Source organism: Chlamydotis macqueenii, chromosome 5, assembly GCF_036417535.1.
Source record: "Chlamydotis macqueenii isolate bChlMac1 chromosome 5, bChlMac1.mat, whole genome shotgun sequence".
Classification (NCBI taxonomy): Eukaryota; Metazoa; Chordata; class Aves; order Otidiformes; family Otididae; genus Chlamydotis; species Chlamydotis macqueenii.
Genome location: NC_141560.1, coordinates 64,001,769 through 64,073,857, shown reverse-complemented (window position 1 = coordinate 64,073,857; position 72,089 = coordinate 64,001,769). Strand labels below are relative to the sequence as shown.

Genomic DNA, 72,089 nt, shown 5'->3' with positions numbered 1-72,089 from the left:
CCTGATTCAGCAACATCCATATTGACTGAAACAGAACTGTTATTGAAAACAGGCATGAGCTGAAGTACTTAGCAGAATTTGTTCCTAAAAGATATAAATGATATATAAAAAAAGCCTTTAAACATAAAAGTCTTTTTCTGCTCCAAAAGCACCCTAATGTCCAATGAATTCTGCTGTGCAAATAAGACTTACTCCTGATCACTGTGCTCATCTCACTTGTAAAAAAGCAGTTAAATTTAAGAAAAAGTCTCTTAATACATCGTTTAACACTCTATTTTTTACAAGTATTAGTAAATTTAAAAGTCTTATATTTATTTTCTTTTCTATTCCAGGTACGCTTGTTTATGGTGTTCTCATTTGTAAAGAGAAAAAAAAACACAATATAAAGTCACTCTCCTCAGATTAGAATAAAATAATCTCAGGAATCCTAATTATACCTTTACCTTTGTAGCTTTTTCTCATGTGGATTCACAGAGAGCTCCTGAAATCGAATGCTAGTAAAAGTAAAAGATCGGGGTTGTTATCAAGCACTTAGGTTGTGTGTAAATTTACTTAGTGCGTTAGAAGTGGCGATAAGATATACTTCCCACCCCACAGAGCTTAGAGTCAACATAAGATCTGACAAACATGAGGACCACGAAGAGGTGGGGGTAAAGGGGAGAATGCAAGGGTGAAAGCAGGTGTAAGAGACAGGGTACGGCGAAATGACCCGCTTTATGGGGAACGGGAGTGGGCTGGCGGAGGGAGCAGCTGTCTGCCCATCGACAGCAGGTGGGGCTCCTGCAGTACCAACCCCAGCCTGGAGCAACGAAGTCTCAGATTCAGAACGGGGGTAGAAACGGCCTGATTCTCAGGCAACTGATTTCATCCCTCCTGTGGGCCTCCACAAGGTTTGCCAGAACTGCAGAGCGCTGCTTTGCACACGACTCAAGCACAGATTCAGAAAGGTACAGGCCACAGACCTGTCCCAAATCTGGATCAGATCGTTAGCAGCAATGCTCTGCTGGCTTCGCCACTCCTGTGGTACTGCGCCACTACAGCGTAAACTGACACAACGTCACTTTACATCAGCTGAGGAGCACACCTGAAAAAAGCCCACTGCGTCTCATTTAGAAGACATATTGCAGATCAAAGCTAATTATTTATCATACATGGGTCGACTCTGTCTGCAGACTCTTCCCATTACCCTATCAAAGTTAGCAGCACGTAAAAATGATGTTCAACATAGAATGTGAGAAAAAGTCCTGAGGACAAATCTTGTTAGCCAAAAGATTGAGATTATTTTCAGATCCAACGGTCCAATTCTGCTGGACTGAATGGGATGCTGAACCTTTTTTCCAGAGGGAGAATGAGTACAGAAAGGTTGTCTTGGGTTTAGCATCCAAAGACCACTTGCAAGGATGATAGACCCAAGTTCCATCAAGACTCCACCAAGCAGGCACAGTAAAGAGAAGCACTGGCTGCCACTGCAGAGCCCAGATGTTCAGCTGAGCTGTGTGGACCTTCATTAGCCTGACAGCTTACACGAGCCGTGCCACAGGGTAAAACACGAGAGCTCCAGGGATTGGTCTGTGGCAGGTAACACCCGTACTTTGCTGTTCAGGCTTTGAGGTCCAGTTTTCATGCTCTATTTCTACCACTTCCAAGTCAGTGGCAGGTTGTTCTGCAGCATGACACAGTCTCTGCCAGTGCTTTGCTTCTTCCAGAGTCAGGCACCATCCACAGCAGTGTGGTACTCAGGACAAGCTACAAAACCCACCCAAGAAGCAGAATAAACATTGTGGCAGTCACTTAACTCGGTCATTGCTAAGTAACAATTCACTCATTGTAAAATTGTTAACAGCTATCTCAGGGTACCTCTGCCAGCAGCAGTTGCTGCAGCGTCAACATACCTTGAGGTACACACAAAAGGTCTCTGGAAACTTTATAACTTGGTTGCTAGCCAGTGCTGCTGCATCCTCACTGCTACTATTACCTCTACCAGTTAAATTAAGACAGGCCAACATGCTACAATCACACCTTCATTTTGCCACGTAGACCCATGGAGAAAAAGACAGCCTCAAATCAAAAGAAAGTCCCTGATCACAGTGAGAGACAGATGCATAAAAGACAGGTCAAACTGTAATTTTTCTAATGAACATAATAATTCCACTCTTTGAAGAGCTGCATGCAGAACCAAAAAGATTCTAAAGTGAGCATGGGTCTGGCCATGTCTCAGACACTGTTGAGGTAGATAAAGCCACTTTCTAACAAGTGCACAGCACCTCTCAGGCCCAGGTCCCTGCCAGCCAGCCACAGCAGGACTGCAAGGGGTTGCGGAGAACTGGAACAGTAAGAGGGCATGTCAAGTGCTAAAATGCAATAATGTACCACTCTAGAACATGCATAGAAATGACCGCTTTGCCATGTATTCTGTAGTAAAAGCAGTAGACTAATCATCTAAGTAAAGCTGAATGGGCTGTTATGCACCCTCAGCACAGTCCAGGAGCTCCTACATGTTGTTATTTGGAATTGACAATTCACATTTCTCACAGAAAGCCAAGATCAAGTGGCACAGAGAAACCTCCTCACCCACCTCAGATGAATGCCTGCAAGGAAGCCCAACTATACCACCTAGAATAATGTCCTGTGCTTAGTCCTTGCAGCAGTTAAGGCTGCAGTATCCAAAGAACAGAACTGGTGGTCCACTCCCTCCATCCAGCTTGGATATTGCTCTCTCTAGCTCTGCTACAAGGAGCCTCATCCATGGACAAAATTCTGTGGCATTCCAGCCTCAGGACACTCCTAACTCCCTTGTGTGCTGCTCCAGTACAGAAAACCAAGAATAGGCCTTTGCAAAAGGGATTTCTTCCTTCTCATCATGTATGCCTTGGAGCAGCAGAGAAAAATGTCAGTCAAAACCTGGTCTCTTGTGAAGAACTCTGGATTTGCCAGTACAACAGCTCTCTTGTGAAGAAGTCTGGATTTGGCAATACAACAGCTCTCTTCCCCGCAACACTTTGTCCTGTTCCTCTAACTCTGCCCTCTGGAGTTGCCAGCACAGGGCAGCGATTGCTGCCACTTATCTGCTGGGGAAATCCCTGCTGGGAAGCCTGAGCTGTGGTTTGAGAGCTGGCACAGCCAACATCTGACATTTCCTCACTGCGGTTGCCCTCACAAGGGGAAGTTGACTTTGGCTAGAGCACTGTGTGTTCTGGCTAACCCAGCTGGCAGAAAAATCCCCAGGGACTCCTGGCAGCACGAACCAGAGCAACCTGAGGCTGCACTCCCGTATTCAGGAAAGCCCAGAGCAGAGACACCGAGTCCAGCACAGAGCCCAGCCTTCAGTGCCCCCATAAAAGCCCGAGCCAGCTTACAGTGAGGTCAGTGCCAAGGCTCCTGTACGAAAGGGAATTCAGCTTGTTCAGAATAGCGTCTTCTGTGTCACTGCCAAACCCCATGGGATCTCGAGTCCAGCGTTAGTCATGCTGCTGGTGGTAGTACACATTTACGGGGTCTGTTGTTGAGGCTCTGCCACTTACTGCTTTGTTCATTCAAGAAAGTCAAGTTGGCTTAATCTTATTGTGTTAATAGATCTAAATATGGACATAAAGAACTTGAGCATACATAAGCACAATGAATATGAGTCTCTCATTCATCCCTGCATAGTACCCGGTAAATTGCCAGTGCAGCCCTTTCAGCTTACGAACATCTTTAGACTTGGCCTCACAAAGATTACGTTCCCCACTCAGCAATTCAGTCTCCTTCTAATACTTTTGAAACAGAGGAGAGGTCAAGACCCCTAGAGAAGATGCCAAAGATCGAATGGTTGGCCCTGAAAGCAGACGAACTGCAACAGCCAGCAAAGCAAACAAACCATGCCAACAGTGGTGCTCTCAAGCAAAGGAAGTACAGTTTCTGTTCTGGCATCCGCATAACCCGAACACTTACGCACACAATGCCGATCTCTGCAAGGCAATAGCGACTATCTGCTTAGAAGGAGTCTTTGCTACTTGGAACTTTTTCAGGCTTCCTTGATGCTGTGGCTTTTCTTATGCTTCCCTCACACTTCTGGTCATTTTGGAAAAATAAATTCACTAGAGCCCAGGCTCCCACACTTACTGGACCCCAGAAAGCTGCAACAGCTAAAGGCTGGAGTGGACTGGATTATAATTTGTTTTCTTTCTAACAAAAAAAGCCTTCCATTTCCCTCTGAACCACACTAAGCAGACATCAGGAAACGAGCATTTGCAAGGCTGAAATCTCGGCATCGAGCATTATTTAAATTTGTAGGGCTATTTAATGTTCATCACACACTTGATCCTAACAGTGTAAGTGATTTTCTATCAGAACATTTTTTTTCCACTTCAACAAGGAAAACTGCCCCTCCAAATAGAAGCACTGCTTGTTATTTTGAGGCAGTGAGGCAAAACATACAGCACATAGACCACATTTGGCTTGCTTAGCAGATGTCTACAGATCACTTGATGTTAATTTCAACATAAAAGCTATTATATTTCTGGCCTTGCCCTATTAGTTGTTAGATAATTATTTATGCTTGGCAGATAAATTCTAGGAACCTTGAATAAAGCCCATCAACTCTACTAAACTAACCACATTTGACACAACAGTTTTCACTCATAGAAGACCCTAGATGTAATGCTTGTTGCCTATATGATTCTATTTCACAACCTAAAAGGTAATCCCATATTTATATTTAAACATAAACTGCATATAACATGCATTCCAACATTACTTCATAGGCAAGGAATTAGCTTGTCTGGTTCACTGACATTTACAACTGTGTACTACAGCTAGTTTCAGTTCATAACTCAGTTTATCTAAATATTCCCCTATTCACTTCACAATTCTGGCACTAGTTAATATGCTTTTCCATAGCTGTTTTTGGCTTTGCCTAGCTAGCTCACTATACTTGTGAGCAGTTAGGAACTGGTGTGCTGCGGCCTCGACAGCTGCAAAACAAAACAATAATTGGAAATGTAGACTTGCCTTAATTAATATACTTAAGTAGCTAAACCCTTCTTACATGAGTGCTATTTATACACATTCAACACTGCAATTCTTGTGCATTCTGTTGAATGGTTTGTAAATTCCAAGTAACCAATCTACAACAAAACTTGGAAAAGGTATTGAGTGTAACGCTCTGTATGAAAGTCTTTCAATCCAATCATTGGACACTCGTATGCTGTTGTCTGAATAAATTTAGTTGATGTGCTGTCCTTTGTAAGCATGTTTTAGTGTAATTACAGTTTTTTATCCCTAACAGACAAGTCAGAATTTAAAGATTTGGGAAAATAAGGAATTTGAATGTTTCACTGAGGAGAACTCATTCAATATGCCTATTTCTATTTCATGTCTGGTTAAAAGAGCACAGTTTTTCTGTTATCACCGTAATGTATGTTATGTCTGCATTTAAGGTTGTGTGCAGTTTGTGATTTGTTTGTATGATAAATAAAAATTAGTGATCCAAAAAAGAGGAAAAGGAATTCATATTGCTTACAGCATACTGCACTTCCCATCCTAAAAGCTATGCAGCGTTGTTTTGCACCGTTGACAACTAAACTCACTAAAGTTACTGAAATGCTTTCAGCTGATTTCAGTGGACATTGGACAGACCTCTTTTGCAGTTGGTGTGTCTCTATTCTAAGGTAGCTTAATTTCAGTGGGTAATAGTGCTATATGTTATCAATAGAAAATGTCTAAGCTTAGAGGCAGCTTCGCCCCTAATTTCTGAGCCAGCCCTGTTCCTCTTCTCCCAGAAAGCCAAGCTGTCTAACGAGGGCTGAGCGTTCATGTTTCTTACTGCTTACACCCCAAACCACCGAGGTGTGAGCCTGCAGCACCTCTGTTGTAGCTTGCTTTAGAACTGCAAGCTATTTTGTCAGGCCCCAGTGTTTGTCAAAACGAGGACCTTAACTCAAGCGGGGAAATCACTGTCAGCTCTGAAGGTTGAGGGGCAGGAGGAACCTGGAGGCAGCCACTGGAACATGTTCCCCGCAGCCGCAGTTGCTCGTCACCACACCAGCCTTTCAGAAATCTCTACAGCAGTAACGGAGAAATACATAGGTGTTTCAGGAAGTGAACCGTTATCAGGGCAAAATGGTCAGTCTTAACCAGAAGCTTGCAATTTAATGATACTCTAAGAAAGAGCTAGGAAAGAAGGCTGAGTTCCCCCATTCCCCTGGCTTCCTACATTCCAGGCTGCTCTGCAGCCACGGCCTTTATGCATCTCCCAGCCCTATGATGAACCTCCCAGCCCTGTGATGAGCCACCTCTACACACTTGACCTTTACACATGGAGATTTTAACCCTGGTTAAAAATGATCAACAGATGAGAGCTGTGGATGTTGTTTTACTTCTGCACTCAGGAGGCAGAGGTTGTGGCCAAAAGAAGGGTTTATTGTAGGGTTGGTTTTACAATTATCATTAATGACAAGCCAATTTCTCTCTGTTGATGTCTGCTGCATGTGATAATGCAACGTTTCCTTGAACATCATGTCATAAACTAGCAAAGGTGAGCGACTGGCGAGGCGGAAAAAGAAAGAAGAAGAGACAGTAAATAAAATCATGCACATCAAATGTTATTTATTAAACACACATGCTTTTTAGACATATGAATTTGATGTTACTATTGCCTTTGCTTTCTGATAAAATATACCTGCTTGTTAAATGCAAACTGCACAGCTTGCTGATATAGCACTTTTTCACATGCTGGCAGCTTCCCTTAGTTTTCTTAGCTAGAAGCAAATAAAAATGTGAAGACTATGTAGCGCAGGGAGGAAGGCAACACTCTTGCTAGAGCAGTGAACTGGAATCATTAAACCCAATGTTAACCCCACATGTGGTATTAACCTAGGCAAATCTTTTTTCATACACACTTTTTTTCCCTGTGTTGGAATGATACTGCAGCTCTGAGGGAAGCTTTGCAATGTCAGCAGTTTCTGAGATGAACTTTTAAGATCTCCAATTGAATGCCTGCGCTATGAGTTTCATTAACAACTGACACCATTTCTCAGACACTCCTAGGTTACTGGCAGCCTTTTCATTTTTAATCCAGTGTTAATAATACCTTACTCTGTGAATAAAAATAATAAATCAAAACCATAGAGACATACGCTTTAACAACAAGATCACAGGGAAACAAAAAAAAAAAATAGAATCATAGAATGGTTTGGGTTGGAAGGGACCTTTAAAGGTCATCTGGTCCAACCCCCCTGCAACAAGCAGGGACATCTCCAACCAGATCAGGTTGCTCAGAGCCCTGTCCAACCTGGGCTTGAATGTTTCCAGGGATGGGGCATCCACCACCTCTCTGGGTAACCTGTTCCAGTGTTCCACCATCCTCATTGTAAAAAACTTGTCCTTATATCCAGTCTGAATCTACTTCCCTCTATTTTAAAACCATTATCCCTCGTCTTATCACAACAGGCCCTGCTGAAGAGTCTCTCCCCATCTTTCTTCTAAGCCCCCTTTAGGTACTGAAAGGCTGCTATAAAGTCTCCCTGGAGCCTCCTCTTCTCCAGGCTGAACAGTCCCAGCTCTCTCAGCCTGTCCTCACAGGAGAGGTGCTCCAGCCCTCTCATCATCTTCATGGCCCTCCTCTGTAAGGGCCATGATGCCAGTGATGAATCCCACTGCCTCCTGAACTTATTTAGGAAGAGGTCAGTTCAGTCCTGAAGAAGACATCCTAGCCATGGAAAGCAGAGGACTGGATAATTATAGTCAGGTGTTTTGCCTGGCTGTGATATTGGTCAGTCAAAGAAACTGGCCTGCAAAACAGGGTCTTAGGAGGTCTATTAGTACTGTTATTCTGAATTTTATTTTGAAGAGAGTGTACATTTAACTTGCTAGGACCACAGTTTGGCTATCCCTATAATTCCAAGGCACCTACTAGTCCCTTCAACATGATATGGAGTCTGAGGAGAGGCCATCCTCAATCACATGCTGAATACAGAAATGACAAAGAAATGTCCATTATACACAAAGTACACAGACAAAAACTCCAGCACACAATTAGGCTCGATAGTTTCTGTCAGATGATAAAATGCCTGACTTACTATATTTTTTTTCTGGTGTAGTTTGTTTTTCTTTGGTGGGCATCCTAGCAGATGTTTATTTTTAAAATCCCGTGTAAATCAGGGATGTCTGTAGCTCCAAGCGCTGTTGTGAGGTTTAACAACAAACTGGATTACCTTTTGGGTACCTTTACCATGGGTACCTTTCAAATTCCACTGCCATCAATAGCAGTTCTTGGCAGGCTGGCATGGCTGAATAGCGCTATCAGTGCAACCATTGGATAAAGCATCAGATTGCTAATTCACAGAGAAATTAGAGGGGAAAAAATTAAACCTTACAATCTGGGATTTGTAGGCAGGCCTGTAAGAGTGGCAAACACCCCTGTACAGATACCAGGGGATATAGATTGGCAGTATTTTAATCTCCAATTAATTAACACTCTCCGCATCTACTACCTCTAGCACAAATAAAGTTCCTTAGTGACTTCAGTAATTTTGTTTCCACTGCCCACCACGGTTCTGTTTGAGAAAGACGCTGTTTCTGTGATGAAGACAGTTCAGTGCTGGCCTAATGAACAGCTCAACTTGCTTTGGGAACATTTTCCTCACAACCTGGGATCTGACTACATATGTGCCTCTGGCTGCCTGCACAGTCTTTGACTCTCCACAAACCACCACTCTCTCTAATCGGGGTATTTACTCATTTAATGGCCGGGGCAGTACAGCCTCCAGTAATCAGTAACTTCAGCAGTGACTGCAGGACTAACACCCACATTCCCACTATTTAGCCACAAAGCAAAAAGAATTCAGCAACAATTTCATTCTTCACCAGAAAAGCAAAACCTTTACTTAACCAATTTTCTTGCCTGCTTTTTTTATGTCTTTAACAAAAGACTCTAGTTACAGGTTAGAGGCTTAGCTTATTTTTGTACCTCCAGGGTTCTAAGGCTGCACAAGGACTAGTGTATAAGCAGATCAGCATTCATATAGATTTTTTTTTTTTTTCTCTTGCTGGTGACCAAACAAGGGATAACTGTTACCAGCTTCCTCTCCGCTATTTCTTTCATTTCAGTAACAATGCACTGGCCCTGACAAGTATTCAGCCACAGCATGTCTGCTTTGAAAAACAAAGCTGCTCTCCCCTATCCTCTGTAAATGATTTGAGGAGGTTTGCACCTCAGTGCAAACATCTGGGGCTACAATTCCATCCCCATACGCTCACACTCCATATTTACAAATGCAAGAACCTGGGTTTAAGCACGACACAGCCCTGCAGTGTATCCAAGTCTCTAGACTTTTATGCCCTACATACACTGTGGAATTTCCATTGTGCATACAAAATTATTCATGACAGAAACATTGAAGGACCACCCTCCCCCTCCCTCTGTGTGAATACCAATGAAAAAAATAGCAAGAGGTTTTCCTTTCCTTCCCGATCGTAGTGAGGAAAGGAAATTTAAAAACAACACATACAGGGGAAGGGAGAGTCGCTGCAAAACACTGAAGACCAGGGGTGCGAGTACATACTTGTTTTAACATCTTCCATCCCTGGAGCTGCAGTAATTTGCATGACATTATCTACCTGGGATGTTGCTATGGTTATCACCATACATAAGTAATTACCAGGACAAATTGCACATACAGCGCCCAGATTCATGCTGTCAGAAGCAAAGGATCTTTTTATATACTTGAAAACGTAAATGTCTGAAAAAAACCCACTAATCACAAAGATTCCTGATAAGAGAAAAACTTCAAGACCTAAAATGGTTGTTAACTACGCTTATTGACAACAGTACCTTAAGGGCCAAATCAGACCATGCCCAAGCGAGCCAGATACTGCACAGGCTCAGTAGAAAATCAGCAGAAACAGTAACCAGTAGGAGTAACCAGAAACTAATCAGTAGAAACAGTAGAAAACCCCTTTCCAAAGAGTTTACAGCACAACTAGATAAGAGAGGTACAGAGCAAGAGAAGCGCTGTATCACACAGAGCAAACAAGGTTATCAGCCTCATGATTATTGTGGGTGGATTATTTGGGGTAGATTATGTCAAGAAACTTGCTTCTGGCAAGCTAGGCACAAAAAGATGAAGAGAAGGAAGAGAGAGTGATGTATACTACACCCACACAGCAAAAAAAAAAAGAAGAGGGACATGGTGTTGTGATGAAGCAGCTAGTCAGGACAGGCCAAAACTAAGTCTAATCAAAATGGTTCTCCAAAAGTTCCCCCATTTCCCCTCCAGTAATGCTTCTGCTGCTATTTGCTGGCTGCGACCTGATTGTACTCTGATCTCTGAACTTCTAGTTTCCCACAGGAGCTGAGACAAAAGCTACAGTTCATCTACAGTTGTACACCCAAGTTGAAGAGAGCAATTAACACCTAGCAGAATTTGGCTGAAACAGGGTATCTAATGCTAGATCATCCAAAATAAATTAGACATAAAAAGCTCATTCTGAAATACTGTTAGAATTACATTTCCAATAAAATACAGCAGCACTGTATACAAACAGCTTGAGCTGCAGTCTATCAGTGTCAATGGAAATTTTTCAACAACTTCATGAAAGTGTCCTGTGCACTAAGGAAAAGACAAGGTTTTAAAAAAAATAGTGCAGCTGCTATGATCTGAGTAAAGCACATTAGGCTAACGGGAATGTAAAATATAAATCTGAAAAATACAAAATAGCTTTCTATAATTTATTTTGAGGCGACATACATTAGCCTCATATCCAGCCAAACTAATATGTTCTGTGCACAGTGGAATACTATAATTTAGTTATTCTGGATTTACAGAGTATAGTAGCATTGAGGAGAAAATTTGTTGTATTTTCCATTTCTAGCTTCTCTGAAGAACAATTTCTTCCACTTGCTTAGAAATCATCTGCTTCTCACAGACATTTATCTTTACTTCCTAATAATACTAAAAGAGTACTCTTAGGTGCTATGTCACTCTTACTTTCACCATATCCTTTCAAACCAAACCATGACTCAGTCTTCAGGCCTGAATCTCACTCTAGCTTTAATATGAACTTCAAATCTAAGTCAGAGCACACAAAGGTCCATACTTGGAAAGCTACACTATGACACCAAGTTATTTTGACTATTTTAGCAGATGGGACTTGAAAAATGTACTGATAGAGATGATATGCTGAGAAGAGTATTCCTACTGAAAGCATGATAAGAACAGGTATTAGCCAGCAGGCAGTCAGGAAACATGGCATCCCTCAGGGATCATTTACATGGCCTCGGGAAAGGCGCAATTAATGACGTTCAGAAATACTGACTAAAGATGCAAGATGTAAGTGTACCTTCATTAGGATAAATGCAGACTGAAGACAAAGTAGGATATGAAACAAGTAATCTCAGGTTTTGCCCAGGTAACTGGACTCACATGATGACAGGTATATTGTAGGTCTAAGTATATTTCATACAAAATACTTCATTGATTGTAAACATATCAGTGAAAGGGAAAGTAAATATGTGAAGAGCAAAATGCAAGATGGAAAAAGTGGGATAAATATTGTTAGATTCAGGGGAAAAATGCTATAAACAGTAAGCAAAGCTCTTTGATTTGCACTGTTTTCCAGACCATAAAACCCTAATATCTGCCAGCGTTTCATTAAAAGCTTATAAACTACCCAGCATGCCTGCTGCTGCATAAATGTATGGCTAAAAAACATTGTCAATGTGGCAGACCTGGTATTTTGCAATGTTTCAAAGAAACCTTATGTGTATAAAACTCAGACGCATTACTGAAAGAAGTGTGGATTACAAAAACAGCACCTTAAACTCTAAACCTAATTAATATTAATCATTCAGCAGCAGTAGGCTTCTCTCAGCAGAGATGTTCACAGGAGCACTGCTAAACCGGAAAATACCAGTAACTCAGAAAACATTATGCAGTATTTTACGAAACAAGTGTTGTGGATAAAGGGTTTAAGAGAAAACTTCTATAATTTTGCGAACTGAGTAAAAGGGGTAGAAGGCGTGACTTTTCGCAGAGGATTGAGAGTTTAATGTGTTTGATAAGGTCACGATAGCCCAACAGCAATATCTGCAAACGTTAATCTGAGTGACACAAAAATCTGGCAACATTGAGACTGACCAGATCAACAACTGTTTTAACTGAACACACAGTCTGTTCTCAGCATTAAGATGTAAGACTTCAGCCCTCTAAGGACAAGTAATTGCAATATCTTCCCTTTTCCACAGAAAGTCATACTGGATCAATCAAGTTTTTATTGTTATTACCAATGGTCCTGAACCAAGTCTAGAGGGATCAGAACATTCATGATTTCCCATCTTTCATAAGAACACCACACTTCAGGGCTCATTCACACTTGAATGCAAACACAGGGCAAAATTAAAATGTACCGATGGCCAGAACCCATATCCCTGAGGCAAATCCTCCCAATATCTGGAGGCTTTCAAATGAATGACCACGTATGCACTTTGCCCATTCTGCATCGCTATTGCTGTAGCTTTTCTCACAGAGGCAGCTCCAAATTTTTCTGACAACAGAACATACAGATAGATTCATTTCCCACATCCCTCATATAACTTCATATTCCTCTGCTACTAAGAACAAACATCAAGCAGCAACGTTACAGTGCTGATGGGGTGAATGAGCAGTAAAACATACCTGTTACCTACGCAAATGATTTGTCTTTTAACTAGCAGCACACTCTACCACCACGTGGCTCAGGAAGGCAGAAATTTGGCACCTCAGCACAGCCTCATTTCTGGAAAAACGTTAGAAATAATGTTATAGATGTAGGAATCAGGGACATTAGAAACCTGAGACATGAAAAAGAGTCGCATCTGAATTATTGCACAAATATGAGATTCCTGAATGTTAACAAGAACTGTGTTTTACAAGTATATGCTTAACACACACACACACACACACACACACACAGAAAACCAAACCCAAAGTGAAAAGCATCTTACTAGCTTTGTAAACTCAAGAAGAAAAAAAAAAATAATACTTTTGTCCTTTCCTAACCAATTCAGGATGACAGCAGAAACCATCAACCCGGTAACTCTGGATGAATAAACCACACAGAACAGCAGAGGCACGGAAAGGATCCGCTATTTCGTGCTCAGGTGGGTTTTTAACGGTGTGGACTTCGCACGTTACGCTGGGAAGCGAGCGGAAAGGGACCCTCGGCTCCCCCCCTCCCCGCGCCGAGCAGGGCTCTCCCGCTCCTCTCGACAAACCCGCGGCCGCCGGGGCTCTGCAGACGTGGCGCCGGGCCGGGCCACTCTCCGCTGCCGGCCGGCCGCGGCCCAATCGCGTCCGGTCCCCCCGCCCTCGGCCGGCCGGGGGAGGAGCGGGACCGGGGCGGTGCAGGGGGTGGTCGGTGCCACCGCCGCGGAGGGGCCTGTCGGTGCGCGGCGGCCGCGGGGGCCTGGGGAGCGGTGGGGCGCGGAGCATGGCGGGCGGCGGGGCGGGGTGGCGGCTGGCGCTGGCGCTGCTGGTGCTGCCGGGCGGGCTGGGGAAGCCGACAGCGCGGCAGGAGCGGGGGCGGCCCGGCGCCGCGCAGCACGAGGACAAGCCCGGCTTCCAGTACGACCACGAGGCCTTCCTGGGCAAGGAGGAGGCGCGGAGCTTCGACCAGCTCAGCCCGGAGGAGAGCCGGGAAAGGCTGGGGTAAGAGGCGCGGGCCGGGGCCGCTGCCCGCCCCGCCACAACCGCCGCCCCGGTCGCCGCAGCGTGGCGGCCTGCGGAAACGTGGCAGGGGGAGGGCCCGGCGGGGGCGGCCCGCCGCCCGGGGTGGGCGCGGGAAGGGGCCGCGAGCGGCCGGGAGGTGGCGTGGGGCGGCCCTTTGGGTGTGGGGCGGGGCGGGGCGGCTGGAGGGCACTGGGGATTGCGTGTCCCGCTCCAGCTCCCCCCTCTCTGTAGCGGTGCCTGGTACCCCCGTGTAGCCAGTGACAGCTCTGCGGTTACGCTGCCCTCACCGCCCGCTGATTTTGCGAACGAGCAACCAGCAGTTCATCACTTCTGCGTTTTTCTCTCCTGCCTTTTCTGGTCCTACAGCAATAAACCTCCTGGAGGGGGTCTGCTGTGTGCGGTGCTGTGCCCGGTGTTGGACAGACCTCACCCGCTGCTGGAGGGCTTTGCTGCTGCAGCTCCTTACCTCTGGGTCACTTGCCTGGACCAGATTAGTTTGAATCAAATTTAAACCATTCCTTCTTCACAGCTCCATTTACAAGTCTGCTCGAAGCCGTCTTCCCACAGCTTTTCCACTTGTGACATCTTTGCCCGCTGTCTCACACTGTTGCTCTTGCTTCCATGCTGCTCTCTGCACCAAGAACAGAGTCCATGCAACAAGTTTCCTTATTTTACTTCTTCTCCCTCCTTTACGCCTCATTAATTAAAACTCAGTTTAACAGTAGTTAGAGAACTGTCTAGTTCCGTCACAAGCTCTTAGTCCGGTATCACCGATATACAGGCCAAGCCTAGAGTTTATCAGCATGCAGTTGTACTCACATCAGGTGTAGAGGGGAAGTCTCCCTCTTTCAGCTACTTCATAGCAATGATTTTCTTGCCTCAACTTTGTTTCATCACCAGATGTCTTTGCAGACTGGCAGCTTAAATCTGTGTAATAGCAGGTTGTATGTACCTGTTGCACATGCCCTCTAGCTTCTTTATTATTTATTACAGTCAGAAAACTAATTCTGACTGTAATCTCACCTAAGATAAAGGTAGAAAGTAAGCTTTCAGGTATTTCACGCTTGAGCATGTAAACTCCTGTGTATGAGCTGGCATTTTGTGTCTGTTAACATACTGCTTGAATTCTTTGCTGTATTCAAGAATTAACTATTTAAAATAAAGGCACTAAGGCTTTTCAGACTGACCAATGTACATCAGCTCTGCTACAAAACTTAGAATGATCCTGAGCCATTTTACAGGTAATTATCTGTATAAAAATTGAGGTCCACAGTCCACGCAGTAGCTTCATACCCATACCTTTGGGAGCCTGTAGGCAAGACTGTTTCTTTGTCCCCGTCTTCAACTGGGAACCGGAACGATATAGTGCACATGGATGCAATGGACCTATAAAAACAAGAGTACAGGTGAAAAGGAAGCAGCATGAATAATTTTCTAGTGAACAGTCCTGACTTCTTTTGTATTAAAAATACCGCTAGCAGAATCATCAAGTCCAACCATCAACCCAACACCACCATGACCACTAAACCATGTCCCAAAGTGCCACGTCTGCATGTTCTTTCAACACCTCCAGGGATGGTGAATCCACCACTTCCTTGGGCAGCCTGTTCCAGTGCCTGACCACTCTTTCAGTAAAGAAGTGTTTCCTAATATCCAATCTAAACCTCCCCTGCCGCAACTTGAGATCATTTCCTTTCATCCTATCACAAATTACTTTGGAGAAGAGGCCAGCACACACTTCCCTACAGCCTCCTTTCAGGTAGCTGTAGAGAGCAATGAGGTCTCCCCTCAGCCTCCTCTTCTCCAGGATAAACAACCCCAGTTCCTTCAGCTGCTTCTCGTAAGACTTGTTCTCCAGACCCTTCATCACCTTAGTTGCCCTGCTCTGGATGCACTCCAGCACCTCAGTGTCTCTCTTGTAGTGGGGGCCCAAAACTGAACACAGTGTTTGAGGTGCAACCTCACCAGTGGCGAGTACAGGGGCACGATCATTCCCCTACTCCTGCTGCCCACACTGTTCCTGATCCATAGTTTCGCACAGGCCAGTACCCAGAACACAGTAACGCTGTGACAATCTTACCTACAACATGTGGGATTAAAGCTGCATTCTTATTGTAGATAATGGCTTTTATTATCTGGTCTGCCACTGTAGCTGGGACAGAAGCCAGTTTTACAAGCTCAAATTCAAACTGGTGGCATTTAGCAATTACAGGCATGCCTTGAGAGATTTAGTGCAGAGAACCTAAATGGTAGAGGAGCATGTTGCCTCTTTGTTTTTCCTTTTTTTTTTTTTTTTAAACGTAGTTTTGCAGGTCAGTTTTATCTGCAGCTGCGTGCAGAACTTTTCAAAGATGGAAGTTTCTCTAGGAGTACACCAGTACCTTGACTCCTGCTGATTTCCACAGGAATTGAGGCTAGCAGCTTTGCACAGTTGGCACTTATAGCCCAGCTGCCAGCAGTGACTGGAGACCTGCTGCAGACTAGCTATTGCTTTAGCTAGTAATAGGCATTCCTGGCAATGCAAGCAACATCCCTTTTTGCTGGGAAAGAAAGAAAAGGAACAGAAGTGGAGGAACAGGAGTGGAAGGGGAGACTGTACGTGGTGTACCTGCCCATAATTACACAATCACATAACTCACTCCACTGTAGCATCAGTCTGCTGGAAAGCCACAGGAGAAACTGCAGGTGTCCATGAAATCCTAGCTTTTTGCCCTGGTTCCCTCCAGCAATCTGCAGTACAGGCTTTCTCCTGAGGTGAAGTTAGTGTCTCTTACTCTGAGCCCAGCATGGCCACTCCCTATCAACAGGGAAGAACAGGTCATCCTAACTTAGTAGATACAACCTAAGAAATCCAGGTATTTATCTGAGGTACTTTGTTCACTAATTTTGATCAATTATTTCAATTATTCATAGCAATATTGAATAATGAATAGAGACATATCCCTTAAGGTAATTGCAAAATGCAAGAAGCCTTAGCCAGTAGGGCAGCTTTATAAGTTTTAGACTATGTTTTTGTGGAAAATCAGGGCCAGATAAAGAGTACTAAAATTGGACTGACATGTAGTTTGTTTTTCTGTCAACTCTTAAAGATGCTGGTCTCTTTTTACAGGAAAATTGTGGATAGAATAGATGACAACAAAGATGGCTATCTCACAACAGAGGAATTAAAAAACTGGATTAAACGGGTACAGAAACGCTATATCTATGAGAACGTGGCTAAAGTTTGGAAAGACTATGATCTGAACAAGGATGATAAAATTGCCTGGGAAGAATACAAACAAGCCACATATGGTTATTATCTAGGTAAGATAACATTTTCAGATTATGTGGCATGATTTCATGCCACACAGTCAACAGGAGTTTGGTGTCACATTTAGGACTCTTGAAAGTCACATTAAATTTTATAGATGCTCAGAGGTCAAAAGCACTTCTTAGTTGTTTATTACAGCCATTTCCACATGGATCACCAGAACATAGAAGGTTTTGTAGAGGGATTATTAAATGTACTGACAAAACTGAACTAAAGTCTCCTCTAGTTCAGAATATATATATATTTTTTAACATTAAAAATTGCATTTTAATTAAAAAATAATATATTACATCATTAACCAGTATTTGTTAATTCAGTCTGTCTAAACTCTTAAGACTCTAGATGCTAAAAGTTTAGGCTGGGTCTAAGTTATAGCAAAGTTATTGATCAAAATCATTCTTGCAGAACAATGTGCTTCAGTCTGTGATCAACTGCAAATGAAAATCCTTAACAAATCAGGCAAAAGAAACATGTATTCATAAGTATACCTAAATATTTTTCGCCCCCACATACATCCCCTTTGCTCTTTGTAAGTTAAGGAAGGGAATAGAGGAGAAGAGAGCACTTAAGCTAAAGCGCAATGCTGACAGAACAACAAATTGGTATTAATTGGCCATTTATACTGGAAATGAGAAGACAATATCTACCTACCATAGAGGCAGTTTCTGGAGCAAGCTTCCAGTAGCAGTAATAATTCCAAAGTCTACCTTAGATTAAAATTGAGCTTATTACATTTATGGAAGGAAATATTTGACAAACCATCCCTGCATCAGTATCCCTGGGAGCCCTTCTCAGCTCTTTGTCTTTCCTCTCTGTAATCCCTGAGATCTGGAGAACAGCTACAACGTTGTGGTCTTGCGTTAATGCACAATTAATATTCTCATCTGTGACTCTTGGCCTAGTCTTTTTCAATTGTGTTTGTCTCCCAACATGCAAATTATGAAATTGTTATAATACGAGTATTTTTCATGTTTGAAGTCAGTTTAATGATCCTATTTTTAAAATTTTATCAAATACCATTTGTTTTATGCCACTGAACACCATGAAAAAATGTCATTGTTTTAAACTGAAAATAATTGTTAGGTTCCCTGTAGCAGAGGCATAGCAGTTAGATTATCTCAGTCAGTCTGCCAGCTTCTGAAACTACTTTCCTTTGGTTTGCTTGCTTTTTGAAATGAAAAAGTTCTGTAGATCATACTGATTCCTAAGAAGAATAAAACTTTTGTGAATGAAATCTACCCCAAATGCTGCCTAAGTGGTGCTTGTAAAAGCAGATTAAAAAAAAAGAAAAAAAGAAAAAAAAAAAGAATCTATAAAGGATGATATACAATACTGCAAAATCCATTATCTTGGATTCCAACAGAAGGCTTACTCGCTCATTTACCTGTACTACTAAGTCACCTTTAAAAAAATCAAACCAAGTGGTTGACCCCTGAATTTAAAACTTCAAGGGAAAGAGAAGTTCCATTTTAACACAGCAGCTGTTCTGGCAATAAGCCTTTGTATTTCCAGACTCTGATGGAAAATTGGGGTACTTTGTTGTGGTAATATGCTTTAAAAGGAACATAGTTTTGAGATAGTCTTGATTAATTTTCAGAAAATCCAGAAGAATTCCAAGATGCAACCGATCAGCACAGTTTTAAAAAAATGCTGCCTAGAGATGAAAGACGATTCAAAACTGCAGATCTGGATGGAGACTTAGCTGCCACTCGTGAAGAATTCACTGCTTTCCTTCACCCAGAGGAATTTGAGCATATGAAAAACATTGTTGTCTTAGTAAGCTGAGCAAAACCAATGCCATTGTTTTGACTCGTATTTTTTTTATAAGCTTTGAAATGCTTCTCTGATCTTTCCACTCACACCAAATAGTCAAGTGGGGAACAGAAGGGGATGCCTTTATGAAATTCACTTGATTTAGAGCTCTCAGTAGAAGAAAGACTTGTTAAATTCACTTAGACAGCTCCTAAATGGAGTCAAGAAGCAGTCTTGGGGCATGAATTTAACACTAAAGTGAAAGGAAGGGTGTGCTGACATGCGACAGCTAAGTGTTTGATGCTAGTTTGTATCTGCCCCAAACTTAAAATTTAAGTATGGTGTCCATTTCATTGAGGTGCAGGGAATTTTTTCAACATGAAAGGATATTTGTATATTCATTGTGTAAAACAACAATCACACTGGAATCAGTGAGAGTATGTTTGCCTGTGTACAAGAGCTGGTCAAGGCGTCTAACGTGAAATGATCCAAGAGGCAAGTAGCCAGAATTCTCAGTTCTCTCTCGATGACTTCAATGCAAAACTATTTTCCAGGAAACCTTAGAAGACATAGACAAAAATGGGGATGGTTTTGTGGATCAAGATGAATACATTGGTAAGTGTTGAGGTTTGTTTCTTATCTGATCTCCAGTCCATTTGTGCATCTTCTCCCTTATTTGCGGCAGTATTAACAACCCAAAGATGAACTGTGCTCCAGTTCAACTATTTTAAATCAGCTGTCCAATCCAGAAGGTTTAATTTCATTTTAGGCAGATAGCAACATCACCAGCAAAAGGTCTTGACACTTTACAGCGTGAGATTCTCCTCTTAGTCTCAAATAATTTGGCTAAGAGGGTCTGGAATAATGTTTTTCATGACAGGAATGCTCTCTGTATACTTGGCCACATTAACAGCTTTTTAAAGGCATTGTTTAGAAATGCAAGAGGATCAGGAAGTGAATTAGTCTGTTCCCAAGTTTGAATGGTACTGCACCATGCAAAATAGCTGGGAAGCACACATTCCAAGAAAGGAAATTCATTTTTTTTTCTACTAGTTATTTTCCTAACTGAATTAGTAAGTAAGAACCTGTACATTTCTAATGAGCTGTGTGGTGATGCCGTTATGTTTCTTCTAGAAATACAGGATGCACTAAAAATGAACTGTGTAAAAATGACACTAAGATTTAAGATTCTAAAAGAAGTTGTGAAGTCCATGAAAGTCAGCTGTGCATTACTTCAGTGGCAGAAAGACAACAAAATGGGAAACATCAACAGCAGACCAGTCACAGTTAATTTGCACAAACTTCAGTCACACAAGGCAGTTAGCTGCTGTCTTGCATTTAGACCTATGAAGGGAAAACAGAAGCAGGACTAGAGATCAGCAGTACGTAATACATTTTAGCCTTTCGAATCGTTATGCTGATACCAAAAGCTAACTTCTCCCACTGCACTCACTTTGATGGGTTTTAAATCAAGAAAGTAGCACCAGGGAAGGATTAGTGCAAACTCAGATGAATCTTTCTGTTTCTAGTGGTGCTATAAAGATCACATATAATCGAGAACAATATACACACGTTAATTAATGGCAGGGGGTTTCTATTTCTTGTAAATTATATTTAGCCTCAGAATGTGAATGCTATTCATTTATGACTGAAATAACAGAGCAGCATAATTTCCACAGTAATTTCAGTTCATTCAGTGACATTACCTACATATAATTATAAGGTAATTGTCAACATTTGTTACTATGTGAATGCTTGTTTTTTTTGTCTTCTATAGGTAGGAACATAGAATGTTCTAGTCACGATCACCCCACATTGGCAAGGATGATATAAATCAAATTGACAGGACATGTCAGTTGCTTCAAATAAACAATATAATTTGCACTTAAAAAAATGAAAAAAGAAAGTGAATGTGTTGTCTGAAGTTTTCTTCGTAAGTTGAGGAAAACTGTGCTTAAAATATTCCTACTTCCCTTTTTCAGATACATTTTTTAAATTTCTGATCAAGCTAGGGTTGAAAAACAGAATATCTAATCTCTTCTTCCGTAATTTGTAAGGAACAACAAAAAACTCCAAAAATTGCAGTCTCTGCATCAGGTATTGGATGGGGAAATTTGCTGAAGGGTATAGAAGATTCCTCGTCCTCCTTTCTTCCTCCTATTTTGTTTTTTAAAAAATTTGGTTTAGATTTTACACAAGCAGCAAAACAAAATATCCCTAGTCACGCTAAGCAGAGAGAACTAAATTATTACCGTGCATGAGCAGGTAACAGAGTATTTCAGGGACACTGTGGACAGTTCTACCAATAGAGAACTTCAGCCTCACCCTGCAGGCTGGGAGGGGGTTATTCCTAGATTTGAGTCCAGCATTTGTACTTCTGTAAGTAACAGCCAGCCTCTGGCCCTGAGACCATCATGTGGGATCCACTTTTCCTTAGCACATCCTTGAAAACCAAACCTAAAAGGCATAGGAGTAGTATCACAAAGCAGGCTTTAATTAAAAGTAGAAAAGTGGAAGGCCTGAGGAACTAGCAGCCCTGATGAGCAGGAAACAACTGATCGGCCACAGTGACCAGAAAGATAAAGTGGACACACTGCTCATCGTTTGGAAGGCTTATGCTGTAAAGAACAGATACAAATCACTTGCTTTTGATAATCACTGCTACTCTCCCAACTCTACACAGATAGCTGCTGCCACTGTGACTTTTCCTACTGATGCTTCTTAAATATAGCACAGGACTGATGTACAGAGCAGCTTGTGTATGTAATTTGTGCATCCTATGTCACAAACGGTACTCCATCCCAAGGTACCAATCTACGACAAGTGCACTGTCAGTGGTTTCTCACACAGAATGCACCACTGAAGAATACTTTCTGCTGGAGTGTGCTGCAGCACTGCATGGTTAAAAAAGGACTCATCTACTAAAATGAATTTCTCTTACACAGATCTCTCTGAAAGCAGGGCAAAAGCATTCAAGTTCCATTTATCAATTTTGTTTTCCTAAATTTCCCCAGTGCCTTTTTTGCCTTAACCACTCTGCTGGCTGGAGTCTGATCTTACCCACAAAGACATTTGCTGGCAGGGACAAGATAGAAGTGCTGAGTTCCTTTCTCCCCATCTGACTGAGCCCAGCACTAAAACTTATGATTGCCATTTAACTAAAGATCGTGAATTTTTTTTTTTTTCCTGAAATTCAGTGCATGATGGCCTTTGGACACATTCACCTCTCATGTTAGCTTCACCAGCAGTGAGGCTAACAGTTATGATACAAGGGTAATGTAAGAATGGACAGAATCACCAGCAGCGAAGAAATAAACCTGAGAGAAGAAAACACACAGCTACTCTATTTACAACCCACATTTCATTTTCTATACAAAGAAATGCTGTGCAAAGAGTGAAAACTTTAGTCTTCCTCTGAGGAACACTGTGGAAGTGTCTTTTAATTTGCAAACTGTGCACAAACTAATGTGACTCAAGTGAGACTTGTATTTCCTCTCCAGCTGATATGTTTGCAAATGAAGAGGGTGGGCCAGAGCCTGACTGGGTGATTACAGAGCGTGAACAGTTTGCAGATTTTCGTGACCTTAACAAGGATGGAAAGATGGACAAAGAGGAGATTCAGCATTGGATTCTCCCACAAGACTATGATCATGCACTAGCTGAAGCCAAGCATTTAGTCTATGAATCAGATGTAGACAAGGTACGTAGCGTTCTAGTATATTTTTTTTAAAGTCATATAAGGTGGTATGTTGTTTTAAAACGTATCAGCTAGCAAGAAATTATTCCTAATAACTTTTCTTATTAGTAAACTTTGAGTTTTAGAAGCTAGAATTGCTAGTGCGTTAATGTATCAATGCCAATTTTAGTTGGTAGGGTTAGAATCACAAAGTAAAAGTAGTAAAATATACTTTGTTAGCTCTAGAAGCCCCATTGGTTTTCATTAGGTTTGATAATAAATTATTAATCATCTTAAATCTGGAAGTTTTAACATAGTAGAAATATTCTTTTTCCTTTTAAGACTGGTCATGGTTTTTGTATGCTAATTTAGACTGCAAGAGAAAAAGTAAAGATAATTTACATAGGAGGTAGCAAAAAACCTCATTTCTGTAATCAGACTCACATCTTTGACTTTGACTGGCTCAATGCATCCACTTCCTCTAACATGGGAGATTAATGGTTCAGTAGATCCCGAATGGTGATCTTCAGAAATGTACCATAAGCAAAGTTGGAACCTGAAAAGCCAAAACACTCTTACACAGAGAATGTGTAAATTGCTAACATAAGCAACCATCTTCAACAAAATACACCAGAGGATTTTATTTTAACTCCCAGGAAGGTAAAACCAAACCACAGGGCAAAACTGCATACCAGATAACCCATATACTGTTTGGCACTGAAGTAATTACGAAGAACTTTGAATTAGCAGTTTGACCCAACTGAAATGGGACTTCTGTCTTCCACTGGGGTCCAGATTTCCCTCACCATGGCAGCTACAATGATTCCTGAATCTGCAGTCTGCTGCTTTGAAGAACTGTCTATTTCCCAGGGCTCTTGTAAATCTGTGCTGGTGTGTCTTGTACTTAGCTTTTAATATGTTCTTACAGAGATTTTTGTTTTCCTCCCACCAGGATCAAAAACTAACAAAAGAGGAGGTTCTAGACAACTGGAACATGTTTGTTGGAAGTCAAGCTACTAATTATGGGGAGGACCTCACAAGAAACCACGATGAACTATGATACAGTGTGTCAACCAGTATGCCACAGACCTTTTCTCCACTTCACTGAAATCACCGTGTCTGTTCCCTCTTTTTGAGGAAGATGGGCAATGGACACACTCCCAACTGAATGACTTGCATTAATGTATTTTTAACATGTCAGCTTATTACCTCAGAAACCGCTTAGAAATAGCTTTTTACTCTTTTCACATGGCTAAATACAATAACTAATTACTACAGTTTTATTTTGGAAAAAAAAAAAAAGGTAACTTTTCTTAATAGATTAGAGCCTGATCTGGAAAAGGCACTTCTAAAACATAATTGCAAGGATCTTTAATAGTGAAATATTTTCTTCAAATACCCATTTTTACTATAGTTAAATGCTAGGATTAGAAGGTAACCTAATGTTTAAACAGACTAAGTTATTTAGTTGTCTTTTTTAATAGCATGTAACAATATAGAGTTTTACTTTGACCCTCCTATACAGAGAAAGTGCTTAACACAACAAGATCCACAGCCTTTTTCTCCATGCTGTTTTTCTCTCCCAGCTTGGGCCCGAGGTGCTGAAGAAGGTACCCAACAGCCCTCTGGTTCATAGCTTTACAAGTGCAACATGTACAACTGGCCCTTTTCTGTATCCCCCATCACAGCACAGAGACAGCACACGTGGCCCAGCACCCTGTGCTGGCATTCCTCAGCGAGGGTTGTAGAGTTTATAGTGACAGCTGCTCCTTCCAACAACAGAATAACGTACAATTGTTTGTGGGCTGTTAGTTATGCTGTTTCCTGGGAGGAATTATGCCACATGGAGCATAATTTATCTCATGCTTTTTGCACTTTACCGAAGCCATGCTCTTGTTCACACAGTGTGAATGGCAGCAGTTCTGTCATGGAGAAAGAATGAGACATATCACCCCTCTGGGCCTTTTGTCTTCTGTACCAAGGACAGAGGACAGATTTATGTGGCTAAAGTTCTGATTTTGTATGTATATACATATAAGTACGGAAGCAACTACATGAAAACAGCTTTCCTTCTGAAGAAAGGGGTAAGCTTTCCACACAGGTGCTTTCTTTTTTACTGTATAACGTGAGCTATTACATGTATATTTTTATATACCCAACTTAGATAAGTTTGGTCGTTTTAAAATGTACTGGTTTTAAAATAAGCACAATAAAACCAATACTTCTTTTTGATACTATGAAGATGCAATAACGGTAATGCAGACTAGCATAGAGAGATGATGTGAAAGCAGGAACCAAGCCTTTAAAGCCAGTAGTTCCCAAAGCACTGGGTCATTGGCAGCTCCTGCAGTGCTGGGTGGTCGCCTACAAACAGCAGCTGGACATATGGCGCCAACTGTTTCTTCTTCACCTCATTAAAAAAAGAGCTAGAAATAAGTCCAATATGCATAGTTCCTATTGCTAGGAATCTAGAATCTGTTCTAAACGCTAATAGTAGGAGATTAGGACTCTGCAATACAGTTCACTTGGGGGTTCCTTGAAGGTTTGGTGTAGAGCATCACACCATAGAATCATAGAATGGTTAGGGTTGGAAGGGACCTTCAAAGGTCATCTAGTCCAACCCCCCTGCAAGGAGCAGGGACATCCCTGACTAGATCAGGTTGCTCAGAGCCTCATCCAGCCTGGCCTTGAACGTTTCCAGGGATGGGGCCTCCCCCACCTTTCTGGGCAACCTGTTCCAGTGTTCTATAACTCGCATCGTAAAAAATTTTTTCCTAATTTCTAATCTAAATCTACCCCCCTCTATTTTAAAACCTCTCGTCCTATTGCAACAGGCCCTACTAAACAGCCTCCATGTGACCATGGTGGTCACACAAGCATCCAGAGATGAGCTTTGAGACTCCCAGGTTGTGGCATACTTCAGCAATTTAACAAATTCATGAAAATCATCACGAGATGATGTAGAACTGTGACCTCTATAAACAGTGTCATTTTTATAAGGTCATAAAAGAACTGTGGTGAAATATTTTACATCTTCCAATTGAAGACAGTTAAATCCAGATATCAGTCTGGCAGAGATTACGTGTTCTTGCTAGCACAATTATTAAGCTTTTGGTGTGCACTTCTTATGACATTGCCAGCAATGTCTCTGAAAAGTCCCTACCTCTTCCGCTAACATACAGTAGGACAAATGTCATAAGACATAAGCAAACTGGTTTTGCTCTTCCAGTACCCTCAAGTTAAATAAATGCCTAAATGCAGTGTTATCTGAGAAGCAATAAAATTGTATCTTGGCACGTGTAAAAGATTATCGGTTTTGTTTATGACTTGGATTTGGAAAGTTTTATTGTATTCAGTAATCCTAACAATCTTGAGAACATTTTTTTTATTAGTTCTTTTATACTAAGTTTAACATTTTTATATTTCAATAACAGAATTGCAGTACTCTCTCTGCACTTAGATAATAATCTGCTGTTCCAGAAAACAATACCTTAAAATTTAGACCTCAAAAAAGCTTGTTTCCTGCAAGTGAAACTGCTGCTTAGACTGGATACTTAAGCCAAGGATTTTCACTGGAGCCCAAGGGAAGGTTGTTTGCTAACTCTTGTTGAAATTCAGTGGGAGTTGGGTGCTGAGACAGTAAGCATCGTTGCCTTCAGCTAAACATGACACTTCCAAATCCAGTTCGTTCTGTCCCAACAAAAAAATGCATCTGAGCTTTGACAAGCAATCACGTTTTCTTCCACGTTACTCAATGAATTTGGAATGGAACTAGCATCAAATGAGAGAGAAATCATGTTCCTGTGTTTGTTCTCAATTTCTATTAATGCTTGGAATACGTTGGGTATTTTCCAGTATAAAACTATACTTACATGAGTAACAATGCTAAAATCAGAGGAGTTACTCATGCAAACAGGAACTGGAAATTTAGACCCATAATATTTTACAGTAAAATATTTTTTTTTTTTTACAAAAAGAATGGTACTCAGGTAGACCATATCTAGTTAGGAAAAAGGCAAACATGCAAACTAGAATGTGATTTAAAATAATAAAATTATTTATCAATCATTAAAAGGGTAATGGTGTCATATTAAGATTAGGAGGTTTTTTATAAACCAGAATATAGAAACATTTTTTTAGAGAACGTCCGTATCACTGAAGTTATTTCACTCTAAAGGCTAGATCTTCTTTCTGCATCTCTTCATAGTGTTTCACTTACCAACATTCAGTAATGCACAGTACATTCCGTGCACTAAATTTTCCTTTCAAGCTCAATGCACTAAGGAAGAGTAACTCCAAAAGAGACTAGAGCTTCTGGGTTTAAATTTAACACTATTTAAGGAAAGCAAACCTTTGCTAGGGGATATAACTGTTAACATTGTGATTTTTCGAGCCTAAGGTTTCTAATGGGGTTTGACTGTTCCAGAGATAACATTTTTTTTCCTAGGTAACATATTTCAAGTCATATTATGAGCAAACGTTACAAAATTTTAGTGTAATGTGAAATACTGTAATGTCAGATAGCATTATTTATCTGCTTAATATGACTAAAACCATTAATTGCTGGAAGCCATACTTCATCCCAGCAACATGAAAATCCATTTTGTGCCTATCTTGTCAGTTATTGCCGATTTTCTTAATGAATTGTGACGTAGTGAAACTCTGTTGGGAAACGTGTTTATATATTTCCAACTGCAAGTTCTGTATGGTAACTCTTACTACATAGATCATCCATTAACTAAATGTTTTCATTATGCCGATGCCACAACATATCAAAGGTGCGTTTTTCTTACTTGGATATCTGGAATAGCCATTATTATTACTGCACATGCAGTTTTAATTATTAGAATTTATGAAATGTACTAAGTGGCTAATGTTCATTGTCTTATATTTCCATTTAATGATTCAATCAGGTTAAATCTGTCTCCTATTCCAATCAAGGTACCATACTTAACTCCCTGAGGAAAGGAGAATGCAGCTTATCCTGATCTAATTACACTTACAGAAGGATCTTAAAATAGTTGTGTAATGCTTTACTACTTGCAGAAGTTGATCTTGATCCCAGTGAAGTTAATGGCAGAACTTCTAGTCCCTATATAGAAGGTGGCCTTAGCCACCCAAGGGCAAGGAGAACAATAGGATGGTGGGACTTGAAGGTAGAAATAACCTTATGACCATCAGATCCTGATCTGCTTACTACTACAACTACTGAACACTAACTTTTAGGAATTTCAACTGATTCATACTCATGTAACATAGTTAGGGCATAAGTCAAGTTCATGGAAGACAGTGTCTAATGTTACTCGTCTGTTCAAGTAAATGTAGACTTTTTATTGAACAATGGTCACTCCTACACAGCAAGTTACCATTAGCAAATGGAACTAGTTTTATAGGGTGACAGAAGAAACACAGAAAACATTTCCCACAGAAAACATTCCAAGGCCAAAGATTTTGCAAAACCTGACTTGGCTGGTAGTCAAAACACTTAGAAGCATCCACCACTAATAAGCAGTGCCCTTCTCTTTTCATCACTCCAATTTAGTGTGTCTGTATTCCATTTAATCCAGCAAGGAGCATATTAACCATATTAGCTAATTACAAAGGAAGAATTTAGGATGATCTTCCACTGAAGTTTCAGGCACCAGTAAGACTGATACCTCTCAAACTCAAGTGATGTATAGATTGTTCCAAACATGATGAATTTCAAAGCAACCTCAGAAGAAAAAGTTACCAGCTTTCCCATAGCGTGAAGCAGTGTACAAGTGACACAACAGGCAATTTCACACCTGCATTCTGTTTCTCCACAGGATAATGTAAAATGTATTCAGCAGATGGGAGCATTTCTTCACTGTGCCAGTGACAAGAATACAATTATCATGTATACGCATTACTATTCCTATTGATAAATTAGGGGATATCCATCTTCAGCACAAGTGTTGGCTCTGATTAGGGCAGCAAAGTTCTGGAGCTCAGTTTCATATTCTGCATGTTTGTCATTTTCCTTGTGAAAGAATTTATTCCATAATCTTAAAGCGCCCAAGTATGATCTGGTTGGCTAGCATGTGAAGTTTTCCTATTTGCTTACGTGTTTTGTAGTTGGCCTCACATTTGTGAGGCTGGCCAAATTTGTGGTCTGAAACCATCACATACCTGAAATTCTAGGACATCTGTATAGAACAAGTCATGGCATGATACTGAATCTCAATAGTAATTAAGAGTGACACATACATTAGAAATGACAATGTTTCGTCACATCAACAAGAATTTAGATATGCATCAAGACACTTTCACAGTTAAGTGGGAAATCTTTTCTTTATATGGAAATAGCCTGACACCCTTTAAAATGAAAGTCCATTGGACGCATGAGGGTACAAAAACTTGCTGAAAAATTAGTATAGCTTTTGAAACATACCTTAAAATCCTTAGTAAGGCTCCTTGGTGCTTTTGTGGATGGTGTCACAGAAACATGAGTTGATAATCCCATAGTGCATGCCACATTCTCAAACAGTTCTAGTACAGCACTGCCCAAGAAGCAGCCATCGCTGAAGATGTTGCATTTGTATCCAATAGATTGCTGAGGTTTAGTGTAAAAATAAAGCTACTGAAGTGCTCCAGCGTGCGCTATCTTCTCCCACCTAAGGCTACTGTTAGATTCTGAGGGAGTTTGATAGGTGCGTGATAATGAACATTGTGTTGGTCACCATGAATGGGATTGAAGTTAACAAGTTTCTTATCAAGGCCACAGTACCTAGGAAGAAAAAAAAAAAAAAAATCATACTAATTGTCAATTACTGAGCTTCCAAAAGCATGATGTTCTCAGGACTTCTAGGGACATATCTTCTGTTTGGTTAAAAGCCAGTGAATTTAGTATTTCATGAAGGAAAAAAAAAATTAGGGGGGAGGAGGCTTTTAGCATTAAATAACTGTAAGATAACATAGACATACCAAAAATAGTATTGACTAGATTGACAGGTTAGACACCTGCCCCTGCCAAATTAATCAATGCTTCCCCCCCCCCAACTTGAAATTCAGCTAAACTGAAGTTCTGCTGACGTTGCTTTCAGTGCATCTCACAGGGCCTTGGTTGTTGAGACACACAAAAGAAAGGAATGCTAGTTGAAAATGCATCAAATGAAGAAGTGCAAAAGAATTTGGATAGCTAAAACTTCCTGAAACCTTTAGTTGGTAACATTTAGATGAAACATTTTAAAATCATAGGGAGGATTTTTTTAAAAGGTGAATTCACAAGTGAATTCCATAGGCGGTAGAAATGAAGGCAAAAGAGTGGCTGGAGATATGTCCTAGAATTAACACCACCAAAAGCTTCTCTTTTCCATTCTTGCTCTTCATTTAAAAGATTTTGCATCAATTCCTTTGCCAGAGTCTCCCTATTCTTTCTTTGTCTTCAAGTTTTAAATTCAGTTAACAGTAAAGACATAACATTTCCGGGAAACCCCAAACCTTCCCAGTTGCTGATAGCTTTGAAATGCTTTATGCTGAAGAAAGGGCTTTCACAACTATGACATCTGCTCTGAAGTGGATACAGCAAAGTATAGTTAAACAGAGAAACCAAATGCAAGATACTAAGAAGAGTATTATTCCATTATTCCTATCTATATTAATAAACAAAAACTGTCTAACCTGGAACAGACAAGACTTAGGGTTACATTGAGTTGGAATATTTACTTTACTATAAAAACATTTTAAAGTGAACTCTAGACAAAAAAAATATTTGTGTACTTATAAAGTAAAGAGTACTATTTTCCTAGAGACAATAAATACAGTAATTTATACTTGCGTTTTGTCAAACTGCACCTTGCAAAGCAAATGTTTCCTGCATTGCTCTTTCTTCAGTGTAGTTGCATGACCATTAAAATTCTAGGATACCTTCTCGAGCTAACAATCAAATACTGTTACTTTATTCCAAGGCTGCCTGCTCAGTTTCTTAAAAATCTCTATCAGCTCTACAGTTGCTGCATGTGCTGGGTGCAAAGTTTGGAAACTCTCAGTTGTCACAAAAAGCTTATGAAATTATTGCAGTGCTTCCAAAAGCATTGCTATCAACTAGCATTAGGTTTACAGAATAGTTATGTAGACATCTGAATGGTTATAACAATTTATTTTCCTTCTTTCTGCAAGGAAATAAACTTTTCACATTTGCTACCACAAAGCTTGTCAAAAGGAAGGTTGCATACACACATTACAATAGGTCATCTGGGATAAAAACAACACAGAAATATCAAATATTATATACAACTTATATCTAACCAAAGTTTCTTCAAGTAATCTGTGTGTCACAATCAGGAAGTTAGGGATAAGGTAGGTTTTTCCCTAAATCAGACTGTATCTAAGGTGCAGCTTTACAGTGTATCCAGATAATTTTCTAGGCATGTAACTGTAGTGTAAATAATGATTAGCTTAATAGTGGGAACGTAGATCCAAAATGCAGTCAATGTAGACAAGTAGGGCCCCCTCAACTATGGCTTCAGAAGGTGTAATTATGGGTGCATAAAGTAGACAGTGCAAATATCCTCTCTTTATGTTTCCACATCCCTTCATAACATCTATAAACACCATTGAAATAAAACAGGCAAGAAGAGGAGCAATGAGAAACGACGTGATGAAATACTGCCTTTAAAATCTACTTTATTCAACTGGAAACAAAACATTTTAAAAGGTGATAATGCTCTAAAAGCTATTTAACTCAACAGGCAAATCAAACTGACCAAAATCTAATTTATTCCTTGTCTTGTTTAGCAGATGCTTAAAAGATCAATATAGTTGTCTCTGTAGATAGGCATGAAATATTAACCAGTCTGAGTGTTCTGAAGCTTTTTACAACATATTCAGCCTCATTAAACATTAAGCAGCCTTGAAATATAAATATAAAATAACTATCAGCTTCCTATCCTTCAGACACAGAACAAAGGTAGCTCAAATGTGGGAAGCAGGAGGAAAAAATATTAAATGAACTGGGAATTCGCAGAGAAGTTAACTTAGGGAAGCTGTCAGTATAAATTCACTCAATCAGATACACTTTACCATAAGGAAAGATAATATCACAATATCAGAAGAATATCTGCTAAGGAACAAAACAATAGTGTGACATTTATAGCATGAGAAATTCATAAAAATATGCCTCTGACTGCAAATATACTCATCTTTGGCCCAATCCTCATTTATACTACAGCTCCTTTCACCCCCCATATTTGCTGGAAGACCCACTCTGTGGGTTCAGTGAGAATGAAGCCCTCCTCTCTTTTTTCTGCTTTTCATTACTGTCTGATATGTTAAAAATATCTGGGCAATACAGCAGAAAAGAGTTTCAGGTTCACTAAAGGGAAATGTCAGCTTTGCAAATCACTGAAAATAACCGGACGTAAACTGTCAAAATAAGTCAGCAAAACAGTGTGGTTGTTGTCAGTACATAACTCGAGTCTGCAATCCAAGATGTGGCTAAAGGTTATAGACAATATAGCAAGATGGTTCTACTATGATGTACAGATCAACTAATTCAGCTAAAAATGCTGTTTCATTTTAATATGTGCAGCACATTTAATATCCTTTTCTCCCATTTGTCTGCTTGCTTTATTATTACTGCATATTGATAGTGAAGAGTAAAATTCAACCTCACACAATACTACTGCAGAGTCTATCAGGGTTTACAGAGAAGATTTTTACGTAGCTTTCTTACTGCTACTTCTTCTAGTATTATCTAGTACTGACATCAGACCAGAGGTACCAGCATTAGAATTTATTCCAGCCACCTTCTCTCAATTTGGCGAGATAGTAACAGCAAGAAGTGAAACTGTGTAGGATTCATTCCTCTGCAGAGACGCTAGATTTTGTAAACACTGTACTGAGCTAATAAGTTAGAACTATCAAGTTCTCTTATACAACATGATGGTGGAAATGCCATCTATCAGTCATTGCAAAAACCGTAGGGAGTTGAGACTGAAACCAAGAAACTAATTCAGTACACCTGGAGGCAAAAAAGTATATATATATATTTAAAATAGATATTTTTAAATTTTAGTGGCATAAGCAAGATATCAGTGGGCTCACATAAAGAATAAGTGTATCAGACACATTAAGAAATGATGTTCAAATAGCATTTGACATTGGTCTATTTTTGCAGCATTCTCAGAATAGACCTGAAAATATACTTTTGCATTCCGCTGCATTACACCACACTTTTATATTTTCTCCACCTGTTTGCTACAGTGTTAACAAGCATTGATTAGATCATCATCAAATCTAATGTTTTACATTTATTTGCATGCCAGATTTTCAGATGTGCTTTGTGGACAGAATTACACCATCTCTAAAGACATGTTTTAAAATTAGATTTAAAAATGCATTTAGTGGGAAAAGACTGTAAACATTGTGAGCAAAGCCTGGCACCTTGCAATTTAGTCAAATGGGTGAGTCATAGCCTAATTGCAACACAGGCTCGAGGAGGGCAAAGACTTAGATTTCCTGTACCCCCCAGTTCTGCACCATCCCACCTTGCTCCTGGTAAAACTCAGAACAGTCTCAGAACCACTCTCATCCCTTTCCTGTTATGCCTGGTTTTTTTTTTTATTCCCCTGATGCTTGGGGGATACACAGAGCTGCCTCATCAGTTCTGCTCAGCAGAGACAGTTATGCAAGGAGTTGCTCACGTTTCTTAGAGCCACGGAGGAGCACAGTGAAGCCACATCAAGGCTCATGGATGAGGCTGCATGATGCAGACAGGAGTTTGTGTTACAGCTTAAGGAGCACTATGCGGTGTCTTGCTCGCTTCTTTAATCTGAGTGCTTTGCCTAAATTACGGGTCCTGTGAGTTGTTTGCACAGAAAGGTAATCTGACAGTAGTATCAAGAATTTCTGGGGTACCATGGTAGAGCACAGAGGAGTTGAGCAAGACAAGTTTTCTTGCTGAGACTGTCACAGTTCCTTTATCCAAAAATCCCCTTCTCTCAAGGGTATGCTCATTCATGTGTCATCCTTATATCTCACTGAGCTTCTGGCATATAGGAAACAAGCCAAAGGCTGGAATTAGATGGTCACCTAAGTGCTATTAAATTAGCAGTGAGGCTTAGGATAGAACGAGCAGGCACAGAGATGGGGATGTATAGGCAGCAATAGTACTGCAAAGCGAGAAGAATTTTACCAGTCCAACTGCTCTCCAATCAAACCTGGAAAGCTAGCTTTTGCACAGATGAAATCCATTTCACTTTGTGTGCTCTGCCCGCCTTGAAAATTTGAAATGAAAAACACTAGTGCCAAGTTTACTGTAAATATCTACTAAGGCAAGGTTTAAGAATCTGCTTTGATCAAGTTGCACTTACACTTCCCAGACATCCATCCAAACCCAGTTTCTGGAATGCATTCTTTGAAGTCTCTTTTTTACACAAGACTTCTCCTGTCCATCCACACAGCTAAAACTTTCAACCAGGCAGTCCCTCATTACTCATAACCTTATTACCACCTTATCTTTCTCCTGAAAACAGACTTGCCCCTGCACATGCTCAGCTCAAAGCACCACTGCAAAGCAGAGCCACCACTCCACTCCCTCCACTCCAACAAGATCCAAGTGACTCATCTTCACTTTCGAAGCTCTTCACAGCCTACTGCCACCAGTATTCCTGATCTCTCACACACTGGTGGAAGTTTTATTCCTATTATTCACCCACAACACAAACGGTTCATTTTTTTAAAGGGCAAATAAAAGCCAAAAATTTTGTGCATAGGTTCCCATGCTGTTCCTCACATTTGAGAGGGTTTTCTAAATTTCTAGTTAGCTCACAATGCCCTCCCAAAGCTGTCCTCAGCCATGACGTCTTCTAAAAATATAACTGCCAACCAGCACATCATTATGTTTTCTCTATCAGCAAGACAAAACGGAGAGGAAGAAAGGAAGCTCTCTAACAGACCAATTAATATTTCAGAGGGTAGGGAGAAAGAAACTTCTTAGGACTTCCACCAGTCCCATCCTGGGTGTCAAACACAGCCTACATGCATTCCTTCTTTTGCCTCCACCCATGTGCTTTCCCTTTTCTTGTGCTGTAAATTCTTCGGCAATGTCTTTTGGTTCAGCGCTGGTACAGTGCTTAGGACAGTGAAATTGTGCCTCATGACTCGTATTCCTAAGAGTTACAGTAATACAAGTAATAAAACAACCACAGTTTTAACTTTACTTGACTAAAATTCATACCTCAAGATCACCAAACCATGAAGAAATAGCATTCAAGGGAGACAGAAAACAATCACACAGCTCAGAATGGCACAATGCAAATATACCAAGCCTCAGCTAGTATTAGTATGGCGCCAAACCCCTTATTTTCTCTCTCTCTTTTAATGTACCTATGGTCATGTACATCCACAGGCACTGTTTAAGATAAATTTGACTGTAAACAATCCTCCTAGATAAAAAGGGACACCGAGTAAAGCATCCCTGCACAATTTTTTTGCTGCTTTAGAGGACATATAATGGATGCGCTTGCAGCAGCACATGAAAGACAGATGAGGAAGCAAATTCTTCAGCTGTTCAGATTAAAACAGAACAAACATGTTCACACATATGCCAATTTCTTTTGCTGCGGCCTATAAAGATATCCTGATTCTGCTGTAACTTTCCATTGTCTCTAGAAGAATTGAAAGCCTATTTAACATCAAGACAAGGATAGGTGCACGCATCTCAGAGGGCAGTGAGAATGCCATCAAAACATGTCAATAGGAATACAGACCTATTTTGGAACATCCTGACAGAAATCTGTGACCTACTCAAAAGCCTTTGAAACTCTACTTACTGAAAAAAAAAAAAAAAGAGTTTCTGGAGCAGATCTTCTAATAGAATTAAATGTTTTTCTTTAGGAGTTAAATTACTATTTGATACATATGTAACTGGATACAAGCACACATAGAACATAGATGAACTACCAGCAGCAAAGTCACTTGATCAGTCAGTATCTTAAAATGTCTGATATTATTCAGTATGTTTATTTTCAGAAGGCATCGCACTAGATTTGCAAACAGGCTGGAAAAAACTAATTAGAACTAACTATTGTTGAGAAACGTTAATGTGGAATGGAAGGCATTTAAAGAATGGTAACGGAGTTTAAAATATAAGTTCATTCCAGTAAATCAGTGTCAAAATGACAAGAGAAGCCAACATAGCTCAAGATAGATACATGGAACAACACATAAGGTAAACAAAAAGCTTCTGAATCCATCCACAGAATATGAGAAATGAAAGATTTGATTAAGTATTAAAAAAAAAAGGCTAAACCAAATGAAACAAAACTAAAAGTGAATAATACATCTCAAAATCTCTCAATATGAGAGCGATGTTTTCTGGTTTGGGTTTCTTAGTATTTTTTTAAATCAAGACAAAATAAAAGAACTAAGAATTTACTTTCCAGAATGAGAGTGAAAAAGATCAGACTACGACATAATGACTACCAGAAATATTTAAGAAAATAATTTGCAGCTATTCTAAGATAAAACTGTATCTGGTACGACGTACCTGAATACTCCTATAAGCGGGGTTTTAAGGCTTTTCCCACCTTTACTGCTTTCTTGTGTTGATGCAAATTATGCGCTGACAGCACTCACCAAGGGAAAGTACTTTGATTCACATTCAGGCAAACTGAATAAACAGAGGAAGTGACCACTGTGTGAAGTACGATTAGTGAATAACCAACCTTACCGCTGCAGTAGTAGATATTTGAGGGGCAATTCCTTCCCTTGGTTTTTGCAGTTATTGTACCGCATCTTCATTCAGCAGGAGTGAAGGTAACAGCCCTTCTTCTGACTCCCTAGCATAAGGATATGGACCAGTTGGAGAGGGTCCAGAGGAGGGCCATGAAGATGATCAAAGGGCTGGAGCACCTCTCCTGTGAGGACAGGCTGAGAGAGCTGGGGCTGTTCAGCCTGGAGAAGAGAAGGCTCCGGGCAGACCTTGTAGCAGCTCCCTCAAGGGAGCCTACGAGAAAGATTGGGAGAAGCTCTTCAGTAGGGCCTTTGTGATAGGATGAGGGGTAATGGTTTTAAAATAGAGGGAGGTAGATTTAGATTAGATATTAGGAAAAAAATTTTTGCAATGAGGGTGGTAGAACACTGGAACAGGTTGCCCAGAGAGGTGGTGGATGCCCCATCCCTGGAAACATTCAAGGCCAGGCTGGATGAGGCTCTGAGCAACCTGATCTGGTTGGGCATGTCCCTGCTCCTTGCAGCGGGGTTGGACTAGATGACCTTTGAAGGTCCCTTCCAACCCTAACTATTCAATGATTCTACAATTCTTCAGAAGCTTTGGCATGGCACGGGGCTGTCACTCATCGTACACACTGTCCTTCCCCATCTCAGCCCTAGCGTGTTCCCAGTGCATGGTTGACATGATGGCAGACAGCACAGACCATGCCAGCCTTTCACAATGACTGCTTTTCAACTGGTTACTGGGGCAAAGTGGCTTTAGCAGACCTATCTGGCTCTTTACCCTGTAATAATGATAAAAAGTGGAAAGGTAAAGTCTTTCATGGTAACTGAGCTCTACTGAATTAAAAGAACTACGATAACATTGTTTTTTCGTGTGATTTGTCTAAACCAAAGTAAACTTTTGAGAGAAACAAATTCAAGTTACCAGCACACCGAGTCTTCTATAGATCTTCCCCTATCTTTCCTGTAAGACTTCCTATAACTTTGACTTTATGTGTAAACCAGAGCTATATCCTAAAAGACTTCACTGCTATTCTAGCCTGAGCTTTCTAGCTTTGATGAGACAACTGAACTAAGGATGCAAGTACTATATTGGCATATCCTGGTATAACCAGTCAGGAGAATTTACTGCTTGAGCCACTAGTGATATGACTTATGCCAACTTTTTCCTGGTACAATTTCTTTTTCCTATCAGCTCAGTTGTAGCAGCAACTGCTGCTTCACATTGTGTCCTCCTACCTGAGCAGCCCATGCAAGGCAGAGACTTATGCCCCTTTCTTCTACTGCCAAAGGATGCACAGCTACTTATAACTGAGCCCTAAGGATGCCCACAGAATAGACATCAGATATCCAAGAGAGCAAAAAAGTGGGAACAGAAATTGAAAGAAGTCTTCACTGACACTTTACAAGTTCATGTAGTTCAAGCCAGATCCCTGAAGACGAGAAAGAGACCATCATAATGCCATTAGTTAAGGCAAAGCCTAGGGAAACTGAAAACGTATGTAGGGAAAGCTTAAAAATCGTTTTAGAAAACCAAGTGAGGGAAGCACTTTAAACAAGAACACTAGTGGTTCAATTAAGGGTTTCAGAGATGCCTGTAGGAGAAAATCTCCAAGGATACTACCACTAGGATAGACAAAGGGAGGCAATGGGAACCTGATGTGGAGAGGTTCAGAATAATTTCCCCAGGTTTCATATTGGAAACTAAATGCATTAAAAAATTTAAAACAGCAAATGTATTCTAGAAATGCATACAAAGTGCATTTGATAAGCTGTTTAATCATGTATCGATACAAACAGTGGGTTAGGCTAATCATTTTACAAATAGAAACAGCACTGAAATGCAAAGAAAAGTAAGCCTTGATTAGTAAGGGGACAGAGGGAAGAAGAGATCATTTACTTTTCAATAAAATAATTTGGATATTTGGTAAAGAGAAGACGCAAGTCCTCTTAGGAAGAAGTCTGCTAGTTAATCTATCAAAGAATCCAGAATGAAGACAAAAGGTAGAGAAAACATCATAAGGAATGCTGCTTTAAATTATTAATCAAGAATTATATGAGGACTGACCAAGCACTTTCCAAGACAAAGAATACAAGTCAATGTAAATAATACAGTGTAAATATTATTTAATTATACATTTTTCATTAATTTTTATTCTTATAACAAGCATGGCAGAGTTACTGGGGATTGGGGTGGAGGGAGATTTAACAATAAACCAGCGCACAGAATTAAGAAGATGAATAAACTTTATAATTTAGACCTTTCTTTTCCAAAACTGGGTTACATTTTCCCTAGAAGATCAAACTGTACACAGGTATTTTCCATCCACTGATTAGCGTGCATTTTGCAGCCCCCCAATCTGAGCCCCCCACTTAAGTGCCGACTTATTCAGCAGAGAAATCTAAGAGCTTCCTTCTCCATCACCACCGGTATGAGCTACTGTGCCACATACTCCCACATCCATTCGCCATGATCACAGCTGCATGGCCTTCATTTAAAATTAGCTCTGCATTGCTATTGCCTTGTTCGCAGGGAATGGGAGGTTTTTACCATAACTACAAGCCTTTAGCTCTAGTGGCAGCCTCATGCTTTTAGCTCGGAGGAGTCCAGTTTGGTTTCCCATAGGTTGAACAAATATCAGAGGTCACATAAAAAGGGAATATATGGCTTTATAGGAGCATAAAACCTGCAGAGAAAGGAGAGAATATAAAAAACAGCTAACACCACCACAAAAAGTAGATCAAAACAAGCTGTTTGATGTGGTTTAAAAATACTTACTACAAAAACTGGCTTTACTCAATATCAACCAAACTGAAACAAATATTTAAAGATGTACTAAAGTATTTTCTCAAAAATAGTAAACCCGCATAGTCTTTTCCCAAAGACTGTCTTCAACAAGATGACAACCACATTCCAAAGCAGCTAAAAATTCAGTATGACTGAGCATAGTTTGATTGATTTACAACTGCAGCAAAACAGTATAACAATCCCTACACTACTTCTTTGCCTCTTCATTTAGGAGACACGTTCATAAATGGAGCCCATCAGCTTGACTTGCGTGAGCAGAGCTTGTAGGGATGAGGAATGGGAGGGGATGGCGCTCTGCACATTCCTCCAGCTGGGCTGGTTATCCTGCACTCTGCTAGATCTTTGGCAGTGACTATAGCCTGTAAAAATAATGGCTTCAACAGCTTCCTAGGCCACTCGCTGTTATAATCTGTATAATAAGTATTAGTTTAGCTTTTCATATGGAAAGTTAATCCCCTAATAACATTTCAAATTACTGAACAGTGTTTAGAAAAAATCATAGTTACCATTCAGAAACCTGTGCTGCAATCAGCTGCACAAGATATACAGCATTCTGTAATTAGTGCACACCTTTCAGGCTTGGCTAATTACCTGTTATGAATTAGAATTGTTCCCTCCCCATCCCACTAGCCACTATACTTGAGAGGAAAGAAAACATAAGCTTTATATTTCTAAGGTAGCTGAAAATTCAGTAAGATATTGTCACTGATTTGGTTATTTCCAGGTGAACATCAGGTTATTCAACCTAGGTGAATTTAATGATTCTAGACAGGTTGTGCAATGAATCTTCCTATAAATCACTTATAACTGCAAACATAAAAATGAAAAATCAGTCTGAAGAGAGAGATAACAGTATTAATGATGAGAAGCAGTAATCTACAGATAGTGGTGCTGCCATTTTAATTAAGGCCATTCTGGTGAGAAGCTTCTGAACCTCATGGAGACAGCACTAGGATGAAGACACTGAGGTGTCTAACCTGCAAGAATTTTTAAATGACTGCATATGATTAACAAGCGTGTTTCCAATACACTGGCGTAAAAACTTAAGAGTTTTTCTCTCTAATACAATGTTCTGTAACCTTCCTCAGAAAGACCAAGCTTAGCTTGGCTTTCCATACCTCCTCTCCAGGATCCATTACCAGCTGGCCATTACCCCTGTGCTGAGCTATGGATTAGGAGATTTGCTTGCCTTAGTATCCCAAGTAAGCTTTTTGAATGATGCAGAGCATTTCAGGTACCAAATTCCCTGGGCAGAGGCCATCTTTTTTATATGTCAGTGCTGATCAGCTCAACCATGCCATGACCAACTCATAAAAGCAGTTGGAACAACCTAGACTGGGGAAGACTCATGCCCCAGCTCAACAGCAGTGCTGAAGTCTCCAGTTCAGTCAATGGCGAGAGTGTCCTGTTCTGTGACACGGGCTGACAGCCCACCGTGTCTGCCTGCCCTTCCCATTCTTTCGAGCACAAAGGCCTCTCATTTGTAGGTGTTAAAACACAAGAGCTGGTACAACACCTCCAGCCCTGCCCTGCAGCTCCGCAGTCCTCCTGGAAGTCATCACTGCACAACCCAAGCAGGACGAGTATGCAGACATGTTTCCTCACCTTCTAGCAGGAAACCTAGTCTTATTCATGGATCTCATCCAATGAAGAAATTCTGTACTTTTGAAAATAAATGCATTTTAATTTGTCACCTCTTTGGAGTTTTTAAAAGGTTTCATCCCATTTTATTTCAGACCAAAGCTTTTTAGGAATATTAGCTGTGTCAAAAGGAAAAATTGAAAGCCAGAGTATAGACTTTCAGAATTAGAGATTACTTGAATTTAAACCTAGGAGCCAAAGTCATCTACTTTGTCCTGTATGAAGTATGGAGCCAAGATTAAAATGAGGCTTTTTCTGGTCATAATTTAGAAAGATTGAACTTTTCTGACATTAGCCATTTTTATCAGATTTTGGCTCCAGTTGAAAGAAATCTTGCAGGTACACTCATACAGCCAAATTACTAACTGCCACCCTTTGTGCCTGTTAATTATTTCTGGCCACAGCATTCTGTACATAATGCAGCATGGACACAATATGATGGCTTTTTTTTTTTTTTTTTTTTAATTTGGCTTGTAGGTCAACATTTTGAGAAGTCAACACTTGCTTTGCTGAAAGTCAAGGGATAATCAGCCTGGAACACCTTGGGTTGTTTTGCATAGGTACTCAGTATTTGCAGCTCTCAATGACTTTTAACTAGAAATGTGAGAGTAACCATAATTACAAAATCAGGCCCCAACTGCTTCAAAATTAATCACTTCAAGAACCCAGGAACTATTAAACAAATACGGAGACGATGTTGGAGGGGTGGGGACAGAGTATCATCCCTGGGAAAAATCACAAACTCCTTGTCCCAAGACATTTTATTTTATTTTATTTTTAACTTCTTCCTACCTGTATTGGACAGAGATATTGAAATATCTCTATGGTATTACATTAATATAAAATCATTCTGCTTTTTTTTTCTTGTGTGATAGTGAAGCGTAGTCACGTTAGCACATTTCATTGTAAGTTAGTAAAAATGAACATTAATATGATCTGATACTAATACACCATGACAGAAAATTCCTAATACGATAAAACTTTCATGTCATATTAGTAGAAAAAAAGTCAGTTCCTGCCTGTTCCAGGTCACTTTCAATGTTGCCTTTGAGCATAAAGTAATGCCAAGCATTTGTCTGTCTGCAAAAAGGGTGCCTAACACTGTTCAATGGCAAAATAAAAATTACATTCAAATGTGCCTTTTTTTTTTTTCCTGTGTGTAACTCAGCCCATTGCAGGAGAGCTCTCAAATACAACATATCAATCAGCCTTCATTTCTAAGCTTTAACTCTGAGTTACTCAGAATGTCTCTTGTAATGAAGAACAGTCTCTTTTTAAATGGTTGTTTCTTTGTATTAAAATTATAACAGCTGCAGAAATAAATATTCAGTCTAATATGTATCCTCTCCTCATTTTCATGCTCAGTTTTTCAAAGGAAACAGTCAACCATGGGCAGCATGTTCAGTGATTCTTTCAAAGCAAATGCCAGGTAAACAAATACTGTTATTTTTTTCCTGCAAGAAATCAGTAGAGCTCTGGACAAAGCAGAATCCACTCACAGCTGGCTCCAGAGCAGCATGCAGCCAGCTTTCAATGAGGCAGCTGAGGGAAGGTCTGTAGGCCAACCACCATACCAGTTACATTAGCTAGTTTGAACACTGCAACCACTTCTTCAAGTTGTCTGTATTACACTAGTGTTTACAAAAGCTTAAAACCTGATCCCACGTGCTTGCCATCTCTAGGATACCTTTGATTGTTTGGATCACAATTTGACGAGCAATCGTACTTTCTGTAAGACTAAAGTGGTAAACCTAATCTAGAAATATCTAAATAAGATTATCAGAAATCATCTAAATTAAGTATCACATGTAAATAAGAAAGTACTTCTCAGGACTTGTTGGGCATTTCCCAGAAACTGATAAAAAACTTGAAAGAAACACCACCAATTTACTACAAAGCTTTGCAAAATCTCAGATGAAGCTGAGTCTAAATAATAATTAAATCAATTTCCTTTGTCCCTGGTGATCCAAGTGAGGAATGACTCAAGTGAGGAACACTTGGGTCATTCTGTCACCTGGCGTAAACTAGAGGAGCTCAACTCAAATCCAGATCTTTATGCCAATTTCCAACAAACTAATGTCTGGTTTTCTTGGTGTAGTCTCTTTTATATTGCACTCTCGTTACCCTACACTGTAAGAACAGTGGCACGATCAAGTAATCCTAAAAGCTGCAAATACTGAGATTCTTTACATAGGCTGCATAATTGACAAGTTAAAGTTAGTGTTACATAGAATTTAATTTTAATTTCTCAAAACAAAGATCTAATTTTATCAACAGAAATACATTCAAACAACAACAACAACAACAACAATAATCTACTCATTTTACTTTTCCTCCAGAAAAAGAGGAACAAATGGTTCAATTTAAAATGCCATGGAACAGTACTGAAGACAAATCATGCGATGGATCAGCTTAGTCTAGGGAACATCCCACAAGTCAAACAGTGTAATAGTTACTTCAGTTTGTTCTTTAACTCTGATTATTAGTTACCCTTCAGTGCTGAAGATGCAAAAACAGCACTAAAACTTTGAAGTAATTTCTCTGCTGTACCTTAAGGAGAAAAAGAGGAAAAAAAAAAAAAAAAAAAAAAAGTGTTTCTGGTGGGGAACGGCCAGGTTACTACCACCAAAAAAAGAGTAATTTTTGCTTATATTACTGCCTGTGAAACATTACAAGTGCAAAATGTAATTACCTTAATGCTATTTTTGATATCATATCAGCAAATTACACTGAGTCCCTACTGTGACACTTATATCAGGGTAAGAATTATCCTGTTGTGAGTGTCGATCCCAAGGGAAAATGAGGCAGCATAAATGGCTGTGATTCTTGAGCAATTAGCTGCTCCAAGGCTGCAGACACTCTTATTTAAAAGATACTTATGGAATGTTTAACCTGTAAACATCTTGAACATTTACCTGCTATTTGTTTTTTCAGTAATTAAGCCTCCAGGGGATCATCCTATGTAACAACCATTTCTTCCTTATTTTGCCAGCTATTTTTCTTTTTAATCATGAGAAAATCCCTTTCTGCTATTAAGATACACACCATGAAATTTGGAATTGTTTGTAATAACTATGTCTTTCCATTAGTACTAATACCCTAATGCCACAGGACAACCATGTAATATGCTGAAGGATTATGTAACTTCACGTCGAGCAAAAAGAAATTACAAGTTTCAATCATCTTTGGGAGCTAGTTTTTCAGCTTCAAAGTTCTTCAAGAATTATTAAGGGAAGAGAGAAACATTGATCGTTACAACAGATCTTAAGCATTTATTCTAGAGTCAGAGACATTGGTCTGAAAGAGCCAAAAGTATGGACAACTGAATAAGGCAAAGGCTACATTAACACATGATGATAGAAGGCACAGGAGACAAAACAGTTCTGCAGTAGGGCACCAAAAGTGTATGCAGCTCTTCAAGAAAATTTTATAGACATAGCAAGAGAAAAGAGATGTAATATTAGTGCAACAGTACAATTTCAGCATCAAATTCTTCAACAATATCTACATCCCTACTTTAAATTTTGACATTTATAAGCTTATATGCTGCAATCAAAATTCTGGATTAATGTAGACTTTGTATTTTTCCGTTAATCTGCACAGGTAAAAGCCAGCCAGCCTCATAACTGAAAGAAAAAAGCATGAATAAAAATACACCTTAAAATTTAAAGTGTTCACCTTCAAAACCATTTTCACCTCTAAGCACAAATGGGAAGATGAACACATTCTGAAAAAAGAATCCGGAAATCTCTTCTAGGCATAAGCAATAACATTTTATATCATTGATTTACAGACAAAATACAACTGCATAAGAACATTGGCTTATAATTAGGTACTTTAAAAAAACATAAATGAAGTCTTTCTCCTTGTAAAAAAAATAAAACCCAACAGTTTCGTGACATACAAAAATATCAGTTCAACATCTCCAAATTTCTAATATAGTATAATTCTGCTATAACTCATTCTTTTAAACAAAACTAAATTACAGCTATTACTACACTTCCATCTTTTTAATGCACCACTGAAGCAAACTGAAAGTATATGCTTTGGTAAACATGGAAATTATTGATTTGTTAAATGTTTTATATGACGCATAAAAGACTCACAATACTATCCATATGCATGCTAAATTATTCTACCATCTTTCTTTTACCATAATTTCCCTCCTTGACTTACAGTTGCCATACCACTAAACTTTTCTCCTGGCTAATGACTACAGATTTTTTCTTATGTAATTAACTCTTTAGCAGATATTATCTTCTGTTTGAAAATAGCAACAAAAGAATCTTCTTTACAGTAGTTAAAATGCCTTGAAATACAATGGCAAATGCAATAAACTCTATTGCAGCTGCTGGGAATTTAAAATCCAGGCTTTGGGCTGCTGCTATTATTAACAGCGTGTCTGTCAGAGCTCTGTGTTGCTTGTGTGAAGCACACTGCAGAAGAGCAAAGGTGCCTTGCACCATGTTGGTGAACGCTGAGCATACATACAAGATTTTTTTTTTTTCCTGGTAGGACAAGGGTGCTGTTGAAAGCACAAAGTCTCTGAAAACAGCAAAAATATAAAATGATGCACAATTGTGACATCTGTTGAAACATTTCAGCATTCGTTCTTACACTTGCTAACTGCATCAAACTCTTATGGGTCCTTTATAAAACAATAAAAAGTTACGAAGCATTACAGATTTTTCTCAATATCAAGAAGACCATGAAAACAGGTAGCTTTCACTGCACTGTATTTTTCCACTAAGTACACAGAAGGGTTCATATTCCTTCATATGAATTCTGACATCACTCACAATAAAATGTAGGTTCAAATTCTCATTTAGTGACCAGTGGAGTTAGCTTACAGTAGCAGAAGAAAAAGGGACAATTAGGTGAAAAATGACTCATCATAATCCAATCCTTTGAAACAGTGCATGCCTGCAAATATCAATAATACTGCCAATTACCTTTAATGCACCAAGAGTTGTGCAAGGGCCATGTTTAACATCCACTTGAGAAGTATAGGTAGTAACAAATACTTGAGAACTATCCGAACATCAACAGTACATTAATAAAAAAACATGGAAAACCATCACAAATATACATAAAATACGTACATCTTCCTTGCAGTTTAAATTGCCCGAAAACATCCATGATGAAGACACGCATCTTAACTTTCTTAAATTAGAAAGAAAACATACACATCCCAGGTGTCTTTTCTATATCTCCCAGATCTCTGGGAGATCTCCCTTGCATAGAACAAGGGACAATCAAGAAATACACACCACTGCGCCCTTCCTGGTCACTAAGACAATGTTCCTCACACTTAATCTACATTAATAAGATCTGTGACAAGGAGATTCACAATTATGAAAAGAAATTCACTAAACACCCATTAGATTAAAATAATATCATTGCAGAAGCCTATGAAGCAAAAAGGATTAGGATGCAGCAATAAACAGCTGGATTTTGGCTGACGAGACTTTAGAGGGCAATGTCTTTATTTCCTCATAATTAGTGCTCAGTGCTACGTAGAGAAGATTTTTTTGGACAGAATATAGCTGGTCTTTCTCTTGCTGCTTGATATTTCCTTTCTGTATATCATCCCATTATCTTCCATTATGCTCTTCTGCTATAGAATCTCTATTTTTAGATGAAATTGAAATTAAAAGGGGGAGAGTGCATTTCATGTGAATCTTCTGTCTAACTGTCACCCATACAAATGTAACAACAGCAGCAGCAGGAAACACCACCAACAGCAGGAGAACTGGTCCCATCTTTAAAATTTGTTGTGAAACAAGATACAGTTTAAAAAGTAAGGACAAACGAGAGACCCCCACACATACATTTGACTGGCACTCAAATCTTTATTTCTCATTTTCTTACCCTTGGAAATGATGCAGACACTATTACTTACACAAAATATTTTGACGCAGTCCCTCTCTCAGATCAGCCAAACTTGCTGCCTCAGAGTTTCTCTTCACAGAAAGTATTATAATCAGATAGAGATTTTTCCCCCTCTTTTTGGAGCCAGATCATAAATCCAAGTGTAAATAAAATAAAGATTTTTCTATAGTTAGTTGTAATTAACTTTGTATGCTAGGGGGACATTAAAATTAAAAAGGGACAAATCTTGTCAGAAGCAGAATACTTTTTAATATCTCATGATGCTCCTTTTTATGATATAGTCTGCTTGAAAACAAGATCATTAAATAATGCTTCTAAAAGTATCGTTATAATTTTAGCAGTAACAAAGACACATATTAAAAGAAAACAAAATACTTTGTAGCAATCTGAAACAGATCCAAACTAAAACTTAAAATTACCTTAACTAAATAATGTTTCCTTTGTCCATACCACATTCCTAAGTAGTATAGAAAAGAAAAAGTGTTACTGCAAAATACTGAAATGACCTTAACAAAAGCTTTGCAATAGATAAAAAGAAAAAATATCACATAAAGCAACTGCAGTGGAGGGTAATTTAGAAAAGAGGAATATATTCCTATACAAAGCTAAGTATAAATATTTATCAGATGCATAGATCATCTAAAGATATTAAGAAAAAATAATGAAAAATTACTCTTTCATTGTCATATGCTTCTTGCAAATACATGCTGGGATAATGCTTCAACTATAATAAAACTACTCATTATCTGGAGAATCAGTAACAGGAGAACAAACATCAGTTATATTGCTGAGAACAATTCTGTGGAGGCAGCAAAGGACTACAGAACAGATTCCTTTTTTATATTTGATGCTTGTGTATGTTGATTGAAATGGAATTATTAAAACCATTTAATTAGAAACTGTACATAGGAGTTCTTTGCAAAAGAGTAACGTGTGTATTTGTTCGAATTCACTATATCCAGTCTGGTAGTAGTAGAAAACCATTTTGGAGGCAGAGGGAAAAGGAAATCGGGAGAGGATATTTGTGCTGCTCTACAGCTGACCAGAACATCTTTGATTTAGTGTTTGTCCTATGGGCAGAGGACTGGATGTACCGTTCGGGATGCACTGTTCTGCAGTTCTCACTGGTCATCTGGTGATCCTACTGGGATTGCTCTGTTTCCACTACTCCATTTACACACACTGTGTGCAATAGCTCCCATCTCTAAGCCACAGCCCAGGCTATTAATGTCACTCTAATGCTAAAACAATACCAATCTAATTCCTGCAAAAGACAATGAGTGTAATTTCTCAAGTAATGTGGATTTTTTTTGCAAATAAGACTTAAAGTGGAGATGTGCATAACAGTAAAAAAAACCCTGTTTAATAATAATTTCTTCAATTTAAAGGCTTACAGAGATTCTCTATTATCTACAGTCATCTTACACTATACTGAAAGTATTATTTTCTCTAAGTAATGAGGATAAGAGCAGCAAGATGTGAAGCAATTTACTTGAGGAGAGCTGGTAGCTGGTCTGAGCTGAAAGCACAGGAATTCCTGGATGCTATTACTGCACTTCTCTCCATAATCTGATGCTGCCTTTGCTGTAATGATCTCCCAGCAGCATTTGTATTAATCATTTGCACTGCTGCAGCATCCAAAGAGCCCAGTCAGAAGCCTGTTATACCAGTTAAACATACACACACAGAAATAAATGGAGTATCAACAACAAGAATCTCACACAACAGAACAACTATTTTTTTAATTAAAAAGCAACAAAGGGAGAAAAAGGGCAATAATCTGAACTGCAAAATGAATGGCACAGGATAAGCATGTCTGTTACTTCCACCTTGTGATACCACACACAGCGCAATAAATGCTGCTTTTACCACACTACTAATCTAAACTTACTATAGGCTACTTTGCTAATTCAAAGTTCTTCCCTTCCTCTTATTTTTTGTGCAATCCAAAGTAATTTTAACTTTGTTACATGCAAAGTTATAGGATTAAGACCAGTTATGTATTCTATTTTATACCAAATAATATTTTTCTTGTTTTCTGGCAGTGCCATTCTTTTTGTTTGTTTTCAGAAGGTTTCATTAGAATATTTTTGGTTTTATGACAGAATATTTTTAATATGCATATCCATGTGTTTAGAAAACATTCTATGTATGTTTTCAGCTCTATCAGCATTATTTGTCGGTCAGGTCTGCTACGATGTTTTGCTTTTGGACTCTCACATGTTTGCACTGAAAATTAAAGACAGATCCACACTATGTATGACAGCTTAATATCAAAATGTTTTACGTTTGTAAAATAACACTATCTACTAACCACAGAACTACAGCTAGCATCTGTGAGTATTCACATGATGGGAGCATGAAAGTATTCCATAATAGCATTATACAAAGGGAACATACCTGGGATACATGGTGTTGGCACCTACACCTGCCCTCCTGGCTAAGCAGCCCTGGGCGCAAAGCACGGCCAAGTCACTCCCTGGTTATTAGAATGTCAAATATCGAGTTTGATTATTGAATTAAGTTTCATGCTGCAACTGAAATGGTAGACAGGTCTCCAAATGAAACACTAGGAAAGGAGCCAGTTGTCAAGTTAGATACCATTTAAGAATGGAAGCAGTGACTGAAGAGAACAGCAGCAGCACAAAAAGATGTCCTGGCCCTGAAACCAGAACTTCTTCCACAGAAAGGTGGAGAACTAAGCAGACAGGACGTGTGGCTGGGTGATGCAGACATTGACTTGGGACAGTTGTTTAAAAAACTTTCACCTTCTAGTTTCTGTGTGATGATGTAGTCCTCCTTTAAAGAGCAGGAGGAATATCTGACTAACACCCTACAACTGAGACACAGCAAGCATAGAGGTAACAGCAGGAAAAAAAAGTGGAAAGATAGCAACCAAGCATTACAGTTGTGTCACAAACATGGACATCTCTAGCAGTGTTACAGAAGCAGGAGACAGGGCTCTCATGTTAACAGAGAGGAAAAAAGCACTAGAATGTAGAATAATTCAAGTTACAAAGTTTGGCCTAAAGAAAAATGTATACAGCTGATAGTTTAAGAAAAATTGCTAGCTAACTCTGCTCATTGAGCTCTAAATTATTCCACATCAAGCTACATGGAATATAGGAAATAGTAGATTCATTTTAAGAATCTAGTGCTTCTTCTGGCAGCAAAAAAAAAAACAAACCAAAAATTCCTACCCTGAAAAAAAAAATTAAGAAGGATCTCTTACATCTCCCATATCAACAATCAACAGGGAGTTGCCCAAAGAGAAAGTTCTGGGATATTTATGCACTGTGAGTTTTACATATGCAAAAAAACCCCCAAGCTTGTTGGTCAGAAGAAAAATACTTAAATTAAGAGGTCTTGCTGTTGTTTCGGGCATGGATCTGAAAGAACTCATGCATAATGTTAAGAACACAGACAGATCCAAGCATTCAAATCTAACCTGAGACTCAACTCCTGGTTGCTCTGTATTGCCCACCTTGCTCTGCCAGAACTTGGGAAGGGGAGGAGGACACAAAAAGCTCAAGTCTGCCTCTCACACACAGTCAGGACTAACTTCTTCAGCTGTGTAGCTCAGCCCAGAACTGACAGATATCCTGACCTGAACTGGACAGAGTTCACTGAGCACAATTCTGCCTGGCAATGTCTGTTGTCAGGCTTCATTCTGCTTTCACCTCTTCCTGGGACATTTAAGAGTTGCAGGGAATTCCCCTCAGCAACAGCTGGGGAGAAACTCTTCTTCCCAACACCCTGAGGAACAGGGGCCAAATTGGCTGTGTTTCATGGCTGAAAAAAGAAACAGCCCTTAGAGCAGATGGCAGGCAGCAGAGTGGTGCTGGAAACAATCTTTCAAGGCAATTCAATACAAAAATCACAGTTCCACATAGCTTTCAAGTGAGATCCCAGCTATCTGAAAAATCCTTAACATCCTAGCAAAGAAAATTCTGATCCTTAAAAAAAAAAAAAAAATGGTAAAGTTATAACATCTGTTATTACCAAAAGCAAAGGTACATCAATACAGATTAGTGTTTGGGTACAACCAGCAGAGATGCAATAGAAAGAGACAACCACGACACCAACTCATTTTTCCCCTCTGTATGGATATCAAAAGTAGCAGACAGCCTGATCTTCAGCAATGATATAAAACTCGTAGCAAAAAAGCATTCATTTAGCTCGCTCCGAGGGAACACATTTTGCCCCAGGACTGGAAGTATCACATCCTCCTTGCAGGCCACAGCTCACTCTAAACTACAACACTTTGTGTCAAACAGTATATAGAGTAATATAACTATAATAATAGGTACTAAACTCATTAGTTTCACACTATGCTAAATTGGCTTGTTCTGAGATTTAAATTTAGAGTAGAAATTAGTGGTATATAAAAAAATTTTTTTACCCAATTTTACTCAACATAGCTCATGCTGCTGTTGTCTGCTAAATATCATCATCATCATCAATGTGCCCCCTTGCCCATTCTGCCAATTAAAATCACCCCAAAAGTACAACATCAAAAAGATTATGTTTTCTTTAAGTTGACCTTTAAAATTGAAGTTTACAGTGCCCTGGTAAGAACCTAATATCTTAATTTACATAATTTTCTTCTAAATTACAAGTCATATTTTATCAGAACAGAGCAAGCCAGAGGACATGAGGAAGCTATGAGCCAACAGCAAAACATTCAAACCCCGATGGGCTAAAAAGTTCTCGTAGACAGGTTACACAACACAAGAAAAAAAGAAAAACGAAAAAAGTCATCTGCTATTGAATTACACATGCTCTTTCCCTTGGGAGTTGCCAATCATTTTCTGCTCTTTCTCAAGATTTTACACAAATATCCAAATAAGATGGAAAATAAAAGTTAACAAGTGTTGAATTGCTAGGATTGTTCATAGCCATCTGGAATGATATGGCAGTACAACTTCTTGAAATAAGAAAGGTTGTTTCCTTCACTTGCTGCATAGAAGAACATCTGAACTGAAAGTTGTTGAGTTCACTTCTAGCCCTAGCAGCATCACAGAAAATTAACATCAATCCAGAAGGAACAGAATGATGACCACTGGATTAGAAGTGTTCTGGCAAGAAGAAAACCTCCCTCAACACATTTTAACACCCACCATCCATCAAATATATAAGTGTTCCTTGACAAATGTGTGAAAATACAGACTGAGGCCCAAGAATAGTCCAAATCTGGGAAGTATTTCATGCGTTAAAACAAGTTTGCAAACATTTCTTGGGTGGAATAGTAGTAGTTAAAGATCTCTATGCAAGCATCTTGACATGTTTTCAAGGCCACGTGCTAGACTTGAAGTAACTTAAAAGTATAATTGTGATGGGAAGCACTTTTAACATTCTTAGGGAGAAATTACGGGGCTGCTTTCATATCATCTGTGATGCTGATTACTCACATTTAGAACACCTTTGCACAAAAACTGAATAGAAATGCGGGCATGCTCGACACTCCTCCCAAAACATATTATGTGATGTGCTAGGAATAAAGATTTCTTTTTTCCACTCCATATTATCTAACCCATGATTAAAAGAATATACACAGCTATTACAATTTTTACATGTTTGATTTACTAAGCAGACAGGGTCCTGCTAGCATATCATGCACACTTAATAAAACATATATATGTGCCTTCTTAGGAAGGATGTACACTAGAAAGAGGAAGGTTTGCTGAGCAAAACCAAGTCAGCTGCTCTAGAGGAAGCTCTGCAAATCGGGTTTCTACATTATGCCTTGGCTAAATCTGCCTGCGATGCTCCAACTCTTCATTGGACTTCCCTTTTATCAAATTAGACATAAAGACTTAAAGAAGGAGGGGAAAAATAAAATAATAAAATATTTATACTTAATAGTCCATTTCTGTTTAAATACTATGATTCAATGTAAGAATTTAATATATAAAAAAAAGCAGTTATCCTATTCCCATCTGCTACAGTGCTCATCAGGCTATTATTAAGTCAGTTGTTTCTCTCTGGAACCACCTAACCACCTGTTAAGTGTTTGGTTCTCACATTTTGACTACTGCAGGCAGGAAACAACAGGTAACAATTCGTGTCCATGCTGAGCCATGCTGAATTCTGCCAGCCAAAAGCACCAGTGCAGCCACTCATCTCTCCGTGCCCATGCTGACATCCTGGTGATAGCCATCTTTCAGCACGGCAAAAACAGCAAAGGCACAGTTCTGCAGTCTGTGGGCCTTCTAAGTATTATTTAGGTGCCATCTCCAAAATCCTCAAGCTCTTCTGGCAAACGACTGTCAGTGGCAAACTCATTGACATTGCAAAGCTGCTCTCAAGATTACCAAAATCCCCCAGATTTCACTTATTTAATTTGGTAAGCAGATTGTGTTGCTGCAAAGTAGATTTCCTATCTGGATGAACTTTTACTGTGTGCAAAACATGATACTGAATACAGGCTCACAGAACAAGTTTATTTTTGTAACTTGGCTGATGCTGTCAGAGAGATCCACAAAGGACAGAAAACAAATGCTGCAAAGTTTTGAGCTCATGGCTAGGTTATGGTGGGCAGAGCTGCACCACACCAACTCCTTGAGCGCAGCAGTAAAGCATCTGTGTCCTGTCATCTGTGCCAGCGCTGTAGTCCTGATTTCAAGCAGCACTATAGTCAGGGGAAAAAAGAAAATCACATTTTTGTATTAATGTTTACCCTACTTATTAGGTACTTGCATCATTGGCACAGCTACTCTGTTGGATAAAATCCGCCCTGTGGACACAGTGACATCTGAAGATATTTAAGAAATAAAAACACTTTGTTGGTCCACTAAGCTAGATCTTTCCTGCATAGTCAGTCTAACCTCATCCAGCATTGTAATGCACATTTGTCAGCGCTCAGAGCACTACTGTGAAAGCTTACCATGTAAAAGTGTCATTTGCCTTTTGTGGTGACAGCTATAAATGTGAACTATGAGTTTCAGTAGGAAGTAGCATTTTATAGCACGGCTAGACCTCCTCCTCTCCTGTCACCAGCCAATGTAAATGTTAACTGCATTTCCTGGAGAGGGCTCCTCTATAAAAGGGTACAGAAGGCAAGAAGTCATCTCTCAGTTTTCACGGTGGAGGATGCAATCGCAATAGCCCTGCCTCTGGCTAATCTGCCCAGCAGTAGATTCAACAGACCCGGCTTGCACAGGTGGGGAAACACAAAATACATTTAAAAAACACTAGGAAACAGTTTACTGCAGAAAGGTAGAAATATGCTGCAACAGAGACAGCACGTGTCAGCTGTGGCCTCACAAAGGCAAACTTTGACATTCTCTCAAACACAACGTCCTCCTCCACGGAAGAGTAGAGATGTAGGGAAATACCTATTTCATCTGTAGCTCAGACAAGAGTAACTCACTCTGCTCATTTTATGAAATTAGACACAATAATCCAACCAGAATTAGGAAATTTCACTCACATACACCAACATGCACAGAAGGTACAATGTTAACTCTATTTTGGCAAGGTAAACAGAAGAACATGATGCTCAGACTGACAAATTAATCTGAATTATTACAAAGGTATTTTATGGGATTTCATGCCCATTTTTAACATTTATAAAATAGAGATATATATGGGTTCATATACAGCCAAGATGTATTTTGAAAGCAAGTCTTATACTAGACTCACACAAGTAACAAGGCTCTCCCCATCCAGGGTGATCCGTTTCTTTTACGCCACACTACTTTGGGAATTTAATCTGACACTTTCTAGCCTCCTTCCATCTCTCTTCTACCTTCATATAGCATTTCTAGTGTTTGAAGAACACAGAAACGTTTTCTAGGTAAGGAGGGTCAGTACGAAGAGAATAATTTTCAGCCTTTATGATTGCAAGGGGCATCTGGCAAATGGCGTGGCTGTTGACCAGCCCCCCTGCAATAATAACGGGGCAGTTCAGGCAACAGGTAATTCTGTTGTTGAAACAGAAAGCACTAACAGTCAAACCAGGCATGGAGAAGATTTGCAGCCTGAGCTTTGCCAAAGTATTATAAAAGACAAGAGCTCACTGGTGGCGAGCTCAGCAGGAAGGGCTGAGTGGCCTCACCTCACTCCCCATAAAAGGGGGCCGCAGCAGCTCTGCACCCTACAGAAGCAGGGTCACTCGGACTTTCCTGTGCTGACCTGCCACGCATGTAGCTTGCTGATACGGCTGTCCAGGGCTTCAGCCACCACAGGCACAAACAAACAAAGTCTTCCCAAATTCTAACACCTTTCCCCCACATAGAAAGGGCAGATTATTAATGAAAAATGTACTACAAAATCTTTACTTTTTCCAAGAGTGTTAAGTATCTGCAACTATAACTTCAGTTAAAATCTGCATACTGGTCCTACCTCTAAACTCTCAAATACAAGCATGTGTTACTATACTTGAAGTGTTGAGGATGTATATTTTTTTTGTTTGTTGGTTTTTTTTTTGTTTGGTTTTTTGTTTTTTTTTTTTTAAGTGAGAAAGAATAGCTCTAACTAGCTGCAAGCACCCAGCTACTAATTAAACCTGCCAAAGGCACTGTGGAGTTTTGTTTTTGTTGTTTTACCAGTAAACAGGGAAGCGATGTGCACTGTGTTAGCCTTGCCAGGGCGCTGCATAGCCCTCACTTTCCAGGGTGAAGTAAACAGCTTAAGGAAGAAGAAAGAGCTTTGAGGATTGTGTCATACAAGCATTACTATAATGCTCACATCAGCAGCACTGTGGCTTTTTAATTTAAAGCATGTATTCCTTTGAGAATTACCATTATCTCATTTTTTTTGCACTCTACCTATTATACAATTCTTTTCGGAGATCTTAACGTGACTGTCATGGCTTCTGAAAAGCAGCAATCGCAACCCCCAGCCACCACCAGCCCTTTAAAAGGGCCCAGAGGGGAAAGCCAGCACATCAATTGTTACAGCTTTCAATGCGTCTTTTTAAAAGGAAGAGTTAAGTGTTATTTTATATATTTTTCATGCATAATTTCAGTTATTTCTCAGCAAACATATATCCCAGGGCTCTGGCATTTCATCACAGAAGTTTAATTGAAAAGAGGGGTAAATGGGGGGGCGGGGGGATAAGGGGGGAGGCTACTCAGCCTTTGGAGGGAGCGGGCGAGGCCCGGCCCTGCGGCGCGGGGAGGCGGCCACCCTGATCCCCCCCATCCCCATCGCCCGGGCTCGTCCTGCGGCGCCGCGGCGAGCGCAGCGCCACGGCGCCCCCTGGCGGAGCCTTGCGAGGGGCGCGGAGGGGCGCGGAGGGGCGCGGAGGGGCGCGGAGGGGCGCTCTGTGGAAAGGCCATCAGCCAGGCGGGCGGCCCGGGGGCGGAGGAGGGGGGGAGTTGAGGGGGAGTGCTGGCCTCGCTTGATGACTACACAATGAGGAGTGATATATTTTAATTTAAACACCATAAACCTATTGAGTGCTTAATTAACTTTAACCGTCTTTAGGGGAATGAAGCCAATTTGAGGGGGTCAAAAGGAGTTGTTTCAATATCAAACAGTTTTACATAGTCAATCCATTCATTCGGCCTACAGCTACTGATTAACACACAAAATTAACATGTTAGTAAAAATTCATATTCAGGTCTCCAGGGAAATTAAGATGCACATGCACAGAGCATGATTAGCACAACTATTGTTTTCCCCCAACAATATAATTTAATGGGTTTTCAGAATTACAGAAAGAGAGACTCAGTGCTGGTTTGAATTGATTATTTACCACAAAGCTTTGAAATAAAGAGAAGATGGAAAACATCCTGAGCCAAGAGGCCAGCGACAGACAAAATCAGGAGCAGAGCAAGTCCCTGCTGCAGAAAGGTTCAGCTGGAGCAAGGGAGCAGGGGAGCGTCAGGCCCTCACATGCCTCACAGCGCGGCCTCCTCTGTGTCCCAATCAGCCTCCTCAAGAGCTCTTCCCTTTGCCCTTCCCTGCTGATGCCTTCTCCTCCTCCCCTCCTTCCCTTCCATGTTTCGATGTTATTTTTCCATTGTGTCATTTGCTTTAGTAAGAGAACAAACAGCTCAAAGCTTCTTCCTGTGCCTCAAAATATTGCACACGCCAGTTACTTTTCAGAAATAAGAGGATTAGGAAGGGTGCCAAATAGGCAAAGCAAAGGTGAATAAAAAAGGCACTATTTAAAAAATATACAACTGGCAAGCCAAACAAAAATCACAGCCTGAAGGATGAGGCTTAAGTAATACTGAAATAAAATGAGAAATCCTCAGTGACTTCAGTAGTTTTTGGATTAGACCCTCACACGTAGGCATTCCCCCCCATGGTGTCCCACACATCCTACAGGGCAAATTGTCATTTCCAGTACAGAGAGGCACCGGGAGAGTTACCAGCCATGTGGTTACACACAGAGGTGGGTCATACAAGGCCACCAAAGCCTGAAAGTCAACAGCAGAGCAGGAAGGCAGAGAGTAGCAAACGTGTGATGCAATCTCCATCCATCTCATTTTTTTCCAAAACTCAACTGCACAAAGCCCCATGCAACCTGATACAACTTTTGAACTAGCTCAGCCTTCAGTGAGAGATTGAACTAGATGATTTCCCGAGATCCCTCCCCACCTAATTCTCCTATTATTTAAATCAAGCATTCCAGTAGAGTGCCTTCTGATGTTCAGAAGTCAGGAGCCATACCTCAACACAGCACCAGGATGTTGTGGAACAACTGCTCCTAACCGTGGCACAGACAGCAGCACTTGGACCCCAGCTTGCAGTGAGCCTGGAGTTCAGGAAAAGCCAAGAATGCCATTCTCTATGAACTGGGAACATGCCCCTAAATATAACATAATAAAATGCTGTCCTCTTCCATAATCCACAAAACCAACTTAAATTCAGGGCTGTGATGATCCAGGAATCTCTAAATCCCTATGCAAAGTCTGTTAGAATCAGAAACCCAAGTGCCAGAACAAGAACACAGATATCTACTTACTTGGTATTGCAGGAGCATTTGGCAAAGGAGAGCAAAACAAAGCCTAATAAAAATCAGCATACGATTAGTTGGGTCGGAATTTTCAATTTACCTTTTCAAGACTTATAGTTCTGCTTTCACAGTTCAGCATCCAGGCATGTAATTCCAGGTGCCTAGGTATCTTTGTGCAGATCTAATTTAAACATTAGACAGAATTAAATAGTTAGGATGGCCAACAACAGTTACGAATCTATATTTAAAGGATCATTTTTGGAACAAGGACTAATGAGAACAATAGCATAATCCCAGTCATACTTGCATGTGATTTCCATTCTACATCTGATATTAGTTTTCTACATAGAAAATTTTAAATACCAAAGAATATGAAAGGCATCTGGAATCTGTAGATCAGAAAACAACATTAAATAAAATACTGGGGGTAGTGGAGCAGAAGTGGATGGGGAAAACTGGCTGAATGCCTCACAAGAGCACAGGTTAGGAAACTAGTGTTTGTTTTATCATCACATGATTTTCATGAAAACTATGGTAATGCACATAAAAGTGGGAAGTTGGTAGCTATCTTGAATTCAGTTCTTAATCAAATGCTGGAAGAAATGTGAGAGAATAAGCACAGTTCAGTAGTGATAATAGTTAAGGTACACCACCCTGCAGAACACGATGTGTAAGAATAACCCACAGTAATATTTCAAGAAAGGAAAGTGATTTATTTATTGTCACGATGGAAGTCAGAAATAGCTCATAATGGGAAAAGTTAGGAAACTTAAAAATTATTCCAAAGAAGTAAAAATATATTTAAAGTTGTTGTGGTTTTCTTAGTGAGGGGGGTCCTAAGGCGGTAGCTTCTGTAGGAAACTCCTAGAAGTCGCTCCCCTTTGTTCAGTGGACTCAGCCGGGCCTAGGGCGGACCCACTGCTGGCCAAGGCCGAGCCAACTGGTAGCAGAATGTTCCCTGATAACGCCTCTGCGATAACGTATTTAAGAAGGGGAAAACGGGGGGGGGGGGGGTGAAGAAAAAAGAAAAGAGAGAGAGAAGATGTGAAGCAGCTGAGTGGGGCAGAGAGGGGGAGGCGCGAGCCTCATGGGCCTTGCAGGCCTCACCCTCTGGCCTCCCACTGGGCGGCCGACTGGGCCCAACTCAGCCTGTCCTGGCTGCAAGAAGTGGAGAGGAGATGAGAAGTAAATAAGATGTAAAAAGGATCCTGAGAGGCATCTGCCAGCCTGTTGTGAGGAATGGCTGCAGACGCCAAGGTCAATGGAGAAGGAGGGGGAGGAGTAATGCAGCTCCTGGCCAAGATTCCCCTGCAGCCTGTGGTGATAATCATGGTGGAGCAGGTTGTCCCCCTGCAGCCCATGGAGGTCCACGGAGGAACAGAGATCCACCTGCAGCCCATGGAGGACCCCACTCCAGGGCAGGTGGATGCCTGAAGGAGGCTGTGGCCTGTGGAGGGCCTGCTGGGGCAGCTGTTCTGGAGAGACTGCACCCTGTGGAAGAGATGACCCACGCTGGAGCAGTTTCACGAAGGACTGTGGCCCATGGGAGGGACCCCACACTGGAGCAGGGGAGGAATGTGAGGAGTTCTTCCCCCAACCATGAAGCAGCGGCATAAAACAACACATGATGAACTGACCGCAACCCCCATTCCCTCTTTCCCCCTGTGCCGCTCGGGAGGGGAAGGTAGTAGAGATAATGTTAAGCTTGGGAAGAGGGGAGGGGTGGGGGGAGGTTATCTTGTTCCCTGTCTCATTCTCCTGCTAGTTTTAGAAATAAATGAATAGTTTTCCCCCAGTCGAGTCTGCTTTGCCCATAACGGTAACTTTAAGGATTTCTCCCTGTCCTTATCTCAAATCTTGAGCCATTTTTCTTATATCATCTCCCCCTGTTCTCTCGGAGGGTTGGGGGAGTGAGAGAAAGACTGTGTAGTCCGGTCCCGATCGGAGCTGAACTACGACAAAAGTGATGGTGTTAAAAATGAGTCTGAAGTATGGGAAAGCAAGATATAAAATCAGGATTGTGATCTTACAGAGAAATAAGAGGAATCTACAGAACAGACAGCAAAAGCTAGAGAAGCAAGGAGGATAACTAACTTTCAGAAGACTTCTCACTATTTAATAGCCAGCAATACATAAATAGAAAAGGAGAATGAGGAGACTACAGAGAAGCAAAAATATTTCTGTTAACTGGCTTCAGTACAAAAAGAATCTTGCCATTTTGCAGATACCGAGGTCATGGGCTGCCAGAAAACCCATTCAAATTCAGTAAAATAGCCCATAAACAGAGACATCTACAGAAGGAGGTGGTTATTTTCAGTGACTTTCTGCTAAAAATTAGGACCAGACATGGCTGACAAAGATTTCCAAGACAAGCAGACATTCTAGCTATTAAAAGAAATTTTGTTTGAGTGCAGGCATACATTTAAAAGGAACAGCAAAGGCCAAAGGATGATCATACTTAAAACCAGCTTAAGAGACAGGTGTTATGGATGGGCCTGAAAATCGTGCATCACAGTCCATTTCACTGGATCTGTCTGAGTCTACAAGATAGAGATCTGGATGTGTTCTGTCAATTGAGCAGGGAAAAAAAGAAGGAGCTGAAAATCTGGCTCTGGCTGAGTCGTCTTTACATCAGGATCAAGCAGAGTAGTTAAAAAAACATCAGCTTTTCTCCCAGTGCAGTGTGAGATTAAACAAGTACAGCATCTGTAAAGATGAACGAATGCCTCCTGCCATACACGTAGGAATTGTCAGAACTGCCAAACTAAGCACACGTGGTTATTATTAGGCAGTATTGAAAAGTCTTTTGATCAAAGCACCTTCTAAGGATCTACTAATGAAATAATCAAAACTGACTGTTAACGTGGCAGGGTGGGTGTTGACAACAGGGAGCACTAAGATATTGTCGAAACTAAACATGAACCAGCCAGGTGACACCGCCCCATTGAGGGCTGAGCTCCCGGTAAGGATCAGCAACCAGTTCAGGAAGAGGTGTTGCCAGGGGAAAAAGCAAAATACTCGCTCCAGACCAATTTGTGTATTTATTTTTAAATACTTGGGGAAAAAAAGTAGGCATATATGGTGTATAGATGGTAGAAGTCTCTACTTTCAAAATTGTAAAACTTCGGAAAACATTAGAATTTCCCTGCGAGTCTTTGCAATGGGTAATTCAGAAACACAATGGCATTCAAATTTCATGAAAATGAGGGCCACAACATCCAATAAATAAACTGCTTAGAATTGCCTATAACATTAGATGCTAAAAAGTCTGAAAATTAATTTCTGTGGCTCATGTTCAGGGAATCTAAACATATGGATAACATCTTCCCACTGTAAATAAAAAGCAACAGTATGACCAAGACAAGCACAGTACACTCTGCCTTCCAGGAAAGCAAGAAATAAAAACATCACTATTACATGAATTACTTTTTTTTTTTTTTTTTTTTATCTTTAGCTTTGGCTGCTGCAAATCAAAGGATCCCACATTTTATGGATCAAGATACCTTTTTCGTGGAAAGAAATTAACAAAAATAGCACGATTTATCAGCACAATTCTATAAATGACAGGAGATAGCACACATACAGAGCAAGAAAATTTTCCACTGGCTTTTCTCAGAATCCATGAGCCAAAATACCCAAGGAGAAATCAGAGTGCAACAGCATAACACACAGGAGCCTAACACATAAGACACAACAGAAGGGCTTGTACATAAATACTATTATTGAAACAAAAATTTACATTAAAGAAATGAAACATTGTTAAAAGATCTGACTAGAAAACAACATTAACCTTTATAGCAAATAAACAAGAGATACTTTTTATCACATACATAGAAGAAAAAAAGAAGAAATTTTCGTCATGACAGAGCAGCAGATACATACTGAAAATCATCTTTCATGACGTCTCCAAGTCTCCTGGCAGAGAAAACTGAGGAAGTGTATGAACCACCATGTCTCACAGAAGAATTTTAGCAAAAAAAAAAAAAAAAAAAAAAAAAAAAAAAAATCCATCTGTTTACCTCACTTACATAAGACTACTTTCTATCAAAAAGCAAATGATAACTAATGGTGAAGTTACCTCAGCAATTATTTAGTTAAGTCGCATAATTATAATTTACTCCCATAATCTGCTTTTCTTACAACACAATAAATCATAAGTAGGTAATTCACAGATAAATTCCATGCAAAGGCCAAAATGTATGGTTTGTATCTAAGAATAAGCAAGCAGATATACTTTCAATAGCATAAATTATTTAGTCTAACACAGAATGAGCAACACAATTAGTGCGCAAAGTTTGTCAACTCTGTGTGTAGATCCTCCAGCTCATACAATACTCTTACTTGGGTGCGCACCGATATACGGAATATGCGTGAACTTCGGTAATATAACTCTCTGCAAGTATACAAAAAGTTCTGAAGCATTTTTTTGCTATCTGGTAAAAAAAAAAAAAAAGTTTAGAAAAAGCACTGAATTTATTTCTGATTACATGTTGTCTGGCAACAGACATTATTAAATAAATAAATGGAGAGGGGGGAAGAAACCTGCAGAAGCTAAGTACATTCACAACTTGCATCAGTAATTCAACTTGAAGATCAGAAATACACTTGACAACTGCAAACTGTGTGCATATTTTCCACTGAAACCACACAGGCACCTACCAGTGGCATATGACAGGACATAAGTGTATATACATCCTATAGACATTTACAGTAGTATATTCTAGAACGCTACGTGGCTTTGGAGTTGCAAAAAGAGCGCTCATTTGTTTTATGTACGTGATGAAAATAGAAAAATGTCATTTCAACAAGTATTATGAACTTTCTGTATTGCACAAGTGATAGTCTGAACTCCACTTAAAAACAGAAGAGCAAAAGCTTTACCTATTATGATTTTTTCAAGCAGAAAAAGTTAAGAGTTATGACAAGTTCATGCCACTTCTAAGATGTTTAACACAAGTATCATAATTGTCACTTAATGGGTCAGGAAACAAAGACAGACTTGTCTCAGTGGTGTTGTCTGTTCTCTATAGATCACACTTATTTTCCTTTCATATTTAGGAAATGTAATTATGCCTAATTCAAATTACAAGAGAGAATAATTACACAAAGCCTTTTTTTTCTTTATAGTTAATCCTCTGAATATTTTCTTTGCCAAAGCATACAATTTTCCAAAAAGAAAACATTAACTTATGTGGCCCGTATGGAATTTACTTAATTGTATGATATTCTAATACGGTTCCCTGCAATTAATTATGTTAATTAGTTAGATTACGTGTGAAAAAATCCTTCTAATGAACCATTTTTCTGCAGTCGTGAGAGATAACTGGGCTGTGCAGTTTAAACAAGACATGTTATATCAATGTTGTCTTACTGAAGATTTTGAGAACCTTGAATTGCGTATTTTGTGAGACTGCAATATCCTGACTATAATTAAACACAATAATTGTATAATACTTTGTATTTGATATGATAGCTCAATTCTGTACTACTTCAGGAGTAAATGCTATGTTATTGATTAAAATTGGGGGAGGTAAAAAAAAAAAAAAAGAAAAGGAAAATACCTTCAATAGTTCTTCAACGAGGAGGGCAGAAGAGGATTAAAAGAAAGCCTTTAACAATCAGCATGTGCAAATCTCTTTTCAAAATGGGCCAACAAGCTAGATCAACAAGGATTTTTGCAAGAAAGCAAGTTACTATTTGTTTCCTACAAATTAAATACAAGTTACTACTACTGTGTGATCAAAGAAACAGATCATTGAATGTGAAGTCCCTTCCATGATGCCTTCTACAGAGTATGTTTTGCAACAGTCCTGGGGTACTGTCTCACTTAAAACTTCATCTTACACATTCAATGTAAAATGTGTATGTTTTCCACATACACATCTTTTTTTTTTTTTTTTTTTTTTTTCACTAAAATGAGGAATGCACTCTACTTCCTTGCCTGAGTTTTCAAGAGCAAAGGTGAGCACCTTTACGCAGATACCAGGGTTTTTGTGCTGACACAGCTTTGTGTCAGGGCTGGAAACAGTTTTCCAGGACCATGCTGGGACTCCTGGTGCATTCTGCATTTAGCTAGGAATTCATGTCTGGATCTTCCATCTCCAAATACACCCTCTGTATTTGTAGGTGGATGAAGTATTGACAGAACCTCGTTTTTAGCTATCGATGCTAAACCTTGAGATGTACCCATCCACCACTGCGCTCCTATTACTGAGTTCAGCCGGAAATTATCTACTTCGTAAACATCGGGTTTGTTTGTTAGTTGTATTTCTTTTCATATTCATTCTGTAAACTGAGAACAAAATCTCACTTTCTTCACCACCTTTTTCAGCCCAACACTGCACCGTGTAACATGGAACAACACTGTACCACAAAGATACACAAGCTCACAGAGAAAAGTACTGGTGAATTGGCATGTATATCCATGTACATGACAGCAGAAGTCTTAAATGGCACTTATTCATCACAGACTCATTTAAAATAAAAAAAACAAAAAAAAACAAAAAAAAACCAACCAAAAAAACCCCCAAACTTCACTATGTCAGGACAAACAACCTCTCAAACAAAGAAAAATCCAGACCTAGAGGTCATGACGGGATCCATCTTTTGCAAATAGTATAGATGTCATTTTTTTTGTGGGTGGTAGAGGACAGAAACAGGGTCGCAACAGGCCCTGCTGTTCAATGGTGAGGGCAATGGATACTCAACACAAAAATAATCCACAAAGAGATTCAAGTCAAATCAGCCTCTCTCTTTGGATCCTGAAAGGTTTTGCCTATGTGTATCTAAAAATATATTAACGCTACAGAATCACTGATGTTGGCCCAAATGTCACATTTAAGTCAGTTTCCAATTATTATCTTACCATTTATATTCATTTTCCCTTAATGGGAGCACTGCTAGAGCACTATAAAAAATTCTGCTGTGGTCACATACATTTCAGACTTGACAGGCCAGACAGCTGCAGAAGTCCTATAAATATTACAGATGACCTAAACTTTTTTTGACCAATAGATACTGATGTAATAATAAAAATAATAGATGTAGGCAGAGAAGGGATGAGGGTGTGTTCAAACAAACTAAGCTTGTGTTGATTTCCTCCAACTGTTATATTCAAGCCACATTCACTTCCATGTACAGTCCATGTTCTTAAAATGTTTATATACTTTGGGTTACATCTTTTGGCTTGACTGCTGTTAAGCCACGAAAGTTCAGGACTACATTATTGTTTATCTCTGGAAGAACAATGGAAATATTGCTACATGTCAAAGTCAACATAGCACACCTATTAACGAACATCGTATCTCTTGCAAATGCCATGAATTTCGGATGCACTGGAAATTCTGCCAGTACTAGATCTGCCAAACCTAACCACAAATTATTAAAAATTACAAACAAAACCCTCACACCAAAAAACATCCATGAAAAATTGCAGCTATATTCATAAGTTATAAGCAAAATTCAAATATAATTTCTCTCTGGGTCTACAAGCAACTGATTCCTTAATATTGCATTTTTATGTCTCCATACTAAGCTAGTACAAAACCAAAAAGGCAATCTTAGCAAAGTTGGTTATTTAGATGTCTTCCTGTGTTATGAAATGCAGGAAACCTCAACTGTAAAATAACCAACACAGATAATTTAAAATATTTACATACGTTCGTTTTAACAAAATGACTTGCACGCTGACTCGCTCACAGCTGAAAGACTGCTCAGTGAAGGAACTCTCCAGTGTACATTCCTTTAGCAGATATCCTTGAAGAGAAATGTCACAATAATTTTGCTAGCCTAAGAAGGTATGTATTAGTCCAACTACCTTTCTTTTCGAACTGCAATTTTGCAGAATAAACATACAAAATGTTACTGTATAGCAAGAAGGAGCTTGTATCTCGCTGTCCCTTGGATCACACTGAGGCGCTAACCAGCACGAGGAAGGACAACTGTCTTAATTGTCACCACTGCTTCCTCAGAGATCTCCCGCAATGTTGCTCGCTTGCAGGTCATGGCTGAGAGCACACCATGGGCTAATAGTTTACTTCTCAGTGCAATTTCTAGAATATCATTAAAGGCGCTCTGACAGTGAGCCTTTGAAGTGCTTTATCTTGCTTTAATACTATTTAGAGAAGAATTAAACAGGACTAATAATTTTCCAGTGAAGTGTTTTTGAATAGTTCAAGAATGTCTACATTATACTCCAATTTTTTTTTTTTCCAGAGAGCTAAGTAGTGACAAGGTATAGGTCATAAAACTGGTTCAGTTCCCATCACTAAATATCTCTGTACATCACAACTTGTCTCAGCACTTCCTCATGACTTAACAACCAACTAGTCTCTGTGCCTGTACCTTCTTTCCCCATCAGCACCACGTGCACCATCAGAGCAGAGATTACAGTCTGTGTCATGCTATGATTGGCAGGAGTTGAAACACCCAGGATAAATTCATTAATCTTTTTGTGGCAGTTGCTGGATGCAACTCTAACAACCACACAGTCTTAAGCTGCAGCACTGTCTAATTCTTGAGAAGTCTTTCCTGAAAAAAAAAAAATAATAATAATAATAATAAATCTGTGCACCAAGTCACAGGGTTCCTCAATTCTTAGCTCCAAGCCTTTCAATACTGCAATAGTTTTAAATTAAATTATTGGTGATGAAGAAATATTCTTTCCACCTGTATTGTACACTTCAACACACCACTGACAGTTTTAAAAATTCATGCATTAAAATAATTGTCTAACTATGTATTTAAAACAATTAAGTCATCATTAATTCAGTTAATGCCATAATAGGCTTTTAGAAATTACAAAAGAGTCTTTTCCCACGACATACATCGATATGATATTTGTCTAACTAGGTGATCTGCTTATTATGTACCAATTTAATGCTTTCTTAAAATACGTAGCAACAAAATGCACAAAGTAATAAGTTACCCTATGTAATTATTTGACACTAAGTTTCAAAATCCTGACATGCCAGGCTAACTAAAAACACGTTAGTGGCACCACAGGACCTCCCAAATTCACTTGGCCCCAAAGGGTTAATCTCACACATTTAATATCCTACCTCAAACAGGAATAATTGTAGCAAGAAGCAAGCTCTTACGGTAGCCTTAATAAGACCATGCTACTTCTTCAGAACACAACAGTAAAAAAGCCATGCAAATGGAGATGAATGGAGCACAAGCCACTGAGGTAATTAAAAATGTATTTTCCATCTCCTAGTAATTGAATTGTGTACAAGCTGCAAGTTAATGAGGTCATCTACCCTCGAGCACTGACAGGAAAGCAGGAATAATTATCTTTCAATTTTTTCTTATGTAGCAATTAATTTTAACCATTCGCCTACACCCCACTCCCACGTCCCTCATTCCAGTCAGTCAAAGTCATAGCTAAGCCGAATTGACAAGCAATTGATATGGTAGCGGCACAGAGCCACCGAGGCGGGCAAGGTAATCAAGGGGCTGCAGCTGTTGAGGGCTAAGCGCTTCCAGGTGAATGTCACCTGAGATTTTGCATTCTGCCACTCGGAGGACCTGGGACACACAGTAGTGCCTGACAGCACATCTGGTGCCAGGTGGGCAGGGAGGGGACATTGCTGATTCGGGAAGGGAACAGAAGGATGGACAAGGATTGATGAATGGACAAGACTTGCAACAAAAATGTCTTTTTTTTTTTTTTTTTAGGGCTCATCTACTATCATTGAGTATTGCATACCACATTTGGTGGCTGTATGATAGAGCGTCATGCGTTGGCTTTTAATTCAAAACCAAACACCAGTTAGACTCAAACCCTTATGATGCCTCCTGTAGCTATCTGACATGGACTTACAGCAACTCTACACTTAAAAGGAACTAAAAATGTGCCAAATCAAATCCGTGAGAGTGGGTCACAAAAAGCAGTTTGGCACTTTAACCTGTGGACCGAGGCCTCGCAAGCTCTGTGCAGATGCCCACATCTAAAACTGAACTGGCAATCTCTATGGTTCTTCCTTTGACCTGCACCATCTTTCAACAGCTAAAATGAGCAGTTCTGTTCACACAAAAGCAGACAGCTAGGATCTTTCAACAATTATAACAAATGTACTTAACTCAAACATTTCACTAAAATGGTTAAGATCAAAGGAGGAGGCCTAAGTGTTTGGTTATTAATACAATTCCTACATTTCCTCCCTCGGTTAAGACTACCAATGTTATCAGCACACTGCATGCTAGACGGACTTAAAGATGGCTGTGTGAGCCCATACCACCGTGACAACATGCCCCTGCATGTCAGTCAGTGTATGTCAACTTGTTCCACTTGCCCTCAAGTTAAATTTATTTTACAATATTTAATTATTATTTTTGGCTAGCATTTTTGGGAAGAAGCCCTTTCTTAACAGCAAGAACTCTGATTCAGATGTCCTTACATTCATGAATTATGACAATGACTGTGTCCTACTAACCTAGCTGAGCAGAGTGGCAAGCCTGCCTGCCAGGTAAGACTCCTTTGCATTTGCAAGATGTATTAAACAGTCTTTCTTCTATGCTTTCTTATACTGTAACTGCAGAGAAACATGATAAAAACAGTAGAAATTATTCTGTTTCAGTGGTGGTGTAAACATAGAAATCTCAGACCATTGCCTTGACCTCCAAGTCCACAATCCAGCCGCCTCCTCATTTTACTCTTACTAGCCAATTCAAGGAATTTTTTTAAAGTTGATTCTACATATTTCAGAAGTTTCCAACAAATGTATTTCCTTTTAGATGCGCATAATTTTCAAAGCAAAGCTTGGTAGAAAAGGCAACAGAAGTTAGTCCCCAATGCTTTATTTCACTAGAAATGCAAATAATGATTATTGCGTGGGTGAAAGCAGGCAACACCTGGAAAAGTGGTACATATAAAGGTCACCTCAGCTTCAGTATAAAATTAGCATCAGGAATGAAATCAAAGGCAAGCAAATGCCAACATGTAGAAACTGGAGGGAAAAGAAGTCGTCACTTTCTTTTGAGCACATAAAGAATATAACAGCACATGACAGTGCAGTAATATAGTAATAGCAGTAATTTCTATACATTTATTTTATCATCTAACTTTCTATGTACTTTGCGACAGTCTTCTACTTTTCTTCCCATTGATGCTGCATTTCACAATCTAAAAGCTGTTGAGCTAAATGTAAATAGATTAGGAAGTGGAAAACATGAAGTTTGTTTCTCCTGTAATGAAGATCAATTTTTGCTTCTGGCAGGAGACTTCACAATCTCAATTTCTCATGTCATAGGAAGATGTCTGATACCTGTGGCATATGTACAGAGCAACACCTTTGTGAATATCAGCAAAAGGACTTTTTTACTGGGAAAAATGTTCTGCCTTTTGCTTTTTCCTTCACTACTGAGCAGTGCTCAAGATATTAGAAATAGAATCACTTCATGAAATCGCAAATGAAAACAAGGGCACTGACTCCCATTTAGCCAATCAGAAATGAATAGTCTAGGGTAATCACAAAATAAAACCACAATTTTTTTTTCTCAGAGTTGAAAAAACAACAACAAAAAAATTCCCAAAACAAAACAAAAATTCAACTTCTCTCCCCAAGCCCCAGTAGTTCAACTAATTGGAGCTAGGTGCAAACCTGGGACAGTTGCTAACACTGGTGACAAGTCCAGATGAAAAGCAATCCCTTACAGTATTACAGAGAAAAGTACATTGAAAAAGCTAGTATCCATTACTCATAATTAAATTCATCTGAAAACACAGGGGGACATGATAGAAAGACGTGAATTATACTACAAAGACAAACTCATTCTCAGTGGTTGGTTAAATGCTGTCAGTCAATCCTAACCATTTCATAGCCAGCTTTCTCTCTGTAATGGCAGATTAAACTTGGCAGACTTGATGGGGCGTAATAAACTTCGTGTAGCTACCATTCCTCCTCTTTTTGCAAAGCTGGGGCATGTTCATCCGTTTAGGTTTCCTCCAGAAAGGCCAGAAAAAAACAAGAAGATCAATTTCTGTGTCCTCTGGAGGTTCTTCTGCTCCCATTAGAAGGGAAAGTTCAAGTACATTTGCATAAATGGAGGAAGTTGCTTCATCCTCTCTCCTGCCTCTGAAGCGCAAAAGGACAGAGGAACAAAGTGCTTACTTAAATAGTGCCAGTGATCAAAAAGCAAAGACAAGGCTTAAATAAAAAGTTAACATTATACAGCTTCTTCTCGTCTGAACACATATAATGTTCTGCTGGGTCAGATAAATGGGCCATCCTGGGAAACATCCTGTCTCCCACAGAGGGAAAAAGGAGATGCTATTTCATAAGAGCAGGCAACCTTGATCATTTTCTGTGGCTTGTTTTCTTTGTATCTCCAAGCATCCAAAAGTGTTGTCTTGGCATATTTCTAGGGCACCTCCCTGCTTAATCCTTTCAGTGTCTTTTCATAGACCTGCTGTCCATCAGTTTGTCTACCTCCTCTTTGAACTTGCAGATACTATGTCTCTGCAATTTTTTGTGGCAATTGGTTTTAGACTTTTACTACCCACTGTGTTAATACTTTATCTGCTTGCTCATCGTCTAGTTTTTTTTAAGTTCTCTTATTATGCCAACAAAGTGTCCCTTTCCCTGTTCTGCTTCTGTCACAAACTGATTACAGCGGTACAAACCAGGGGTAGTTACTCCTAAAGCTCAGTATAAATCACAGAAGGATTTGAGAAGGAGAGGGAGGAGGAAAAAAAAAAAGAGAGTAATTCTTGCCATTAGAAGTAAACATCTTGCCCTCATTGTAAAAATGTTTTTACTGAAATCCAAGATGATATTTCCTTACTTTCGGGGATTTTATGTATCCCAGATAAATATTTAGAGTTGCCTTTAATGAATAGAAGGTAAATTGTGATGTTGCAAAAATTGACAAGTTTGGGGTTTTTTTAATACTTAGTACTGCCAAATTCTATTCTACATATTAGTATCAGATATATTATATGTATTAGATATATTTACATATTATGTCTCCACATTAAAATACTTCGGGGATGTTTCTCTTTTTGTTACAACTTCTTGTATTTATACATCATAACATCTGTGTGAATTTTATGTTCATTTTCTGTAAATTCAAGCCTTCACATTTGGATTAATTCTCTTCTCTTTCTCTACCATTCCTGCAATGCAGAGCTGGAGAAAAAGAACCTATGAAAAACTAGCCTCAGAATAGCAAAAGCAAAAGCCTATCATAGCAGACCTAATCATAGCTGCTTTTTGGGTTAACCATGAGAAAGGGAACCACCTCTACCTCAACACACATCAAAATCCATAACAGTAAGTTACCTGACTACCAAAAATGCTCTATGGTCAGGAGAATTCATGCAGCAAATGTCACTCAAAAAAACCCCACCAGATTAAGCACTTTCTCTCCAAAAACTGGAAACCTAAAACTTAGATACATTTCTGAAATAAACCACAGCCAGAACACAAAGCGAGAAACTACATAAAATGCTTAAGTCTAGAAAAGTAGACAGAGAAATGCAATTGTTACATTCCACAATCAAAAGCCTCTAGCACACAAGTTAGATTGAAATCTCTGCTTGGATGCTGAAGGATAAAGGAACTCATGTTCCCACTGCACTGCAAGACACATTGTCACAGATGCACAGGAACAATTACACCTTGATAAAATTTTGTTTAAATACAACTATTCTTTTCAATAATGATCTGCACAGGAGAGCTGATATGATTTAATCCTAAATACCAATATTGGGCATAAATTTGAAGTTTTGATTTGTCTAAATTCAATAACATAGGTACCAGTTTGAAAGGTAGAACTTTTCAAACATCTGCCTCAGGCACTTTTTTTAAAGTGCAACTAATTTTGGTTTAGCATAAGTTTTACAGTGTGAACTGAGAACATTGCACAACATCCCAGTGTGTTTGCCTGTACTGCATTCCTTTCTGGATTTTCTTTCTATTACTGTGAAAACACTAAAACAAGCAACCTCACAGAACATATTCAATCCATTACTTTCTCTTAAGGAAACAGCTAAGAGCCCCAGCCCTGCATAAAGATGTGCATCCCTGGAACTGCGCTAATCTGCAAAGTCCCACTACAGAGGCAAGTTTTAAAATCCAACTTCGAATTTTCTATTTACAGTACTTAATTTCTGATATAATCAATACTAACAACTTTTAACTTAAAAGAGGTCAAATCCTGCACACACTTTTTATTGTAAGAAGTCTCTGAGAGATCAACATAATAACTTGCTAGACTAATGCACCCCATAAGTACTTAGAGACTATAACTTTTTATAACATATATATGCTAAAATAGCTTATTACATAAACATATGCACTCATGAAAGATTTTAAGCCGCACCATCCAATACTCCTGTTTTTTTAAGAAATCTCACCTATCCAGATGTGGCTTATCAGTCGCCCGTTTAATTGTTGTACTCTGTTGTTTTGATCTGGCTTTACCACACTGTGACAAGTTGTGCACAGATGTACTGCACACACTGTTCCAGACACCTTTTTTTCTCCCCTTTCTCCAAAGGGTCATATAGGGCATCTACATGAAATAGATTGTTACAAGAAATTTCACACAAATAGGGAAATGCATTTTTTGTTAAAAAGCCTGAAATCTTAAAAGGACCGTGATCACTCTCACTAAAAAGTATGCCAACATACCAAGTTTGCCCATATCAGGGGTCCATGGCAGTCTACACAATGGCTCTGGGAGATCCAGGCATAAAGAAAATTACATCA

The 72,089-nt window shown here is 39.6% G+C and overlaps 1 protein-coding gene across 1 annotated transcript; it reads left to right on the top strand.

Annotated features, from left to right (window-relative positions):
- The first annotated feature begins 13,446 nt into the window (after nucleotides 1–13,446).
- On the top strand, nucleotides 13,447–24,655 carry RCN1 (reticulocalbin 1). The gene is made up of 6 exons (XM_086748609.1): nucleotides 13,447–13,664; nucleotides 16,795–16,988; nucleotides 18,593–18,771; nucleotides 19,302–19,362; nucleotides 22,248–22,447; nucleotides 23,376–24,655. Exons 1-6 carry the CDS (start codon nucleotides 13,447–13,449, stop codon nucleotides 23,481–23,483), a joined length of 960 nt encoding a protein of 319 aa, XP_086604735.1. The 3' UTR covers nucleotides 23,484–24,655.
- Nucleotides 24,656–72,089: the final 47,434 nt, after the last annotated feature.

Excerpts from the sequence above, each read along its gene's own strand:
- RCN1 (XM_086748609.1), top strand. The coding sequence starts at position 13,447 with ATGGCGGGCGGCGGGGCGGGGTGGCGGCTGGCGCTGGCGCTGCTGGTG. Across the intron at positions 16,989-18,592 it reads CACATATGGTTATTATCTAG|AAAATCCAGAAGAATTCCAA; the intron begins GTAAGATAACAT and ends ATTAATTTTCAG. Across the intron at positions 19,363-22,247 it reads GGATCAAGATGAATACATTG|CTGATATGTTTGCAAATGAA; the intron begins GTAAGTGTTGAG and ends TTTCCTCTCCAG.